At 45.2% G+C, this 72,089-nt stretch overlaps 1 protein-coding gene across 1 annotated transcript; it reads left to right on the top strand.

Annotated features, from left to right (window-relative positions):
• The first annotated feature begins 32,075 nt into the window (after positions 1-32,075).
• On the top strand, positions 32,076-51,236 carry LOC144510338 (uncharacterized). Its single transcript, XM_078239777.1, has 7 exons — positions 32,076-32,402; positions 32,493-32,822; positions 48,183-48,284; positions 48,387-48,417; positions 48,657-48,697; positions 50,639-50,688; positions 50,802-51,236. The coding sequence occupies exons 1-7, from the start codon at positions 32,111-32,113 to the stop codon at positions 50,871-50,873; spliced, it is 918 nt and encodes a 305-aa protein (XP_078095903.1). The 5' UTR covers positions 32,076-32,110; the 3' UTR covers positions 50,874-51,236.
• The last annotated feature ends 20,853 nt before the right edge of the window (positions 51,237-72,089 follow it).

The raw sequence follows: 72,089 nt of genomic DNA, 5'->3' as shown, positions 1-72,089 counted from the left end.
ACTAGACATTGACTGAAAAATCATTATGTGTGCCTGAGGTGTGGCTGGGAGATTGGAGGTAGGTGCAATGGGGCGTGAAGGTGCCAGACTGGGATTGGGTGGTCATGGATGGGAGTTCGGCAGTTTCATATAAAGTTGGGGGGAAGATGATCATCCCTGATTTCAAACCCTCCCAGTTTTGTACCAAAGCTGCCTTCCAAATGTGGCCAGCGTTGGTTTCTTACCAAGTTCTGAACATTTGCAGCTTCAGACACACACGTTGGAGAAGTTTAGCAGGTTCATACACATCTGCTGATTCAGACTCACTCCATCTTTGTGGCTCATCAGAATCAGATTCTGTCAAGGTTCCTGCCCCCCAGGGCCGAAGTCTCTCCAATGTCAGAGCGTCACGAGATTATCACCCTACCCTGCAGAAGATGAAGCCCACCCTGTCTCAGAACATGAATGGGTTTAACTTCAAAAAAAATATGCAGGCACTTCCCATGTGTGAATCCTCTCCATGTGTGAATCCTCTCCGTGTGTGGAAAGTCTCCATATGTGAATAGCCTACGTGTGTGAATCCTCACGTCAGTTGCAGGTAAACGATTGGAGAAACTTCTGAAGGAGAGCAGCAATCTCAACTTTGAGAGCTAACACTTGATCAGGGATAGTCAGCTTGGTTTTGTTAGAGGGAGGTCATGCCTGACAAACGCAGTTGTATTTTGTGTGGAGTTGACCAGGTGTGTAGACAAGGGTAGTCCAGTCGATGCACTTGATATGGATTTCAGCAAATCCTTTGGCAAGTTTCCACACGTAAAGCAGACAAATTCACATGGGATACAAAGTAAGTTGAAAGGTGGATTCAAAACTAGCTCAGTTGTAGGACGCAGAGGTTGATAACAGAAGGCTGCAACAGTGACTGAACCATTCTGATATTTGCTGCGTCCCCTGTTACTCATCATTTACATAAACAACATACATGACGATATGGGAGTAGGATTACTAAGTTTGCAGGTGACACAAATATTCGTCGGATGGTTAAGAGTGAGGGAAGCGTCTTTGACGAGAATACAGGAAGATATAGGCTGAATGGTCAAATGGGCAGACAAGTAGCTGATGAAATTTAACCCTAAATATGTGAGGTGATATGACAAGGTAGCATTCAATGAATAAGACACTAGGAAGTTCATTGGAATGAAGTGGCCTTTGCTTGTTTGTCCATAGGTCTCTGAAGACAGATGGGCATGTTAGTCGAATGGTGAAAAGTGGATAGGGGACACCTGCATTTATCAATCGAGGCATAGATTACAAAAGCAGAGAAGTCATGTTGGATGTGTATAGAAATTTATTGAGGTCACAGCTGGAGTGCTGTGTGCAGGTTTGGTCGCCACTGTGTCGGGGCGGCACGGTAGCACAGTGGTTAGCACTGCTGCTTCACAGCTCCAGGGTCCCGGGTTCGATTCCCGGCTCGGGTCACTGTCTGTGTGGAGTTTGCACATTCTTCTCGTGTCTGCGTGGGTTTCCTCCGGGTGCTCCGGTTTCCTCCCACAGTCCAAAGATGTGCGGGTTAGGTTGATTGGCCAGGTTAAAAATTGTCCCTTAGAGTCCTGGGATGCGTAGGTTAGAGGGATTAGCGGGTAAAATGTGTGGGGGTAGGGCCTGGGTGGGATTATGGTCGGTGCAGACTCGATGGGCCGAATGGCCTCCTTCTGCACTGTAGGGTTTCTATGTTCTATGTTATAATATCGGAAGGATGCGATTGCCCCGGACCCGTTGCAGAGGAGATTCATTGGGATGCTGCCTGGGATGAGATATTAAAGTTATGAAGAAAGGCTTGAAAAGCTTGCGTTGCTGTCCTTGGAGCAGGGAATTCTGAGGCACGAACTGATCGAGGCATGCAAAGTAATGAGGGATATGGACGGAGTGAATGAGGAGCAGCTGTTCACGGTATTGCAAGGCCAGTCACAAGTGGACATCAGTTCAAGACGCGGGCAGGAATTTGAAGGGGGATGTGAGGAGAGACCTTTTTAACCCAGAAGTATTGGCAGTCTAGAATACCGCGGGTTGCCTCGCATCCTTTTGAAAAGAATCTGGATGAGCACTTGGCACGTCATGTCATTCAAATCTATGGGCCAACTGCTGGTTATTGGGAATAGGTGGGAAGCCAGGAGTTTCTCCCGTGTCAGTCCAGTCTTGATGGGCGAATAGTCTCTTCTGCACCTTATGATTCTATGATGCTATGAAATACCATCTGCCACTTCTCTGCACATCTGAACAAACCATCCATATCGTCCTGTCACCTATGATATTCCTATTCACTATTACCATTATTAGTGCAATGTGCAAACATGCTTATGATACCCATCAAACATTATCAACTGTATCATATGTTTCAAGGATCAACAAGGACACCAGCACTGAACTTTGTGGTGCAGCACTGGATAATGTCCCCAAGTCACTCAAACAGCTTTATACATTTTTTCTTGCCAGTTTCAGATCCATCCCACCATTTTTCCCTAAGTACAATCGGGAAATTCCAGGATGTTTTTTGGACAAATATATTGAGGAACCACCCAGCGATTAAGCCATCCTAGATTGCATAAAGTGTAATGTGAAAGGAATAATTGTCAGTCTAGTTTGAGAGACCCCTTGGTGATGTGCGACCGCAATGTGATAGAATATTTATCAAAATGGAGAGTGACGTTGCTTATTCTGAGACTGGGGTCCTGGATCAACATAAACGAAGCAAAGAGGATATGAGGTGTGAGTTGAAATTAACAGATTGTGAAACGTTACCTGAAGGGTTGACAGTGGATAGACAATATCATTCACATTGAAGGTGCGCATTGCTGAACTACAACAATTCTGCATTCTTGCTTGGCGCAAGAAATAGACTGAAAATGTGGTCAAACCATTGCTTACATGGAAAATTAGAGACATTATTAGATCTAAGGAGGGGACATACAGACTGTCCAAGAAAAATAACAGACCTGAGGACTGAGAGAAGTTTAGAATTCAGCAAAGGAGACGGTATGATTGATTAAGAAGTGGAAATTAGAATATGAAATTAAGATTATGGGGAACATTACAAAATGACTGAAAAAGTTACTACAGGTATGTGATGTGAATAAAAAGATTGGTGATGACAAATATACATCCGTTACAGCAGGGGAGTCTATAATGGGGAGCAAATAAATGGCTCACCAACTAAATACATGCTTTGGTTCTGGCTTCACAAAGGTGGACAGAAATAAGAAACAAGTAATGTTTGTGAACACAGGGTTTCACAAGAGAGAGGAACAGAAGTTAATCAATATAAGTAGGGAAATTGTTTTGAGGAAACTATGGGATTGAAGGCCAAGAAATCCTCAACGTTTGATAATCTAAATCCTAGATAATTTAAGGAAGCGGCCGTAGAAATAGTTGGCAATCTTTAAAGATTCTATGTGGACTGAAACAGTCCCTACATATTGGAGGGGAGCTAATATAACCACACTATTTAAAAAGGGAGGTAGGGAGAAAAGACGGAATTGTACACGAGTAAACTGGATGTCTAATGGGGAAAATTCTAGAATCAATTATTGCAGATTTTATAGCAAAACGCTTGGTGAATACTGGCAGGATTGGATAGGATCAGCGTCCATTTACGGAAGGAAATCGTGCCTGACAAATCTGCTGGAATTCGTCTAAGATATAACTGGTACATCTTGATGTTGTTGAGGGGGGGGGGGGGGGGGGGGGGAACAGTGGATGTGGCGTATTGGGACTTTCAGATGGCTTTCGACAAAGTCCAACATAAGAGATTAGCATGTAAAATTGGAGAACCAGGTGGAATTTGGGAATAACGTAGCGATATGGATAGAAAACTGGATGTCATTTAGGAAACAAAGTAAAGGAATAAATGGGAATTTTTACAAATGACAGGCACTGATTACTGGGGTACTGGACGGATCACTTCTAGAATCGCCAGTTTTTCACAATAGAGATATTAATGATTTAGATGATGAAACTAAATGTACTATCAACAAATTTGCAGATGATGTAAATCTGTGTGGGAGCATGAAATGTGAGAAGGATGCAAAATCCTTTAGCGTGTTTTGAACAAATTGAGTGAGCGGGCAATTGTATCATAATTTGGATAAACGTTAGGTATAGCTACAAAGCAGGTTCAGACTCACACCAGTTTCAGACTCACACCAGGTGATGTCTCACAGCAGGTTCAGACGCACACCCCGTTCAAAAAATCCCCAGATTCTCAAGGCAGACATGTCCGCTGGATTCAGCTTTCCGACTCTGGTTAGTGAATCACATTCAGTAAAATTGTACACTGATGGATTTTGCCGGTATATATATTCACGGAAGTCAGATTGTCCAAGCTTGTTAGTGACTCACTATCTGTACAATTCTATACTGACATACCCCCGGTATAAATCTTTGTTCGACTCAGCGTTTGCACTCTGGTTAGTGACTCACTCCAGTAGAATTCTACATGGACAGACACTCCCTGTATACATGTTCACTGGAGGCAGGTTTTTCACTTTGGCTCGTGACACACACTCGGTGTAGTTCACTGGAGTCAGCTTTTCTATTTTGGTTAGATACTCTCGCTCATAAGAACCTCGGCATTAGAGCAGAAATAGGCATGTTCAGCCCTTCGAGCCCACTCCACCATTCACTCAGATCATAGATGAGACCTTCCTGGTCTTACTTCCACCTCCCCACCTTTTGGCAATATTTATTCAATCCCGTTTTTACCAGAAATATATATATCCCCTTTTTGAGACTATTCAACGATTCAGGCGTCACCACAAATGAGATAGCAAGTATCAGAAATTGACCAACGTCTGCGAGAATTTGCTGCACATCATCTTAATTGTAAATTTACCGCCTCTGAAACTTTACTTGTGACCTCCTATTCTAGATTGCCCCACAAGAGGAAATATATAGTATATGTTTACTGTATCAATCCATTTCAGAATTTTATATCCCTCTATCAGGTCCCCGTTCGTCCGTCTCAGGTTCAGTGAGTAAATGCCCAAACACAGTTTGATTTTACTCTGACTCCGTCTGATAACTTCATTCAGAGAAGAACAGTATTACGCCAGATTCCACTAGGATAATCAGCTCGACAATGCAGAGCGGGTTGAGGTACAAACAGAGGTTTACTAAATGTTATGGTAATTGAGAAAAAAAACTAAAGAGAGAATTCAATTGTTCTGATTGATGTAAACGTTATCACTGACCAGGTGTCTGTAAAATGATTACAATTGGATCAGTCACAGAATAACATAATAGAGCAGCTCACACACAGATTTAGACAACTTCAATTCTTCTCGTCTCTTACCAGGGGCACCAATAACACCAAGGATCAGTTAGAATACTTTATTTGGAATTTGGTAATGAAAAAGCATTTTCAGTTGAATGATATGTCCCTTTGCTCTGCAGGTGACCTCGTATTTGCTCTGAGGGAACACATTCACAAACACTTTAATTTATATTCTGTCGATTCACTTCTGGGAAATTGGCATTGCAACATTGCTTAACGCAGATTTTCATCAAATAAACAAACACATCACGACATCGATCTTATTTCTGAGATTGAATTGCTGTGTTTCAAAGACTGGACAATACTCATCACATCAAATAACTCATAAAATTAGAGGATGTGTTCTGCCACCAAAGGTCCTGTCATCCCAAACACTGCAGCTGTAATTCTCCCATTCTACCCACCACTCGAATTTTAGCGGGTGGATTGCAGAGAATGTGAAACGTCATTGATCGGGCTGGAATTTCTGGCTTTTAGACCAGCGTGGATGGAGAATTCTGCTCTGCATCTCTGGATCTGATGTTGCTTTAGTTTTGTCCTTCACCTAGCTGTGACTTTTCAATAATTCAATTCCAAATGTATCCTGGGACATAGTTATCACCTTTAATTGAGGACGCTCTGTGCCCACGGCACGGTGGCACAATGGTTAGCACTGTTGCTTCACAACACCAGGGACCCGGGTTCAATTCCGGACTTGGGTCACTGTCTGTGAGGAGTTTGCACGTTCTCCCCGTTCTGCGTGGGTTTCCTTAGGATGCTCCTGTTTGCGCTGTTATATGCTTCAGTTCACACCCAAACCATGCTTGGGTCAGTGATCTTGCGAGCAGGGTAAATCGGGAGCAAGAAAAGGCTTCCAAGTAAATACTGGGGATGAGGGTTCAAAATTTGGGATGTGTGGGGAATGAAAAAGCAAAGACAAGACAAAATGGAAAGGTATTATTACGAGGAATGATAAACTAGCATGTACAGGAAGGGATTGAGAATGCAAATCCAACTGGACATCAACAGATCAGAATACAGCTGATAAAAATTGGGTTAAACTGAAAGTTCAGTACACAAATGAAAAGTTTTTAAAGTTTGATTATTACTCACAGGTAGGATTACATTAACACTGCAAGGATGTTGCTGTGAAAATCCCCTCATCGCCACACTCTGGCGCCTGTTCGGATACAATGAGGGGACATTTTGCATGGCCAATGCACCTAACCAGCACAAATTTTGGACTGTGGGATGAAATCGGAGCACCCGCTGGAAACTCACGCAGACACAGGGAGGACATGGAGAATAAGCATAGACGGTGACCCAAGCAAGGAATCGAACCCGGGTCCCTGGCGCGGTGTGGTAGCAGTGATAACCACTTGCCACCATAATGCACACAGAGCACTTGAAAAAAAAACAGAAGGGCTGAGAGCACAGGTAGAAATCAATATGCACTGCTTGATGGATATTGCAGAGACATGAAAGACAATCGATTATCATCGGAACAATGAAGGTTTCAGTATATTCCGGAAAGACGGGAAGATAGCAAAAGCGGAGGTGTGGCTCGGTTCGTTAATGATGTATTGGAACAATCCAGAGGGAGGTCTGAGGGTAGGTTCTTCACAAAGCATGTGGTGCATACATGGAATAAGCTGCCAGAAGAAATAGTTGAGGCAGGTATAAAAGCAACATTTATAAATACATTTGGCTACGCATGTGGATGACCAAGCATTAGTGCGCTCTATGACTATGGTTGTTTGAGTCTAAGTTCAGGAAATCAAAACGTGGCAATGGTTTTGGGCAGAGATGAGAAATGGTAAAGGTAAGAAAACTTTTGTGCGATTGGTATACAGGCCCCAAACATGAACCACATGGCAGGGTGGAGCATGACGGAAAAAAGGTAGTTGGAGCTTGTCAGAAACGTACAGCGATAAGCATGGGAGATTCTAATTTACATTTTGATCGGAAAATTCAGATGGACAAAGATAACATGAACAAAGAATTCACAGAACGTTCTCTGGAAATTGCGATAATCGAACAAAAAGGGAGTCATATTCGGCCAGACATTGTACAACGGAATTTGAGTAATTACTGATCACACAGTGAAGGCCTCCCTTCCGTGGTTAACTAGAACGTTTACAGGCTCGACCAAAGTTAAAGAAGGAGCATATAACAGCGCAAAGACAGGGGGCATCTCAGGAGTTTGTGCAGAATATAAGAACAGGAAAGGATATCTAAAAGATTCATAAGGAGGGAGATATTTGAGTGCGGGAGAAAACTAGCCAGAAATATGAAAGCAGATGACAGTTTTTATAAATACTAAAAAAGAAATGAGGAGAGTTAACACTCAGAGTTGGTGCCATATGAATTGAGCCAGGAGAATTGACCATGGAATGCAAGGAGATGGTGGATGCAATGCACAAGCTACAAGAGGAATATCAGATAGATAAATGTTCCATCATTTTTCACTGTGGAAATACAAGTTACAGACCAGGAGCAGTTACAATCCTGAATGGAAGGGAGAGAGGAGCTCAGGAATATGACAATCACCACAGACTTCGTTCTACATTGTTGGAGCTGCTGGTTGATAAGAATGGGGCTTCTGTTGGACTTGCTACTGGACTTTCCAAATAAATATGCAGTGAGATGGTTGATGCATTGATTCTACTTGTCCAGAAATCCCTTAGATACGGGGACCATGCCATCACGCAGGAAGATAGAAAATCTAACTCCATGACCCAACAGCGTTAGAGGGATATAACGCCTGAAACTACTGTTTAGTTAGCCTCACAGCTCTTGTATGGAAAATGTATGAAGTTATGATTTAAATAGTTACAGCAGGACACTTTTCTAAGCTCAAGGAAATTAAATAGAGTCAGTATCTTCCTGTGCAAAGGAAATTCTGATTCAGCAAATGATTGTCGTTATTTTTGTGAAAGTCATCTACGCTGGGGATGGAGGGGATCCTTTGGATGCACTGTACATAGATGTTCTCAAGGCATTTTACAAGGTGTAACCTCACAGGGTTATCATGTCAGTACCTCGAATGAATGTGTTGCTTTACTGGTTTTACCAAACCCCGGCTGATTTTATATACAAGTGTGTTCCAATGCAAAATACTGGTTTCGCTTGGTGCATTGTTCTTTCAAGATTATTACTGAGAAATATTTACAGAAACAGCGAGAACTCACCCCCCCCCCCCTTTCTTCATAGAATCACAGAACCTAGGGCATGGAGGCAGTGTCTTCAAGCCAAACTGTTCCATGCCGACCAAAATTTCCATCTAGAGTAATTTGCTTGCATTTGGCCTGTAACCCTCTAAAACTTTCCTATCCATGTATCCGTCAAAATGCCTTCTTGATTTACTTTTCTCTTACATTTGTTGTGCAATTTCAAGTTGTTTCTGGAGGAGGTATTTGTCATTCTGTAAAATTGTAAATTTCCAATTGTGTTTCCTCTCTCTTGCTGCTACACTTTTATTTCGTGTTGAAACTCTAACATTGATCATTTCCATCGCTCTCCATCTCTCACATCAATGGTCCTTCCTGTTTCACAATCCGAATCTTTCTCACCTTAACTTCCAAACATTGCATGTCTGAAGGTAATGACTCATTTCCTTGCACTTTATTAATTTGGGACCGATTAAATATTTACTTAGTCTGGAGATCTTCGAGGATAGATATAAAGGTGTTAGGTTACTGGAGTAAATCCCTCCCATCCTGGGTTTCATCAATCTCTGACTTTTATGAGTTTTGTGATAATAGGAGGGCAAAGAACAAAGATAAAAGCAAAGTACAGCACAGGAACAGGCCCTCCGGCCCCCCAAGCCTATGCCGATCATGATGCCTGCCTAAACTAAAACCGATTGCACATACGGAGTCTGTATCCTTCCATTTCCATCTTATTCATGCATTCGTCTAGTTTCCCCTTTAATGCCGCAATTGTACCTGCTCCCACCACCTCCCAAGGCAGAGTGTTCCAGACATTCAACACCCTCTGTGTAAAAAACTTGGCTCGCACATCTCCTCTAAACTTTCCCCCACGCACTTTAAAAATATGCCCCTCGTACTTGAATTTTCTACCCCAGGAAAGATTATCTGACTATCCACCCTCTCCATGCCCCTCATAATCTTGTTGACCTCTATCAGGTCACCCCTCAACCTCCGTCTTGCCAGTGACAACAAACCGAGTTGGTCCAACCACTCCTCATAGGTTGCAGAGACCAGGTAACATCCTGGTCAACCTTTTCTGGTACCCTCTCCGAAGCATGCAAACGCTTCTGGTTGTATGCTGACCAGAATTGTACACAATATTCTACATGAGTCCTAACTAAGGTCGTGTGCACCTGCAGTGTAACCTGCCAATGTTTATCCTCAATGCCCGGACCGCTGAAGGCAAGCATGCCATATGCTTTCTTGACTACCTTATCCAACTGCGTTACCACTTTCCGTGATCGTTCAACATGTACGCCCAGATCTCTTTGCCTGCCAATACTTCTGAGCGTGCTACCAATTATTGTACAATCTAACGTGTATTGGACCTTCCAAGATGCATCATCGATATATTTGTTTTGTGTTTCTGGAGACTGTTTAACATTTAGATCTATTCTGCAGGCAGTCAGTGTGTCACAAGGGTTTCGAAAAAAGATTTGTAAAAGCCAGTTAAGCACTGACTGCAGTCGTCTAGTTATTCATGTGATAGAGGTAATGGGCTATTTCTTTTCGCAAGAATGTTCCCTGCAATGCTTATTAACAGGATGTTTTGATGATATGGTCAATGTGAGGGGCTGACTCTGTAGCAGAAAGAAAAAAAATGATTTGGAGCATGCATGTCTTGGTTTAATTTAGGATAATGTTGAAGGCTTCTGTGAGCTCAATACTATGACCTGAAAGCTCCAGACCTAAATTCAACCTTGGTTCAAACATAGACAAAATCGCTGAATTCCAGAGGTGAGGCGAGAATGACAATCCTTGACATCAAGGCCACATTCGATCGAGTGGCATTAAGGAAACCTAGCAAACCGGAAGAAATGGGTATCAGGAGCCAACCTCTCCACTGGTTGCAGTCATACGTCTCTATGTTTTTCTATGTTCTATTTCGATTGAGTCTTTTAAGATACTTTTGGATAGATCATGGATGTTCGTAAGATGGAGGGTTATAGATGAGCCTAGTAGGTAAGGAAATTGTTCTGCGCAACTTGTGGGCCGAAGGGCCTGTTGGTGCTGTTGCGTTTCTATCTTCTTCTATGTTCTGTACTGCTACGTAGGAGGATGGTTGTGGTTGTGGGGGAAACATTCATCTCAGCTCCAGGACATCTATGCAGGAGCCCCTCACGGGGTTGTCCGAGGTAAAATATTTTCAGCTGCTTCAGCAATTGCCTTCCTTCCATCATGAGGTCAAAAGCGACGATGTTCACCGATGATTGCACGATGTTCAGCACCATTCAGGACTCATCAGGTACTGAAGCAGTCCATATTCAAATGCAACATGATATGGACAACGTCCAGACTTGGTTTGACAAACGGCAAGTAACATTCACGACACACAAATGCCACATAATTACCATTACCAATAAGAGACACTCTAACCACCACCCCTTGACATTCAAAGGTGTTGCATTCACTGAATACCCAATGTTAACATCCTTGGAGATAGCCTTGACAATAAACTCAATTGGAATCGCCATCTCACAAACATGGCTATTGGAGCAGGTCAGAGGCGAGGAATACTGTGGTGAGTAACTCATCACCTGACTCCCCAAAGCCCGCCCACCATCTACGATGCACAAATCAGGAGTGTGATGGAATACTCCTCACTTACCTGCAGCTCCAAACACTCGCAAGTAGCTTGACGTCATTCTGGACAAAGCAGTTCGCTTGATTGGCACCACATTCGCAATCATCTACTCCCTCCACCCGACGCTCAGAAGCAAATTTTCAGAAGCCTGATGATCCACAATGCACTGGATGAAGCTCTGAGCTTCATTCCAGCTGAGCTCCACCGTGGCCTGTCGCATCCACACTGGCGTCATGAGCCAAGGTCCCTAGCGGGTATCCCATGTCCCTGACGAGCCGTTCACGCAGCCTGAACTGGTCCTCGAATAGCCAGGGATGTCTGAAATCTGGAGAATGTAGCTGCCGTGCACGCTACCCGGTTGACGTGCACACACGTGCAAGATATTCAGCCTGTAGTGACAGACAGTGTGTACATTGACGGAATGGAAACCTTTCCTATTGGTGAACCACAGTCCCTGCCCGTGCGGGGATCACAGGACGATATGCGTGTCATATATCACCCCCTGCACATGGGGCATGCCAGCGATGGTGGTGAAATCTGCTTTCCACACTTTCTGTTGCGCCTTGCCCACGTCGAAGTGGATGTTGTTGGCACCCTGGGTGAACAGGGCTTCCATGACGTCATAGGTTTACGGTGCGAGGGGAGAGATACAAAAGTGTCCAGAGGGGCAGCTTTTTCACACAGAGGGTGGTGAGTGTCTGGAACAAGCTGCTAGGGGTAGTAGTAGAGGCGGGTATAATTTTGTATTTTCAAAAGCATTTAGATAGTTACATGGGTACGATGGGTATAGAGGGATATGGGCCAAATGCGGGCAGTTGGGATTAGTTTAGGGTTTTTTTAAAAAAAGGGTGGCATGGACAAGTTGGGCCGAAGAGTCTGTTTCCATGCTGTAAACCTCTATGACTCTATGACCTGATGGATGCGCTTGTGCATTGAAAGCTGAGAGATGACAGTCTGGAAGGACCTGGTTGTGTAGAAGTTGACAGCTGCCTTGACTTTCACTGCCACTGGTAACGGGCGGCCTCCCAGCTCTCGAGATTCCCGGTCTGCCAAGGTCAGTCTCAGGGGCCGAACCATCCCATGACTTAGCTGGAACCTGCAGCGGCATATGGCGTCCGTCATCCCCTCGAAGAATGTAGACCAGAGTTCTCCTCCTCTTCTTCACCTGCCCATCACGGGCGGATGCGGTGCCACAACCTTTCCCTCGCTCCCTGCATTCTGCATTTTTTTCTAACCTGTGTCCCTTGTACCAACGTGTACTACGACCACTGGCTTTTCGCACTCCCCTTCAGTCCTGCAGCCGCTCCGAGACTTCCTTGAAATCGTTTGAGAATATTACAGCTGCATTGAGGGAGGGCACCGAGGACCGTTGAGGCAGCGAATCAATGTATTAATATCTCAGGAACAGGAAGCCGTCACAATGTTGGGGGTTATGACAGGCCTCTCGACATCCAGCGGCAGAGAAAGGAGCAGATTATCAGACCTGTTTTGGAAAGTTGCAAAAACAACAGGTATGTTGTGGTGGGTGATTTTAACTTTCCCTATATTGACTGGGACTCACTTAGAGCTAGGGGCTTCGATGGGGAAGAATTTGTCAGGAGCGTCCAGGAGGGTTTCTTGAGACCGTATGTAAATAGCCCAAATCGGGAAGGAGCCATGATAGGCCTGGCATTGGGGAATGAGTCCGGCCAGGTGGTCAAAGTTTCAGTAGGAGGGCATTTCCGGAACAGTGACCATAAATCCGTCATTTTAAAGGTGCTTGTCAATAAGACCATAAGACCATAAGACATAGGGCAAGTGTGGCGAATGTGTTAAACTGGGGAAGACTAAGTACCACAACATAGAGTCATACAGGTTTACAACATGGAAACAGGCCCTTCGGCCCAACTTGTCAATGCCGCCCTTTTCTTTTTAAACCCCGAAGCTAATCCCAATTGCCCACATTTGGCCTATATCCCTCTATACCATCTTACCCATGTAACTATCTAAATGCGTTTAAAAGACAACATTTTACCCGCCTCTACTACTACCTCTGGGAGCTTGTTCCAGACACTCACCACCCACTGTGTGAAGAAAGTGCCCCTCTGGACACTTTTGTACCTCTTCGCTCTTACCTTAAACCTATGCCCTCTAGTTTTCGACCCCCCTACCTTTGGGAAAAGTTATTGACTATCTAGCTGATCTGGACCCCTCATTATTTTATAGACCGCTATAAGATCACCCCTCAGCCTCCTACACTTCAGAGCAAAAAGTCCCAGTCTATCTAGCTGCTCCTTATAACTCAAACTATCAAGTCCCGGTTGCATCTTCGTAAATCTTTTCCGCACTCTTTCGAGTTTAATAATATAGTTTCTATATTAGGGTGACCAGAATTGTACACAGTATTCCAAGTTTGGCTTACCAATGTCTTGTACAACTTCAACAAGATGTCCCAACTCCTGTATTCAATGATATGACCGATTGGGCAAGGTCTGGAAAGTGTTGTTGGGGGAAGCAGTTTGGGAATAAATCAACTTCCGACATGTGAGAGTCTTTCAAATGCCAGTTGATTGGAATTCAGGACAGGCATGTACCTGTGAGAATGAAGGATAAGTGTGGCAAGTATCGGGAACCCTTGATAACGATAGATATTATGAATGGGCCTTTTCAAACAGAAAAAAAAAAATATTTGTAAGGTCTTAATGACTTAGGACAGTTGAAGCCCTTCAAGAAGGTATAAAACGTTGGAAGGGACTTGACGAAGGAGCGAGCAGGACTAATATGGGTCATGAAAAGTCCTTGCAAACAGGATTACGAAACTCCTAAGGCATTTTATACGTATGTAAAGAGCAAGAGGGTTGCCATGGAAAGGGTTGTTGCACTAAAAGATAGTGGAGGGCATCCATACACGGAAGCTGAGGAAATTGGCGAGATACTGAATGAATACTTTGCCTCAGTATTCACCAAAGAGTGGGACTTGATGGTTGAGGAGCTGAGGATAGGGTGTATAGATCTTCTAGGTCGTGTCAATATCAAAAAGGAGGAGGTACTGGGCTTCTTAAAAAGCATTAAAGTAGATAGGTCCTTAGGGCCTGATGGGATCTAGCCCAGAATACTGAGAGAGGCAAGGGCGGAAATTATTACAGCCTTGACAGCAATCATTGCGTCTTCAATAGCTATAGTGAAGTTCCAGAGGACTGGAGGATGCCCAATGTTGTTGCATTGTTTACGAAGGGCAGCAGGAATAATCCAGGAAATTATAGGACGGTGAGCCTGAGGTCTGTGTAGTGAAAGTATTGGAAAGGATTCCGAGAAGGATGATTAAATTATCCAGTAAATGATAGAACACTTAGGGGTATTGACAGGCAGAGATACCTCGACGTGCATGTCCACCAATCACTGAAAGTGGCAACACACGTGGATAATGTAGTCATGAAGACATACAAAATGCTTCCCTTCATTGGTCGGGACATTGAGTATAAACATTCACAGGTCATGCTACAGCTGTATAAAAACTTAGTTACGCCTCATTTGGAATATTGTGCACATTTCTGTTCGCCACACCACCAGCATGATGTGGATGCTTTGGAGAGGGTACACAAGATATTTACCAGGATGTTGCCTGGTCTTGCCTAGGGATATTAGCTATGAAAAGAGTTTGGACAATCTCGGGTTGTTATCTTTCGAACGAGGGAGTTTGAGCTTTACAAGATTATGAGTGGCACGGACAGGGTAGATAGTCAAGTGCTCTTTCCTAAGGTAGAAAAGCAAGCACTGGGGGCATAGGTTTAAGGTGCGTGGGGAAAAGTTTAGAGGCGACGTGAGAGGCAGCTTTTTACTCAGAGGATGGTGAATGTTTGGAATGCTCTGCCCGGGAAGATGGTGAGAGCAGGTACAATAGCAGTATTTAAGGGGCAACGAGACGAATTCACCGATAGGATGGAAATGGAAGGAGCCTGCCTCCGGAGGTGCATATGGTTTTATTTTGGGCAGGCATCATGATTGGTGCAGGACGAGAGGGCCGATGGGCCTGTTCCAGTGTTGTACTTTTCTCTCTTTCTTTGTCTTTTTGTAGGCTTATATTAACAGTGCAATGATGTTACTGTGAACATCCCTTTGTCGCCACGCTCCGACGCCTGTTTGTGTACAATGAGGGAAAATTTAACATGGTCATTACATCGAGTGGATTTACAAAGAGCAGAACGCAAATAAATATGTCATTCAACCCAAAAGCAAATCCCATTGTTCACATTCTATCCGAATCCTGTCCTCTCCATTTCCATCTCCGCCCAAATCGGTCCTTGTTTTCTTTTCCGTATGTGATGTGAAAGTAAAGAACCAAGAACAAAGAACAGTACAGCACAGGAACAGGCCCTTCGGCCTTCCAAGCCTGCGCTGCTGATGTGCCCACGAGACCATTCCTTTGTATCCCTCTATTCCCAGTCTGTTAATGTGGCTATCTGGATAAGTCTTAAATGATCCCAGCGTGTCCGCCTCAATCGCCTTGCTTCACAGTGCTTTCCAGGCCCCCACCACCCTCTGTGTAAAATACGTCCCCCTGACATCTGTGTTGAACCTTTCCCTCCTCACCTTGAACCCGTGACCCCTTGTGTTCGTCACCTCCGACCTGGGAAAAAGCTCCCCACTGTTCACCCTATCTACGCCCTTCATAATTTTATACACCTCTATTAGGTCGCCCCTCATCCTACGTCTTTCCAGGGAGAACAATCCCAGTTTACCCAATCTATCCTCATAGCTAAGACCCTCCATAACAGGCAACATCCTGGTAAATCATCTCTGTACTCTCTCAAAAGCCACCACGTCCTTCTGGTGGTGTGGCGACCAGAACTGGACGCAGTATTTCAAATGTGGCCTAACCATCGTTCTATACAGCTGCAACATCATATGCCAACTTTTATATTCTATGCCCCTTTCAATAAAGGCAAGCATGCCATATGCCATCTTCACCACCCTCTCCACCTGTGCTGCCACCTTTAAGGATCAGTGGACTTGTACACCCAGGTCCCTCTGTTTGTCTATACTTCTGGTGGTTCTGCCATATATTGTATAGCTCCCCCTTACCGAAATGCATCACTTCGCATTTACCTGGATTACTGTTCATCTGCCATTTCTCCACCCAATGTTCCAGCCTATCGATATCCTGCTGCATTCTCTGACAATGTTCATCACTATCCGCAACTCCAGCAATCTTCGTGTCATCCGCAAACTTACTGATCACACCAGTTACGTCTTCCTCCAAATCATTTATATAAATCACAAACAGCAGAGGTCCCACTACAAAGCCCTGCGGAACACCACTAGTCACAGACCTCCAACCGGAAAAAGACCCCTCCACTGCTACCCTCTGTCTTCTATGGCTAAGCCAGTTCTCCACCCATCTAGCTAACTCACCTTTTATCCCGTGAGATTTAACCTTATGCACCAGCCTGCCATGAGGGACCTTGTCAAACGTTTTACTAAAATCCATATAAACGACATCAACAGCCCTTCCCTCGACAATCGTTTTTGTCACCTCCTCAAAAAACGCAACCAAATTTGTGAGGCAAGACCTCCCTCGTACAAAACCACGCGGGCAATCGCGAATGAGATTATTCAGTTCGAAATGCGCAGATATCCCATCCCTAAGAATCTTCTCCAACAACTTCCCTACCACGGACGTCAAGCTCACCAGCCTATAATTACCCGGGTTATCCTTGCTACCCTTCCTAAATAGCGGGACCACATTTGCCATCTGCCAATCCTCTGGGACCTGACCTGTGTACAGTGAAGAGACAAAGATTTCTGTTAGAGGCCCAGCAATTGCATCTCTCGCCTCCCTGAGGAGTCCAGGATAGATGCCATCGGCCCCTGGGGATTTGTCTGTCTTAATGTTTCCTAAAAAACCTAACACTTCTTCCCTTGTAATTTAGATATTTTCTAACGGGTCAACACATCTCTCTGAGACAATACCAGTCAACATGTCCCTCTCCTTTGTGAATACTGATGCAAAGTATTCGTTTAGGATCTCACCTACTTCCTTTGGTTCTAAGCATAATTCCCCTCCTTTGTCCCTGCGAGGCCTGATTCTTTCCCTAACAATCCTCTTGTTCCTGATGTATGTATAAAATGCCTTAGGATTCTCCTTAATTCTGTCTGCCAAGGGCATTTCCTGACCCCTTTTTGCCCTTCTAAGTCCCTGTTTGAGTTCTTTTCTACTTTCTCTGTCTTCCTCCAGTGCTCCATTTGTTTTTCGCTGCCTGGACCACATGTATGCCTCTTTTTTCTCTTTGATTAGGCCCACAATTTCACTGGTTATCCACGGCTCTCGAATCCTACCTTTCCTATCCTTCCTCTTTACAGGCACATGCCTGTCCTGCAGTCCTATCATTCTATCAATTCCTATCAATTGAATTGTAAAACATTCTACACGGAAATTGCGAAGAGTATTTGGAGGCCCGTGTTGCTATGGGCAGAAGGAAAAGTCCATTCTGCTTAACAACGTTCATGCATCCCACACGGTTTAGCTCTTACCATCCATCAGGGCAACCATTATTCCATCGATTATTTCTCGTTCTTGCCTCAGAACACCTCAAGATTCTGGAGAATTTAGCATGGCCGAAGCACCTCAGCAGCACGTAGCTCGGATTGTTGGGAGTAAATCCGAGCAGCCGAAGGAAACCCATGAAGACACGAGGGAGAACGTGCAGACTCCACACAGACAGTCATCCAAACCCGGAATCGAACCCAAGTCCCTGGCTGTGAGGCAGCAGTGCTAACCACTGTGCCATTTTTTTGTCTGTGGAAATAAAAATACGCCCCGTCTACATTTGAAAAAATCTGTGTTCAAGCCACTCGAATTATCAGTTCTATTGTCCAAATTCAAACCTCTATTGTGCCAGGAAAATCATGTATCAAAACATGAGCTCTGAGGTAGGGTCATTCAGACTCAAAACGTTGGCTCTGTTCTCTCTAAGACAGGGGATGGTTGGAAAGGGTTACTTTTCAAACTGGAGGCCTGTGACCAGCGGTGTGCCTCAGTGATCGCTGCTGGCTCCAGTTATTTGTCATTTATATTAATGATTTGGATGAGAATTTAGGAGGCATGGATAGTAAGTTTGCAAATAACACCAAAATTGGTGGCCAGTGGACAGTGAAAAAGGTTACCGAGGATTGCAACGGGATCTTGATCAATTGGGCCTGTGGGCTGATGAATGACAGATGGAGTTTAATTTAGATAAATCCGAGATGTTGCATTTGGTAGATCGAACCAGGGCAGGAGTTACTCAGTCAATAGTTGGGGGTTGGGGAGAGTTATAGAACAAAGCGATCCAGCGCTACAGATCATTAGCTCCTTGAAAGTGGAGTCACGGGTGGACACAGTGGCGAGGAAGGCATTTGGCATGCTTGGTTTCATTGGTCAGAACATTGAATAAAGGAGTTGGGACGTCTTGTTGAAGTTGTACAGGACAGTGGTAAGACCACACTTGGAATACTGTGTACAGTTCTGGTCACCCTATTATAGAAAGGATATTATTAAACTCGAAGGAGTGCAGAAAAGATTTACTAGGATGTGACAGGGACTTAAACATAGAACATAGAAAAATACAGCACAAACAGGCCCTTCGGCCCACAAGTTGTGCCGGTCATGTCCCAGCCTACCCAGGCTCATATATCGGCTTAACTATAACCCTCAATCCTATTACGTCCCATGTACTCATCCAGAAGTCTCTTAAAAGACCCTATCGAGTTTGCCTCCACTACCACTGACGGCAGCCGATGCCACTCACCCACCACCCTCTGAGTGAAAAACATACCCCTGACATCTCCTCTGTACCTACTCCCCAGCACTTTAAACCTGTGTCCTCTCGTAGCAGCCATTTCAGCCCTGGGAAAAAGCCTCCGAGAATCCACCCGATCTATACCTGTCAACATCTTGTACACCTGTATCAGGTCACCTCTCATCCTTCTTCTCTCCAAGGAGAAAAGACCAAGCTCCCTGAGCCTAAGCTCATAAGGCATGCCAACCCAATCCAGGCACCATCCTTGTAAATCTTCTCTGCACCCTTTCAATCATTTCCACATTCCCTCCTGTAATGAGGCAACCAGAACTGAGCACAGTACTCCAAGTAGGGTCTGACGAGGGTCTTATAAAGCTGCATCAGTATCTCCCAACTCATAAACTCAATCCCTCGATTGATGAAGGCCAGCACACCATACTCCTTCTTAACCACCTCCTCTACCTGCGAGGCCGATTTAAGAGTCCTATGGACCCGGACCCCAAGGTCCTTCTGATCCTCTACACTACTAAGAGTCTTACTCTTGATATAATACTCCACCATCCCATTTGACCTGCCAAAATGGACCACAACACATTTACCCGGGTTGAAGTCCATCTGCCACTTTTCCGCCCAGTCTCGCATACTGTCTATGTCACGCTGCAGCTTTTGACTCCCACCACCTATCCACAACACCACCAATCATCGTGTCGTCGGCAAACTTACCAACCCATTCCTCCACTTCCTCATCCAGGTCATTTATGAAAATGACAAACAGCAAGGGTCCCAGAACAGATCCCTGGGCACTCCACTGGTGACCGACCTCCATTCAGAAAAAGACCCTTCTACGACCACGCTCTGCCTTCTGCAGGAAGCCAGTTCTGAATTCACAAGGCAACAGCCCCTTGGATCCCATGCCCTCTCACTTTCTCGAGAAGTCTTGCATGGGGGACCTTATCGAACGCCTTGCTGAAGTCCATGTAAACCACATCTACTGCTTTTCCTTCGTCAAGGTGTTAAGTCACATTTTCAAAGAACTCCACCAGTCTCGTAAGGCACGATTTGCCTTTGACAAAGCCGTGCTGTCTACTTTTGAGCATACTAAACTTCTTTAAATGTTCATAAATCCTGTCCCTCAGAATCTTCTCCATCAACATACCACCTTACTTGATGGTTTAATTTTTAAGGAGAGGCTGAATGGACTGGGACATTTTTCCCTGTAGCGTAGAAGGCTTAGAGGTGATCTTATAGACGTCTATATAATAATCAGGGGCATAGATCAGTTAGATAGTCAACATCTTTTCCCAAAGGTAGGTGGGTGGGGGGCGGGAGGGGGGCGGGGGGCGGCTATAAAACTTCAGGGTTTAGGTTTAAGGTGAGGGGGAGAGATACAAAAGGGTGCAGAGGGGATTTCTTACACACAGAGAATGGTGAGTGTCTGGAACAAGCTGCAAGAAGTAGGAGGAGAGGCAGGGGAAATTGTGTCTTTTAAAATGCATTTAGACAGTTACATGGGTAAGATGGGTCTCGACGGATATGGACCAAATGTGGACAATTGGGGCTAGCTTAGTTGTTAAAAAGGGATGGCATGGACAAATTGGGCCGAAAGGCCTGTTTCTGTGCTTAAACTTCTATGATTCTTCGACTCTTTGACGCTCCATAATTGCTGTCAGAACTGAAGAGATTTTCCAAAATGTTCTGTTTTTGTTCCACCACCACTCCCGTCTTGTTCTCCAGTCACACCTTTCGCACAGAGAGATTAGATTTGCGCCCTCTCGAGCCTCTCGCGTTATTCAATCTTTTTAAGCAGTTTGATCAATTTGACTCCTTAATATTGTAAACTCAGTCACACCTTACATTTGTGTAAGTCGTTGGTGAGGCCGCATTTGGTGTATTGTGTACAGTTTTATTCACCATCTGATTTAAAAGACATTGATATGCCGGAAAGAGTGCAGATAAGATTTGCGAAGGCCTTTGAAGTCGGACAATATACCTCTGTAGGCTGGTATGAGTCAAAAATACAGTCAGGCTTTATTCTCACAAGCTTATGGGAGAACTTGACCCCTTGAAAGCGGAAGCCAACGTTCTCACTGAACACAAGAAGCATGGATATTTATACATCAGGGTTGCCAATACAAGTCATGAAGCAAAGTCCAGTTAACAGTCCTTGATCGTAAATTATAGCTCCTTTAACAGCTTCTGATAGTCTTTGGATCATGGTTAGAAACCATCTGGTATCCTTGGGTCATAAAGCACAATTCTTCTGGTCGTTGCAGTCAAGGTGTCACCTCTGGTCCCCTGCTCTTCCCGCAGCGTTTCCTTTGAAGTGACTGAGTGACTGAGTGCCACTGTCCCAGTGGGAGTCCTCCTTCAAACGGCCATTCTCGCACTCTACCATTTGGTCGCTGCTTCCTCTGTTTAAATCACAGACAAGCCTACAAGAAAGAAAGACTAAAATCTATATTCAACTGTCTGTTTTATCAGAATGATATAAACAAGCGAGGGAACCATGAACAAATGGCTTATACTAAAGTAAAAGATGAAAGACATGAACAAATGGCTTATGCTACTACCAGGAGCAATATAAAAAAGGGATGACGAGCCACAAGTAAACGATATGTTTATGATACATTCCAGATACAAAGTTCAACCTTTTAGGCACAAAATACATTGAGTACAAAAAAAACATTAACCCTTTCCCTTCTTCAGCCTTTCCAGGACAAGGGGGCCTGATTAATAGGGTACGAGTGACCAGGATAATGTTTTATTGCTTCGAACATAGGAAAATGTGGGAGCGAGCTGATTGAGGTTTATAAAACTATGACGGGCATAGATAGAATGAAAGCACATGGTTTTTTTCCCAGGGTAGCGAAATTGAAAAGCAGAGGGCATAGTTTTAATGTGAGGGGCAGGGGGTGTGGGGGAGGGGGTAGATTTAAAATGGACCTGAATGGAAACTTCTTCACAAAGAGGGTGGTGCGTATATGAAATGAGCTAACACAGAAAGTGTTTGAAGCAGGTTCAATCATAACATTTAAAAAGCATTTGGATAAGTACATGGATGGGAAAGTATGTGAGGGATCTTGGTCAAATGTGAGCATTTGGGACTTGCTGTGAGGGCAAAATGTTTAGCATGGACCAGTTAGGCCAGAGGGCCTGTTTCTGTGCTGTGTTTCTCCATGACCCGATGACTCTATGATCAATAGTTTGTGATCTTGCTGCACATTTCCCAAGTTTCTCTATTCTTCAGTTGAATCTGCACCACTTCATGGATTGTGCCTTTACCTTGCAGCACGCCCAAGGCAGAAATGTTTCCACAGTGTCATGAGGTGACTCTGGGCTCAATTTCAACTTAAGCATCAACCAGCTTTGAAACTAGTTGACAGTTACTGAGTCCTCAAATGATACAATTATTTTTGATTCAATTGATAACGACGTATTCATTTGTTTTAATGTCGAGCCTGGTACCTGATATCTAGAATTTCTTGGAAAGAGTGCGTAAAATAAGTATGTTGTTGAAATTATATCCTCAGATTTTATTCCTGCATCGGCCCGTGATTTAATCGGATTTTCTAACATTCCATGTATGACAGACACCTGTATGATTCCGGATGCCTGACTAAGCAGGTTGATGGACAGAAGGCACGACAGTTCGCTCGTGTGTGTGTGTGTGCGTGTTGGGGGGGCGGGGGGATAAATAAATGGTCAAACTGTTCAGCAGTTACAAGTATCTGGACAAGAATTCAAGCAGCAATGACCCAATACTCCAGCAAAGAAAAGCCGACACGCGATAGCACGGCAGCACAGTGGTTATCACTGCTGCCTCACAGTGCCAGGGACCCAGGTTCGTTTCCGGCCTTGGGTGACTGTCTGTGTGGAGTTTGTACGTTCTCCCACTGACTGCGTGGGTTTCCTCCGGGTGCTCCGGTTTCCTCCCACATTCCAAAGATGTGCAGGTTATGTAGATTGGCCATGCTAAATTTCCCCTTAATGTCCAAAGTTGTGCAAGTTAGCGGGATTGACCATGATAAATTTCTCGTTAGTGTCCATCGATGTACATGTTAGGTGCATTGGCCATGCTAAATTGCACCTTCGTGTCCAAAGATGTGTAGGCTTGGCGGTTTTCCGCGGTAAACACGTGGGCGTTTAAGGCCCTGGGTCGGATGCCCTTTTGGGCAGTCGGCACAGACTCGAAGAGCCCTATGGCCTCCTTCTGCACCGTAGGGATTCTACCAGCGTCTAAACCGATTGCAAACTATGAAAGGATTAGTCGGGTCTTGTTGGGAGAGAAAGACCACTGATAGCCGGGATTTCATAAGGAACTTGTTCATTCAGTGAGTGGAGAGTTTGCGGAAGTAGTTCCCACACTGACTGCTTTAGCCCAACAGCCGATATGCAATTAAGTGGTTAGTTGGATAAACCAATGAAGGCGGAAGGAATAAAATGATGTGTTGGTGGGGTGGAATGAATTGTGGATGTGAGGAGATTCCTGCGAAACATATGAACAGCCGCCATCCGCAGATGGCCGGCTGAGAGGAATATTTACAAGACAAAGAGGTAGGCAGGGAGACAGATACCGCATGAAACAATTACTCAGACATCAATTTATGTTCCTATATTTCTTCATTGTGCTACGCTATTTTTGAAAGCAGAATATTTTCGGAATGAGGTAGACATAGTTTGAATTAGGGCGATATCCCCAGTGCCCAGGGGAATGCAACAAGCAGCAATGTTGTTCAGTTCAAGGACATTGTCTTTACTCCTCAGTTTGAATCTGTTTTGATGCACACCGCCTTTCACCAGTGTTTAACAGAGAGCTGTGAAATGTTTCCCTTTGCGGGCTGAGATGTGGGTAGGCTCCTGAACGGTAAACAGGAAACGCCAAGACAAAATTAATTGCAGTCGTAATGTAAGTCAACTGTGACACACTAATCAATAAACTTAAAAACTTAAATTAACACTGTGCTGAATTTTCCAGTGCTATATTCAAACGCTCTACGGAGTCTCTGCAAAACGTAAATTGAAAGTTTTAACGTTTATTTATTAATGTCACACAAGTAGGTTTACATTAACACTGCAGTGAAGTTAATGTGAAAATCCGCGAGTCGCCACACTCCGGAAAATGTAGCAGGTGTTTCGTGTGATGGATAAATACCAGCCCTGAGCAGATTGTCCATGCTCCATTGTGTAAGAGGATGTTTATACCACAGAGAGATAGACAGAGTGAAACAATAACTCAATCGTTCACTCCTCTTTCTAGTTTTCTTCAATCTGACACCTTCTGGTTGGAAACAGAATAAATGAACGTGTTCAGAATGAATTCAACGCAACACTCGGTATTAGGCTGATATCTCCTGTGCTCAAGCAAATGTCACAACCAGTAGTGCTGTTGAGTTCTCGGGGATTTTAACATTAACCTTGCCTCTCCTCCACAGCTTGAATCAGTCTGAAGCGCCCAGTTAAACATAAGTTGTGAGCTGTTTCTTTTTGTGGGCTGAGATATGAGTGGGCTCCTGAACTATAAACAGGAAATGCTGAGACAAAATGAACACAGCGCTGAATTTTCCAGTTCTTAACCACTGTACGTCGTCGCTGCAAAACATGCATTTCCACCATATTTTCCAATTCCCGGGGGCCGAGTACTGAGTTACCCCAGAGAAGAGCTGGTATGTGTATGACAGCAAGAAGTCCCGTGATCCCAGCCCACGCGCTCCTCACTGCCCTGGTCACCTCCTTCAAGGTTTTCTTCACTGCTACCCTCAGTTTTTTCAATGGACCTCCCCAGCATTAAGTTGATCTTTCTCTACACCTTAGTTACGATTGTAACACTACATTCTGAACTATCTGCTTTCCTTCCCTACGTATGGTACGCTTTGCCTGTATAGTGCACAAGAAAAATACTTTTCAATGTATACTAATACATGTGACAATAATTAATCAAACCAAATGAAAGTAAATCGAATCGATGCATGTCCAGCGATAACCTGCCCAGTGGCGCTCAGTTTGGCTTCTCCCAGTCTTAGTCAAGAACTACTTCATTGCAGCCTTGGTTCAGACATGAACAAAAGATCTGAAAATTGGTTTCTGTTAAGGTGCTCTTTCAGAGAGTCGGGGCAGGCTCCATGAGTTGAACGGTCTCCTTCTTCAATATAGGGATTCTATGGTTCCAAACATCCTGTCCTTTATCTTAAATCCATGCCCTCTGCTCACTGATCTATCCACCAAGTGAAATCGGGTGGCAAAGTGGCAGAGTGGTTCGCACCGCTGCCTCACAGCAGCAGGGATCCCGGTTCATTTTCCGGTTTGGGTCACTGTCTGTTTGGAGTCTGCACGTCCTCTCCGTGTCTGCTGGGCTTCCTCCGTTTCCTCCGGTTTTCTCCAAAAGTCCGAAAGATGTGCTAGTTAGGTGCATTGGCCATGCTAAATTTTCCCTCAGTCTACCCAAACAAGCGCCAGGCGGCGAGAGGATTTTCACAGTTACTTCATTACAGTGTTAATGTAAACCTACTTGTGGCACGAATAAATACACTTAAAATGTTTCTTTCCATCTACTCTATCTGTGCCCCTCATAATTGTATACATCTCAATCAAGCTGCCCCCCTATTCCGTCAGTCTCCATCGCATACCCATTCTGATCTATTCTGACCCAAGATTCCAGATTTAGATATATGTAACTTAGAGTACGGTATTAGTAAGGAACACGGATTTGGGGTGGTCCTGATCAATCAGTTCCAAACGGATCCATACAGGTTGTGAACGAAGAACAGAATGGGGTCAATCCAGTTTTTACCTGCTCTTCTCCCTGCAGAAGGAAGGCGGATTTGTCCCTAGTTAATCATGAATGTCAACTGACCATCATACAATTGACAGCAAGTGCCGCCACTGAGCATGTGTAGAGGTGGTCTTGGATGGTAGAGAGCAAGTAACCAGGAAACTGTTATTTAAATAGGATTGTTTGTCAGTATAAAGGAGGTTTTTCACGGTTGTCACAAGGCCACGACGTTGTTGCTCTCTGTGAACACCAGTGGGCAGCCTTGCACAAACAAGTTAACCGGCATACAGAGGTGCAGGGGCCTATATACAACAATTTATGTATGTTCGCAGGTAACTGCATAATTTATATCAGTAAGGATATGATGAATATATATGAATGTATCATTATACGACCACAGAAGGCCTGCATGTAGGCTCCACTGTTACACAGCAGTACATAACATTAAAGAACACAAAATGGCTACCAGCTGGGTTAGCCACATTCCTGAACATAATCTGGTATACGGCGGCTGCTGCTCTTATCTGTTCGGATACATGAAAAACAGATTCTGCAGACACGAAAACAAGTACAATGCTTCTTCACAAATCTCTCAAGTATTTCTCTCAAGTGTTACGAAGTTCATTAACCCTTACCCGTCTTCAGGAAGCTCCAAAAATATCTGTATGCTCATTAACGGGGCAGCCCAGCACATCAGTGCAAAATGCAAGGCACTTGGAACAAAATTCAACCAGAAGTATCCAGTGGATGACACAACCGAGCCTGCTCCAGGAGTCGCCAGCATGACAGACATCTGAGTTCATCCGATTCGATTAAATCACGTGATAGCAAGAAATTGCAGATGACTTCATTCACAACCCTTTGTATTTCTAGAAGGAGCCATACGAATCTATGAGACAAGGATGTTTTCTATGTGCGTCTGTAAAAGCTGGTGGGAGTCACACAAGGCATGTCGGATTTCCTAAGCGTCATGAGAAAGTTAAAGTTTATTTATTAGTCACAATTCGGCTTGCTTTCACACTGCAATGAACTGCTTTCACACTGCCTCTGGCGTCGGTCAAGGGACACTGAGGGAGAATTTAGCCTGGCCAATTCACCGAACCTGCACATCTTTGGAGTGTCGGGGGAAACCGGAGCACCCGGAGGAAACCCAGACATGAGGAAAATGTGTAAAGTCCACACAGATAATCACACAAGCCGGGAATCAAACCCGAAGCTCTGGCGTTTAAGGTGGCAATGCTAACCACTGTGCCACCATGACCCCCGAGGCATTGGTAGGTTTTCTTAACAAGGACATTATCGTGGAGGGACCAGGACAAATCGTTGGTGATCTGGACACTGAGTTGGTTAACGCTCTCACCAAAAGTGTGACAAAATGTTACCTGTCAACATTATGAAATTGATCTGTTGCTCACTTTTCCTTTCTTGAGGGAGATATTCGCTCAGCTTTCTGGGAGAGTGGGCGGGGGGCGGGGGAGGGGGGCGGAGGGGAGGATGGGTGAATAAACGATATACAAGTAGTATTTAAAACAAAGGCACATTAAATAAACGTATGTTTTAAAAAGTGCCTGTGAAACATCAGTCCTCACGTAATCAGCTGTTTTAATAACTTCAAATCTCAACGAGAACAAAGAATAGAATCCTGATCAACTTGGCAGTTATTGTAAATGGTGAATATACATCATTCTAACAGACAAAACACTTGGAGCTGTTAATGCGACAGATGATTCTGCTTATTGGATTTCCTCATTGGAAACATGACCTATTTCTGCAGTACTTTCAGAGAAACATGTGCAAAATCTCTGTGAAACCCCTCAGGAAAGCATATCAAACAATCTTCACTGTAATGATGGGGAACGCATGTTGCCACAAAAGGAACATACATTCATGGGACATGGGCGTCGCTGGCTGCCCAGAATTTATTACCTATCACTAGTTGCCCGAGGGCAATCGAGTGTCTTAAAAACGATTTGAAAGTCAAGCACGTTGCCGTGGGTCTGAAGTCACATGTAGGCCAGACCAGGTAAGGATGGCAGATTTCCTTTGCTGAACGATAGAGCGAACTACATGGGTTTTTCCTGACTATCGATTCATGGTCATCAGTAGATTCTGAATCGCAGGTATCTTTATTGAATTCAAAATCCACAAGCTGCCTGGGAGCGATTCGAACCAGGGTCCCCAGAACAGTAGCTGAGTGTCTGGATCACGGGAGCACAGTGATTAGCACTGCTGCCTCACAGCTCCAGGGACCTGGGTTCGATTTCAGGCTTGGGTCCCTGCCTGTGTGGAGTTTGCATATTCTCCCCATGTTTGCATGGGTTTCCTCCAGATGCTCCGCTTTCCTCTTACAGTCCAAATATGTGCGGGTTAGGTTGATTGAACATGCTAAATTGCCCCTTAGCGTCACGGGATACATAGGTTCGAGGGATTAGCAGGGTACATAATGTGGGATGAGGGGGATAGGGCCTGGGTGGATTGTTCTCGGTGCAGACTCGATGGGCCGAATGTATCCTGCTGCACTATAGGGATTGTATTCTATTCTAATAGTCTAGCGATAATACCACGAGGTTTTCGCCTGGCCTTCTATGATGCAAAGAGATTTGTCGAATGAAATACTGATAGAACAGGTTCTGACATCACCGGGAACTGAGCGCTTGATCTGTTCTGCATAAGTGCATGACCTAGCATGAGAATGAATCCATTCAGTCCAACCTGCAACAGAGGGTTTGGCGTGGCAGCAAAGAGACACATTGGCTCTGGCCCCGGCTGTTAGCTTTTACCCACAAGGACGCTTCGCATGTTCTGCGGTGTGCAGAGGACATCGAGGGGCGGAAGCCGCTCGCCAAGATTCTATCCACTTTACACGGCTGATGGAAAATTATTCGAGCCAGAAGGCCTCAGTGGTTTGCTTGTTTTCACAGTTGAGACGCTGCACACACAGAACTGCTTGCCGAGGTCACACATTGGCGCTAAGTTTGAAACCGCTAGCATAGCCGGTCTGCCGCTCAGCTTTGATACAATGAACAAAGACCAGGCTATTGTATGTATGACTTCATTTACAGTCCCCTCATAAATGCGACACTAGGTCCATGTCCTTCTTCAACGTCCAGTCTGGAAGAAAAGTTACAGATACCCAGCTTCACTCACAAACGATGCATTCCCTTAATCAGCGGCAGTGTCCAGTCTCTACATACAGGGAACATTGAAACAACTCACGAAGGCTGCCACTGTGCATTTCAAATATATCCACCGACAATCCATCCAATATTTTCCAGTTTCTGTGCAAGCAGGTTGTGTCACCAATTAGTGATCATAGTTTGAGGATATGGGATAAATCTTTTCGGCATGAACTGAGGTGAAATTTCCTCACCCAGAGAGTGTTGAATGTTTGGAATTGACTGCCACAGAAAGTGGTTGAGCCCAAAACGTTCTGTGATACCAAAAGTAAACCTGGAGTATTGTGTACAGTTTTGGTGTTCTTATCTCAGGAAGGATGTCCTTGCTATAGAGCGACTACAGCAAAGGGTTACCAGGCTGATTCCTGGGATGACAAGCCTGTCATATGAGGAGACATTAAGCAGGTTAGGATTGTATTCTTTGGAGTTTAGAAGAGTGAGAGGGGATTCTAATAGGATCAGACGGGATCGATTCAGAAAGAATGTTCCCAATGGTGGGGGTAGTCCAGAAGTCAGGGTCATATGTTGAGGATAAGGGGTAAATCTTTTCGGACTGAGGTGAGGAGAAATTTCTTCCCCCAGAGGGTGGTGAATTTGTGGAATTCACTCCCACAGAAAGTAGTTGAGGACAAAACGTTGTGTGATTTCAAGAAGAAATTATATATAGCTCTTGGGGCGAAAGGGATCGAGGAATATGGGGAGAAGGGGGGAATAAGGAAATTGAATTTGATGATCAGCCATGATCAGAATTAATGGCGGAGCAGTTTCAAAGGGCCGAGTGGCCTCTTCCTACTAATATTTCCGAAGTTTCTGTGGCAAAAATTGTAAAAATAAAACGTTCGCTTCAGAGTGTCCCATAGGGTGTACCATTACATTCAATCTATTTTCCTGTTATTCACCTTGCAAATCCACACCTTAATCGACCAGAAGGACAAAGGCAGCAGACGCATGGGGACACCATCGCCATCACACTCTCCTCCCAGTAAGAGACAATCTGTTGGAAATATATTGCCGTTCCTTCGCTACGGCAGGTCAAAATGTTAGATCTCGCGTCTTATTTAGCGCAGTTGGTTAGCAAATGGACTGCCACGGAGAAGGTGCAGAAGTTGTTTTCATTGGAGCGGCGGAGGCTGAGGGGAGACCTGATGGAAGTCTATAAAATTATGACAATCCTCGATAGGGGTGACAGCAAAATCTTTTTTTCCCCAGAGATGAAATGTCAAACATCAAGGGGCTTGAACTTAAGGTGATCGGAAGAAAGTTCAAAGATGTGAGGGACAAATGTTTTTCACAGAGAGTGGTCGGTGTCTGCACCGCCCTGTCTGGGATGGCGGTGGAGGCAGATAAGATAGGTGCGTTTAAGGGGCTTTTAGTTAAGCACATGAATATGCAAGGACTAGAGGGATATGGCCAGGGGCAGGCAGAAGGGGTTAGTTTCTTTAGGTGTCAAGTTCGGCAAAATATCGAGGGCCGAAGGGCCTGTTCCAGTGCTGTATGTTCAATGTTCTCTTCTCTTTGTTCGAAGAAGGCAACTCACCACCACTGATCAACCCGCCCATTGAGGTACTTAATATATGCGGGCCCAGCCAAACGACCATAAGATAAAGGAACAGAATAAGGTCATTCGACCCATGGAGTTGCTCTGCCATTCGATCATGGCAGATATGTTTCTCAGCCTCATTCTCCCACCTTTACCCCATAACCTTTTATCACCTTACCAATCAAAGACTTTTCTATTTCTGTCTTAAATGCATTAAATGACTTGCCGTCCACAGCCTTCTGTAGCAATGAATTCCACAGATTCATCACCCTCTGGCTGAAGAAATTCTCCCTTATCTCGCTTCTAAAGGGTCAACACTTTACTCTAAGTCTGTGCCCCTGGAGCCTAGTCTCTCCTACCAATGGATGGTGGCACATTGGTTAGCACTGCTGCCGCACAGCACCATGGACCCGGGTTCAATTCCGGCCTTGGGTGACTGCGGGAGTTTGCACATTCTCGCTGTGTATGCATGGGTTTTCTCCGGGTGCTCCAGGTTCCTCCCACACTCCAAAGATGTATGCGTTAGTTCGACTGGCCATGCTAACTTGCCCATGTTAGCAAGGCTAGCAGTTTAAGGTGGCAATGCGGGGAAATGGCTTGGGTGGGATTGTTGTCAGTGCAGGCTCGGTGGGCTGAATGGCCCCCTTCTGCACAATAGGGATGCTATTCTATTCTGTTCAATTCTGAACATCTTCCCCACGTTCACTCTATCCAGGGTTTTCACTATTCTGTAAATTTCAATGAGATCCCCTTGGTCATCCTTCTGAACTAAGCCCCTCACCCCATACCCTGAGAATAAATTAAATTTTTACTTACATATTCAGCACATATCCGCTCATTGATTAACTTGTGGTCCTCTCGGAATGACAAACCAATCAAGCTCTGTATGGATATTCTATCTCTTGACCCCTGTGACACGTATGCGGCTACCACAGTGCGTCAAATGCACGTGGCATTCAGCAGGACACTGCCCCCAGCATTGTGTCATACTTTCCATTGCGCCCTTTGTCATATTTTCCACATCTTGAAGTGCAACAATTAACTGGGACTGAACCCAGTTCAGTCGGCGACCGTTCACCAAAAACAAACTGTTGCGAGTGGAAACAGGGAGATATTGCTCACCTCCGCAAAATGTCCCAGCAATCTTTATCCCTGATAATTATTCTCCAACTGTTGTGGGCTTATGGTGAGTATCTGCCAGGTGAGATATTTAAATTGGCATCAGCCAAAAATAGTTTTTAAGCATTAGTGTCACAAGTGGGTTTACATCCACACTGCAATTAAGTTACTGAGAAAATGTCCTGGTCGCCAAACTCTGGCGACTTTTCGGGGACAAGGAGGGAGAATCTATCATGGCCAATGCATCTAAACAGCACAGCTTTGGGACTGTGGGAGGAGACTGGAGCACCCGGAGGAAACTCAGGCAGACAGGGCGAGAACGTGATCAGAGAACTATCCAAGCCACGGATTGAACCTCGGTCTCCAGCGCTGTGAGGCAGCGGTGCCAATCACGGTGCCGCCCGGCTACAGCAATGCAAATGTGAGCCAGTGATTGGGAAAAGGATTTTAGTTTCTTTTCTGTTTCCTGCTTTCAAGCGAAGAAACGCAAAATGGGAAATAAATCTAAGCATGAATAATTGAAGACATTAATGAGATTGTTCTTAATTTACAGGCGATTTATTTTTTTTTCAAACGGCTGCTTTCTATGTCGAAATAATCTGTGGTAATGTTTGAATAATCTCTCTAGTTACAGATTCCGAGCCCTCTCTACCTCAAAGGCCCTTCACAATGACAGCTGAAGTCGGCCAGACGGTGAATTTAACCTGTCACCACAGTTACGAGGTGGACTTTGTGGCTAGCTATTGCTGGTACAAGCAACGCGTTGGTGAAATCCCGAAAGTAATCGATATCTCACCCTGTCAGGCGGACGGTTGTAAGTTTATTTCTAAAAAAGGCAACGGCAAACGTGAATTGATACTGGAAATTCGCAATGTCCAGGCGAATGACTCGGGTTTCTACTACTGTGCTGATAAGGTTGGCTATGCACAGCTCCAGAATGGACCCATACTACTGGTTGGAGGTAAGAGAGTAAGTGAAATGAATTCAGATTGTGCACAGCAATACCATTTGGTGTAAATTAATCGTTAACTGTGTCCCAATTTCTGTCCAGACAGTTCTACCAACAAGACGGCACTGCTGGTATTTGTCCCGCCGGCTGAGCTGGATGTAAATGAAACCGTGCCCTTAGTGTGTTTGGTCACTGGAGTTTCTTCCAACCAGATTGCTGTTTTCTGGAATATTTCCGGCTTTATCACTGAAGGATCGAGTGATCCCGGGAGAATGGAAGGGGACGGGACCTACAGCATCAGAAGTCACGTCATGGTGTCGGGGGTAACCTGGAAAAGTGGCGCTGACTGCACTTGTGTTGTTGAACTGGGGATTCCAGGGGAATATTGGACGAAGAGTGTGTCGAATTCCAAAACAACAGAGAAATGGAAAGGTGAAATGTTACTCTGTATATTGAAAGTTTCTATTCAACTTTAGAGACATTTGGATTAATTAAGTAAATTCTAGGCTTCTGAGGATATATATGTGTGTGTATAAATATATGTGCGATTGAGTGAATGTGTGTGCGTGTGTGTGTCTGTGTGTGTGTGTGAGAGAGAGAGAGAGCGTGTGTGGTGTGTGTAGGTCTATCTCTGAGCGTTTGATTTAATTTGATTTATTATTGTCACATGTATTAATATACATTGTTTCTTGCGCACTATAAAGACAAAGCATACCATTCAGAGAGTACATAGAGGAAAGGAAAGGAGAGGGCGCAGAATGCAGTGTTGCAGGGTATAAAGAAAGATCACCTTAATATAAGGTTGGTCCATTCAAAAGCCAATGGCAGCAGGGAAAAAGCTGTTCATGATTCGGTTGGTACGTTATCTCTGACTTAGATGTATGTGTATAGATATATATCTGAACTTGTGTATATAGTTATATATTTGAGTTCCGTATATAGATAAATATCTGAGCGTTTGTTTATATAGTTGTATGTGTGAGTGTTTGTATATAAATATATACCTGACCTTCTGTGCATATGTAGATAAATATCTGAGCGTGTGTATCTCGAAGTGCATGCAGAGGTAAATTTCTGAGCGTGTTTATGTGTATGTATGTGCATAGGTAAATATCTGAGCGTGCGTTTACATGTGTGTATATAGATAAATATCTGAGCATGTGTTTACATATGTGTGTATAGATTGATATCTGAGAGTGTGTGTGTCTATATGTAGGTATAGGTAAATACCTGAGAGTGTGCATGTGTGTATGTGTGTATACAGGTAAATATCTGAGCGCATGTGTGTCTATATGTATGTACAGGTAAATATCTGAGCGTCTGTATGTCTATGAGCGCGCATAGATAGATATCTGAGCGCGTGTGTTTCTATATGTATGTACAGGTAAATATATGAGCACGTGTGTGTCTATGTGCGTGTTCAGATAAATAGCTGTCCATGTGTGTGAATGTGTGTGTGTATCGATAAATATCTGAGTCTGTGTTTCTGTGTGTGTGTCGGTAAATATCTGTGCGTGTGTGTGTCTATGTGGGTGTAGAGATAAATTTCTGAGCATGTGTGTGTATATATATATTTATCGATAAATATCTGAGCGTGTGTTTCTATGTGTAAGTGTAGGTAAATATCTGAGCGTGTGTGTGTCCCTGTGCATGTATAAATAAATATCTGAGCCTGTGTATGTGTGTGTATAGAAACATATCTGAGCGTGTATGTGTCCCTGTGCGTATTTAAATAAATATCTGAGCTTGTGTGCATGTGCGTGTATGCATAAATATCTGAGTGTGTGTGTATGGATAAATATCTGAACGCGTGCGTGTATCATAGAACATGGAGCAAAAATACAGCACAAACAGGCCCTTCGGCCCACAAGTTGCGCTGGTCATGTCCCTACCTACCTCGGCTTATATATAGGCTTACCTATAACCCTCAATCCTATTAAGTTCCATGTACTCATCCAGAAGTCTCTTAAAAGACCCTATCAAGTTTGCCTCCACCACCACTAACGGCAGCCGATGCCACTCACCCACCACCCTCTGAGTGCAAAACGTACCCCTGACATCTCCTCTGTACCTACTCCCCAGCACCTTAAACCTGTGCCCTCTCGTAGCAGCCATTTCCGCCCTGGGAAAAAGCCTCCGAGAATCCACCCGATCTATACCTCTCAACATCTTGTACACCTATATCAGGTCACCTTTCATCCTTTGTCTCTTCAAAGAGAAAATACCGAGCTCCCTCTACCTATCCTCATAAGGCATGCCAACCAATCCAGGCAACATTCTTGTAAATCTTCTCTGCACCCTTTCAATCATTTCCACATCCGTCCTCTAATGAGGCGACCAGAACTGAGGACAGTACTCTAAGTGGGGTCTGACGAGGGTTTTATAAAGGTGCATCATTATCTCCCGACTCCTAAACTCAATCCCTCGATTATTGAAGGCCAGCACACCATACGCCTCCTTAAACACCTTCTCTACCTGCGAGGACAATTTAAAAGTCCTATGGACCCGGACCCCAAGGTCCTTCTGATCCTCTACAGTGCTAAGAGTCTTACCCTTGATATTATACTCCTCCATCCCATTTGACCTGCCAAAATGGACCACTACACATTTATCCGGATTGAAGTTCATCTGCCACTTCTCCGCCCAGTCTTACATCCTATCTATGTCACGCTGCAGCTTCTGACATCCCTCCAAACTATCTACAGCACCGCCAACCTTCGTGTCGTCGGCAAACTTACCAACCCATCCCTCCACTTCCTCATCCAGGTCATTTATGAAAATGACAAACAGCAAGGGTCCCAGAACAGAACCCTGGGGCAGTCCACTGGTGCCGTACCTCCATTCAGAAAAAGACCCATCTACAACCATTCTCTGCCTTCTGCAGGCAAGCCAGTTCCGGATCCACAAGGCAACAGCCCCTTGGATCCCATGCCCTCTCACTTTCTCGAGAACTCTTAGATGGGGGACCTTATCAAACGCCTTGCTGAAGTCCACATCTATCGCTTTTCCTTCGTCAATGTGTTCAGTCACATTTTCAAAGAACACCACCAGGCTCGTATGGCACGATTTGCCTTTGACAAAACCGTGCTGACTACTTTTGAACATACTAAATGTCTCTAAATGTTCATAAATCCTGTCGCTCAGCATCCTCTCCATCAACGTACCAACTACTGAGGTTAGACTCACCGGTCATAAATTTCCTGGGCTATCCCTATTCCCTTTCTTGAATATAGGAACCACATCCGCAATCTTCCAATCCTCCGGAACCTGTCCCGTCTCCATCGACGACGCAAAAATCATCGCGAGAGGCTCTGCAATCTCTTCCCTCGCCTCCCACAGTAACCTGGGGAACATCACATCCGGTCCCGGCGACTTATCTATCTTGATGCTATTCAAAATTTCCAACACATCCTCTTTCTTGATGTCCACATGCTCAATCTTTTCAGTCCACCTCAAACCTGTACTATAACCACCCAGGTATTTTTCTACCGTGAATACCGAGGTAAAATATTCATTTAGCACCTCTGCTATTTCTTCCGGTTCTGTACAGACTTTCTTACCTTCACATTTTATAGGTTCTATTCCTTCATATCTCATCCTTTTACTCTTCACATATTTATAGAACGCCTTAGGGTTCTCTTTAATCTTACCTGCCAAGGCCTTCTCGTGGTCCTTCTGGCTCTTCTAATTTCTTTCTTGAGTCCCTTCCTACAAGCCGTATACTCACCTAGATCCCTAACACCGCCTAGCTCTCCGAACCTTTTTGTACACTTTCCTTTTCTTTTTGACTAGGTTCAGCGCAGCTTTCGTGCCCCACGGTTCCCGTAACGTACCAAAACCTCCCTGTCTCATCGGAACGTTGTCATGCAGAATTCTGGACAAACATTCCTTGAAAATCTGCCACCTTACTTCGCTACTTTTCATCGAGAATATCTCCTTCCAATTTACGCCTCTAATCTCCTGCCTAATGGCTTCATATTTCCCCTTACTCCAGATAAACACTTTCCTAGCTTGCCTGATCCTATCTCTTTCCAATGCGAGCGTCAAGGAGATAGAGTTATGATCACTATCCCCAAGATGCTCCCCCAGTAAGAGATCCGACACCTGTCCAGGCTCATTAGCCAGTACCAGATCGAGTACAGCCTCTCCTCCTGTAGGCTTATCCACATGCTATGTCAGGAAACCCTCTTGAACACACCTAACAAACTCCTCCCCATCCAAACCTCTTACCCGAGGGGTATTCCAATCGATGTTTGGGAAATCAAAGTCTCCCATCACGACAACCCTGTTATTACTTCATCTTTCCCGGATCTGTTTCCCTATCTGCTCCACAATATCCCTGTTACTATTGGGTGGCCTGTGCATGAAAACACCCAACAAAGTTATCGATCGCTCCCCGCTCCACACATCCACCCACAGAGACTCCGTAGACAATCCCTCCACGGCTTCCACCTTCTCTATAGCTGTGACACTATCCCTGATCAGCAGTGCCACTCCCCCCCCCCCACCCCCACTCTTTTGCCTCCCTTTCTGTCCTTTCTCAAACATCTGAAACCCGGCATCTGAAGTATACAGTCCTGTCCCTGTCCCCACTCCGTAATGGCCACCACATCACACTTCCAAGCATCGATCCACACTCTAAGCTCATCCACTTTATACACTACACTCCTGGCGTTAAAATAGACACATCTCAAACATTTGGTCTGAGCTCGCCCCTTCTGCATCACACGTCTATTCTCCCTCTTATAGTGTGTACAATCCTTCTCTATTTGCGGGCTCACCTCCTCGCTCTCAGTCACCTCACCACGATTCCCTCCCCCCAACCTTTCTAGTTTAAAGATAGCCTTAGCCAGTAGGCTTAGCCTACCTTCCTGCCAGGATATTGGTCCCCCTGGGATTCAAGTGTCACCCGCCTTTTTTGTACAGGTCACATCTGCCTCTAAAGAGGTCCCAATGATCCAGGAACCGGAATCCCTGCCCCCTGCTCCAGTCCCTCAGCCGCGCATTCATCCTCCATCTCACTCCATTCCTGCTCTCACTTTCCCGTGGCACAGGCAGCAATGCTGAGATTACTACCTTTGCGTTCCTCCTTCTCAACTGTCTACCTAACTCCCTATATTTTCTTTTCATGACCCCTTCCCTCTTCCTACCTATGTCAGCGGTACCAATTTGTACCACGACCTCTATCGTGTACCAATGTGTACCGTGACCTTGTATCGATAAATATCTGAATGCGCGTGTGTCTATGTTTGTGCAAACATACGTATCTGAGTGTGTGTGTATCGATATCTGTCTGTTCGAGTGTGTGTGTGTGTGTGTATAGATATTTATTTGAGCGTTTGTGTGCATTCAATTGTTAAAATATGTCAGTCTGCATTGGAATTGCACCTGCCCCAGAATAGCTTCGTGTTTAGTACATTATTCTCCGTTTCGCTTTGTGTTTCTGAAAACATGTACAAATATTTGATATATGCACCCAGAAAGATCTCGTTCAGCCCATTATGCCGAGACTGTCTCTTCGACGGAGCTATCCTATTCGGCCCACCATTTCCCCCCTCGGCCTTTCAAGTTTTCTCCTTCATGTCCAGACGTGATTTCCCTCCTGAAGGTTATTAGTTGCTCCCATCTCCCTTTCCAGGAAGTAAATCGAGGAATGACCTCTCTCGGGAAAGCAGCAGCAGCCAAACGTGTTGCACCATGGTTGGTTTTGCTGCAGAGGGGAGGGATAAAAAGTGTGCCAGTGCAATAGTTATAGGGGATTTAAATGTAAGGGAAATAGACAGGCGTTTCTGTGGCCGCAAACGAGACTCCAGGAAGGTATGTTGCCTCCCTGATTCTCGGGCCAAGGATGTCTCGTAGCGGCTGCTGGACCTTCTGAAGGGGGAGGGCGAACAACCAGTGGTCGTAGTAGACGTTGGTACAAGCAGCATGGATTAAAAAAAAGAGATGAGGTCCTAAAAGCAGAATACAGGGAGCTAGGAAGGAATGTAAGAAATCGGACCTCAAAGGTAGTGATCTCAGGATTACTACTGGTGTCCCGTGCTGGTCAGAGTAGAAATGAGAGGGTATATCGGATAAATACGTGGCTGAAGAGATGGTGTCGGGGAATGGTTTCAGATTCCTGAAGCATTGGGACCGGTTATCGGGAGGTGGGACCTGTACAAATTGGACGGGTTACACCTGGGCAGGACTGGTACTGATGTCCGAGGGGGAGTCTTTGCTACAGCAGTTGGGGAGGGTTTAAACTAATATGCCAGGGGGATGGGAACCTATGTAAGGAGTCCGAGAAGAAGGGAGCAAGAACAAAATGTGGGGAGACGGTTCCAACTACATCAAAATTCAGTAAAAATAGTTAAAAGGAAGGAGAACTCAGGAGATTTTATTAATGGAAGTGTTAGAATTCAAAAAGAAGCTACAAAATCTGGCATAAGGGCACTTTATCTGAATGCTCGTAGCATTCGAAGCAAGATAAATGAGTTGACAGCACAAATCATTGCGAACGTATGATTTGGTGGCCATTACAGAGACATGGTTGCAGGATGGTCACGACTGGGAGTTGAATATCCAGGGGTATCAAATTGTTTGGCGGGACCGACAGGAAGGTAAGGGAGGTGATGTAGCTCTGATATTTAAGGATGGTATCAGGGCGGCAGTGAGAGATGATATAGGTTCTATGGAAAAAAAAGGTTGAATCCATTTGGGTGCAAATTAGAAATAGTAAGGAGAAAATGTCACTGATAGGCGTAGTCTATAGGCCACCAGATAATGACATCATGGTGGGGCGAGAAATAAACAAAGAAATAACTGATGCATGTAAAAATGGTACAGCAATTATCATGGGGGATTATAATCTCCAAATCAATTGGTCAAACCAGGGCGGTCAAGGCAGCCTTGAGGAGGAGTTCACAGAATGTATCGGCGACAGGTTCCTTGAACAGTAAGGGAGCAAACTATCCTATATCTGGTCCAGTGTAATGAGGCGCGAATAATTAATGATCTTGCAGTTAGGGGATCCTCTTGGAAGAAGCGATCACAGTATAGTTGAATTTAAAATACAGATGGAGCGTGAGAAGGTAAAATCCAATTCCAGTGTCTTGTTGTTAAACAAAGGAGACTATAAAGGGATGAGGGAGAAGTTGGCTAAGGTAGAATGGGAGCAAAAACGTTATGGTGAGACAATTGAGGAACAAAGAACAAGAACAAAGAACAATACAGGACAGGAACAGGCCCTTCGGCCCTCCAAGCCCGCGCCGCTCCCCGGTCCAGGATTGAATCCTGAATCCAGGATCCCCGCCCAATTTTCCAGCCTATCTACATACCAATATCCTATCCACCGAGCTGTCCCTCACAGCTACGATGCTTTGTTCATTACAACCTATTAACTTACCCGCACCCCCCCATTCCAGACCATGTGATCTCCAGGGAGAGGCGAAAACCCAGAGTGAAAAACCCCAGGGCCAATATGGGGAAAAAAAATCTGGGAAATTCCTCTCCGACCCCCTGAGGCGATCGAAACGAGTCCAGGAGATCACAATGGCCCCGATCGGAAAATGCTTCCCAACCCTAGTCATTTCCACTTCCACGAACACCATATGAATTCCCTGCCCCCGAGACAGGTTCCCAACTATCCGCAGTCTCACTCTGTACTGGCACCAGCAAGATGATCATAGAATGAAGCCTTGAAACGAGAAACCAGGAACAATTAGCCCGCGCCGCTCCCTGGTCCAAACGAGTCCACTCTTTTGTATCCCTCCATTCCCACTCCGTTCATATAGCTGTCTAGATAAGTCTTAAACGTTCCCAGTGTGTCCGCCTCCACCACCTTGCCCGGCAACACATTCCAGGCCCCCACGACCCTCTGTGTAAAATATGTCCTTCTGATATCTGTGTTAAACCTCCCCCCCTTCACCTTGAACCTATGACCCCTCGTGAACGTCACCACCGACCCGGGGAAAAGCTTCCCACCGTTCACCCTATCTATGCCTTTCATAATTTTATACACCTCTATTAAGTCTCCCCTCATCCTCCGTCTTTCCAAGGAGAACAACCCCAGTTTCCCCAATCTCTCCTCATAACCAAGCCCCTCCATACCAGACAACATCCTGGTAAACCTCCTTTGTACTCTCTCCAAAGCCTCCACGTCCTTCTGGTAGTGTGGCGACCAGAACTGGACGCAGTATTCCAAATGCGGCCGAACCAACGTTCTATACATCTGCAACATCAGACCCCAACTTTTATACTCTATGCCCCGTCCTATAAAGGCAAGCATGCCATATGCCTTCTTCACCACCTTCTCCACCTGTGACGTCACCTTCAAAGATCTGTGGACTTGCACACCCAGGTCCCTCTGCGTCTCTACACCCTTTATGGTTCTTCCATTTATCGTGTAGCTCCTCCCTACATTATTCCCACCAAAATGCATCACTTCGCATTTATCAGGATTGAACTCCATCTGCCATTTCGTTGCCCAAATTTCCAGCCTATCTATATCCTTCTGTAGCCTCTGACAATGTTCCTCACTATCTGCAAGTCCTGCCAGTTTTGTGTCGTCCGCAAACTTACTGATCACCCCAGTTACTCCTTCTTCCAGGTCATTTATATAAATCACAAACAGCAGAGGTCCCAATACAGAGCCCTGCGGTACACCACTAGTCACAGGCCTCCAGCCGGAAAAAGACCCTTCCACTACCACCCTCTGTCTTCTATGACCAAGCCAGTTCTCCACCCATCTAGCCACCTCCCCCTTTATCCCATGGGATCCAACCTTTTTCACTAGCCTACCATGAGGGACTTTGTCAAATGCTTTACTAAAGTCCATATAGACAACATCCACGGCCCTTCCTTCGTCAACAATTTTGGTCACTTCTTCAAAAAACACCACCAGGTTCGTGAGGCATGACCTCCCTCTCACAAAACCATGTTGACTATCGTTAATGAGTTTATTCCTTTCTAAATGCGCATACATCCTATCTTTAAGAATCTTCTCCAACAACTTCCCCACCACGGACGTCAAGCTCACCGGCCTATAATTACCCGGGTTATCCTTCCTACCCTTCTTAAATAACGGGACCACATTGGCTATCCTCCAATCCTCTGGGACCTCACCTGTGTCCAGTGACGAGACAAAGATTTGCGTCAGAGGCCCAACGATTTCACCTCTCGTCTCCCTGAGCAGCCTTGGATAGATTCCATCAGGCCCTGGGGATTTGTCAGTCTTTATATTCTCTAACAAACCTAACACTTCCTCCTTTGTAATGGAGATTTTCTCCAACGGTTCAACACTCCCCTCCGAGACACTCCCAGTCAACACATCCCTCTCCTTAGTGAATACCGACGCAAAGTATTCATTTAGGATCTCCCCTACCTCTTTGGGCTCCAAGCATAAGTCCCCACTTTTGTCCCTGAGAGGTCCGATTTTTTCCCTAACAACCCTTTTGTTCCTAACGTATGAATAAAATGCCTTGGGATTCTCCTTAATCCTGTCTGCCAAGAACATTTCGTGACCCCTTTTTGCTCTTCTAATTCCCCGTTTGAGTATTTTCCTACTTTCATTATACTCCTCCAGAGCTCCCTCCGTTTTTAGCTGCTTGGACCTAACATACGCCTCTCTTTTCCTTTTGACCAGTCCCTCAATTTCCCTGGTTATCCACGGTTCTCTAATCCTACCCTTCCTATCCTTCTTTTTTACAGGCACATGCTTGTCCTGTAGCCCTAACAACCGTTCCTTAAAAGACTGCCACATACCAGATGTGGATTTACCCTCAAACAGCCTCTCCCAATCAAGAGCTGCCAATTTCTGCCTGATCCCAATAAAGTTAGCCTTCCCCCAATCCAACACCTTACCCTTGGGACACCACTCATCCTTTTCCATCACTATCCTAAAGCTAACAGAATTGTGGTCACTATTTGCCACATGTTCCCCAACCAAAACTTTGAAGACCTGACCGGGCTCATTCCCCAGCACCAGGTCCAGTATAGCCCCCTCTCTAGTTGGGCTGTCCACATATTGTTCCAACGAACCCTCCTGTACACATTTTACAAATGCCTCACCATCCAGAGTCCCTGCCCTCAGCGATTTCCAGTCTATACCAGGGAAATTGAAGTCTCCCACTACAACAACCCTATATTTCCTGCACCTATCCAGTATCTCCTGACATATCCATTCTTCCACTTCCCTTGGGCTGTTGGGGGGCCTGTAGTACACCCCCAACATAGTGACTGCGCCTTTCCTGTTTCTAAGCTCCACCCAGAGTGACTCGCTACACGACTCCTCCGAATTGTCCTCCCTCTGCACCGCTGTAATATGCTCTCCAACCAATACCGCTACTCCCCCACCTCTTTTGGCCCCTCCTCTGTCTCGCCTAAAACACTTGTACCCTGGAATATTCAGCTGCCAGTCCTGTCCCTCTTTCAACCAAGTCTCTGTCACCGCAACCACATCCAAATTCCTCGTGCGCATTAAGGCCCCGAGTTCGTCTGTTTTACCTGCTACGCTCCTTGCATTGAAGTATAAGCACTCCAGACACCCAGGCTCAGTGAGGTCGTCCTCCCCCAGAGTGCTCTTCTTCTTTGCCAGCCTTGTCCCAGCCCAAAGCTCGTCCCCAGCCACCACACTTATAGACCTAATAGTTTGATCCCCACCCCCCTGCCATACTAGTTTAAACCCCCCCGAACTGCATTAGCAAAGCTCCCAGCCAGGATATTTGTGCCCTTCCAACTTAGTTGTGACCCCTCCCTCTTGTACAGGTGCCATCCTCTCCTGAAAACCTCCCATTGGTCTATGAAAATAAAGCCCTCCCTCCTGGACCAGTCCTTTAGCCAGGCATTCATTTGAACTGGAACAGTGGAGGACCTTCAAAGCGATCTTTCACAGTGCTCAGCAAAAGTATATACCAGTGATAAGGAAGGACTGTAGAAAAAGAGGTCATCCGCCATGGATATCTAAGGAATTAAAGGAGGGTATGAAATTGAAAACAATTGCATACAAAGTGGCAAAGATTAGTGGGAACATAGAGGATTGGGAAATCTTTAAAGGTCAGCAGAAAGCCACAAAAAACGTTATAATGAAAGGTAAGATGGATTGTGAGAGCAAACTAGTTCAGAATATAAAAACAGATAGCAAAAGTTTCTGCAAATATATAAAACGAAAAAGAGTGGTGAAAGTAAACAGAAATATCAGCCATGATCTTATTGAATGGCGGAGCAGGTTTGAGGGGCCAGATGGCCTACTCCTGTTCCTGGTTCTTATGTTCTAATGGAGGTGTGATCAGTTCTACACCGCAGAGTCCTTGGAAACAGACAGTAGACAAGAGTTGAAATTGACATTTTGCCCTGAAGGGCGGTGAATTAATTAACCTCACTTTACTCCCTTTTGTTCAATCTACAAATACATCCTCACACATAATATAAATTTAAACTTAGCATCCTGATGTCAGTAACTTTGTATAACATCTTTAATCAGCAATAGAATCCTACAGTGCAGAAGGAAGCCATTCGAACAATCGAGTCTGCAGCGACAACAATCCCACCCAGGCCCTATCCCCATAAGGTCATGCATTTACTCTCGCTAGACCTCCGACACTAAGAATCAATTTAGCTTGGCCAATTCACCTAACCTGCACATCTTTGGACTGTGGGAGGAAATCAGAGCACGCAGGGAAAACCCACGCAGACATGGGGAGAATGTGCAAACTCCACACAGACAATGACCCTAGCCGGGAATTGAACAGATATGAAGCAATAATGCTAACCCCTGTGCCACCGTGCCGCCCCATGATCGTATGGAAGTAGGCTCGATTAGCTGAATGGACTATGCCTGCCCCGGTGCCGCTATTTTAAATGTATTAAGAGCAAATCTTGAATTTAGGTTGGTGGTAAGGATTCCAACTCATCCTTCACACGATAAATAATTGACTGTCCGTGAGTCTACACAGATCATCCAATCCTACAGTGCAGAAGGAGGACATTTAGATCATCAAGTCTTTACCGGCTCTCCAACAGAGCATTTTGCCCAGGCCCTACCCCTGTAACCCTACGTATTTACACCGTTAGTCCCCCAACCTTCACATCTTGTGGCACTAAGGGGCAATTTAGCACGGCAAATCCAGGTAACCTGCGCATTCTGGACAACTAAGAAGCAATTTAGCATGGCCAATCCAACAAACCTGCTCATCTTTGGATTGTGGGAGGAATGATGTGGAGATGCCGGCGTTGGACTGGGGTAAACACAGTAAGAAGTTTAAGAACACTGGGTTAAAGTCCAGCAGGTTTATTTGGTAGCAAAAGCCACACAAGCTTTCGGAGCCTTTAGCCCCTTCTTCAGGTGAGTGGGAATTCTGTTCACAAACAGGGCATATAAAGACACAAACTCAATTTCAAACTCAGACACCACGCAACCCGGCCACAGCAACCTCCGCAAGACGTGCCGGATCATCGACACAGATGCCATCATCTCACGTCAGAACACCATCCACCAGGTACACGGTACATACTCTTGCAACTCGGCCAACGTTGTCTACCTGATACGCTGCAGGAACCGATGTCCCGAGGCATGGTACATTGGGGGGACCATGCAGACTCTGCGACAACGGATGAATGAACACCACTCGACAATCACCAGGCAAGACTGTTCTTTTCCTGTTGGGGAGCACTTCAGCGGTCACGGGCATTCGGCCTCTGATATTCGGGTAAGCGTTCTCCAAGGCGGCCTTCACGACACACGACGGCTGAGTTTCGCTGAGCAGAAACTGATCGCCAAGTTCCGCACACATGAGGACGGCCTCAACCGGGATATTGGGTTCATGTCACGCTATCGGTAATCCCCACAGCTTGCCTGGACCTGCAGAGTCTCACTGGCTGTCCTGTCTGGAGACAATACACATCTCTAGCCTCTCTTGATGCTCTCTCCACTCACATTGTTTGTATCTTAAAGATTTGATTTGCTGTAAGTATTCGCATTCCAACCATTATTCTGTAAATTGAGTTTGTGTCATTATATGCCCTGTTTGTGAACAGAATTCCCACTCACCTGAAGAAGGGGCTTAAGGCTCCGAAAACTTGTGTGCCTTTTGGTACCAAATAAACCTGTTGGACTTTAACCTGGTGTTGTTTAACTTCTTATTGTGGGAGGAAACCAGGGCAACCGCAGGAAACACAAGTAGAGAGGGGGAGAATGGATGTGAAATGCAGTATCTGGAACTGTACTGGAGGCACAATTACTCGAGGCTGCGCAAAGCGAATTGAAGAATTAAATAAATTGGATTAAAAAAAAGCAAGTTGGAGGAGAAGGGTAGATGAATGTGACTGAGTTGTTCTTGCAGAAATGTCGTGCAGGTATCAAAGAACAACGAACAGTACAGCACAGGACCAAGCCCTTCGGCCCACCAGGCCTGCACCGATCACGTTGGCCGATCTAGACCAACCATCTGTATCCCTCTTCCTGTCCGTGTGTCTATCCAGATAAGTCATGGCATTGCATTCCAGTCCCCCACCACCCTCTGTGAAAAGAACTTCCCTCGCACAGCTCTACTGAACCTTTTCCTCTTACCTTGAACTTGTGCCCCCTTGTAATTGTCCTGGTAAAAAGCTACCAACTCTTCACCTTCCCTGTGCCCCTTGTAATTCTATAGACATCTATGAGCTCGCCCATCATCCTCCGTCTTTCCAGCATCTGCTAAATTGCTTGCCTGTGCGCTGTAATCATTCTGAGTTTCCATAAATCTTGGGAGATGGAAGCATCAACTCACGTGGCTGTTGAAGGACATATACATGCACCTAAACTTTTAAAATTGAGAGATCGAGCTCGGAAATTAATTTAAACCGATTCGAATCAGTTTATGGACACGTTAGACACGTTTGTCGCATGGTCTTCAGTTCCGAGCACTATTTTTTGGGAAGAATATCAAAGGCTTGGAGATGATGCAAAGGAGAATTCCAGGATGGAATGAACGAATTTAGTTAACGTGGACAGAAGGGATGAGCTGGGCTTGTACTCCGTCGAGCAATCTAGGTTAAAAAAAAATAATCGAAGTTCCAAATTCGAGAGCATTTTATTAGTAAAGAAAAATGAGAATCGTTTCCACTGACAGTAGTGTCAGTAACCAGGGGGACACAGACTGAAAATGATTGGTACAAAGAGTGAAATGGAGACATCGAGTCATAGAGATATGCAGCACCGAAACAGGCCCTTAGGCTCATCTCCTCCATGTCGACCAGGTTTCCTAATCTGAAATGGTCCCATTTGCCCGCGTTTGGCCCATATCCCCTCAACCTTTCCCATCCATGTCCCTGTCCAAATTTCTTCTAAATGTTGTTATTGTGCCCGGCTCTACCATCTCCTCTGTCAGCTCAATCCATACGTGCACCACCCTCTGTGTGCAAAACGTTGCCCCTTCCGTCCCTTTTAAATGTTTCCCCTCTCACTTCAGCCTATCCCCTCTAGTTTTGGACCCCCCCCCTACCCTGAGGAAAATACATTGGCTACTCACCTTATCTAGGCACCTCATGATTTTATACATTTCTATAAGGTCACCCCTCATCCTTCTACGCTCAGGAAAAAAGTTCCAGCCTATCCAGTTTCTCCTTTTAATTCAAACCTTCCAGTCCCAGTAACAACTTTTTTTTGCACAGTTCCCAGTTTAATAGCATCCTTCCTATAACAGAGCGAACATAATTTTGCACAGTACTCCAAATGTGGCCTTACCGATGTCTTGTACAGTTGTGTACATTGCGTCCCAACTCCTAGACTCAATGCTCTGATGATTTTTTTTTTGCACAATGCCGTTTTGGGATTTGGAACGCTGGCCCAGAAAAGGCGGTGTGAACAGGTACAGTAGGAACTTCGAAAAGAGAATTGGGCTAATATTGATGGGGAATAGCTTTCAGGACTATGGGGGAAACGAGCATTTGTAGTTGTGACAATCAAAGAAACAACCATGGAAGGATGGCCGACTAGATTCCTTCTGGGCATTATCCTTCTTTGAATCTGTTCAGAAATCAGAATTTTCTATGATGTTTTCACCGTATCTAGGGAAGGAAGTGCTGGCCTTGGAAGGGGTCCAGAGGAGGTTCACAAGAATGAATCCTGGAATGAAGAGAGTGGGGAACGATTGAGGACTCTGGGTCTGTACTCTTTGGAGTTTGGAAGGATAAGCGGGGATTTTATTTAAACTTATAGGATACTGCGAGGTCTGGACAGAGTGGACGTGGAGAGGATGTTTCCAACAGTGGGAAAAATTAAAAGCAGAGGGCACAACCTCAGACTAAAGGGACGAACCGTTAAAATAGAGATGAGGAGGAATTTCTTCAGTCAGATAGTGGTGAATCTGTCGAACTCTTTGCCGCAGAAGGCTGTGGACGCCACATTAGACATTGAATGTCTTTAAGACAGAGATAGAATGTTTCTTGATTAATAACGCGATCCGGGGTTATGGAGAATTGGGATGAGAAAAATATCAGCCATGATTGAATGGCAGAGCAGACTCGATGGGCCAAGTCGCCCAATTCTGCTCCTATGTCTTGTGGTCTTATGATCTTATACATACTGATACACTGTGAATATGGACAATTGATAGTGCTGCAATTTGATAAATCTCTACTAGCAAATATTGTGTCATCAATTCCAAACTGTGTGTTCATTCTCCACTATCCATACCACTAACTGTGTTTTTTTTTCCACATTCACCCCCTGCTTTGGTGAATCCGCATTTTTAACCGGGTCACGTTTCCCTTCAGAGAACCCTGGAAAAGAATGATTTGACCGATGCCAGTTTCCAAGTGTTTTTTTCTCTATAGAATGGTGCAGACACACGGTTTCTGTTGGAATTACTGCCCTGGTCATACTGATTCTACTGTTGATCCTTATTTCCATTTGGAGTTGGAAAAACGTCAGATCAGGTGAGGATTAATCATTATCTGGGACACTTTAATACCGGTTTCTCCAATACGATTTCCTCCTTGTAGCTTTTAATCAGCTAATTATATGTTCTTCTATTTTAGAAGACAGAGACATAGGATCCCACAATGAAACGTGAGTAAGACAAGCATGTGTAAAGCACACCATCATTGTTCTTTCTCTCCTCTGTTTTATATTTTGTCAAACCTGTTTCAACCCGAAAACTGAGACCAGTGGTGTGTGCCTCTATTTTCTATCATTTCGGTAAAATTACTAGACAATCCTACTTTCAACAATGCGCAGCACTTGAGATAGGATATCCTAGATCTAACATTTGTTTCGTGTTCTTTTTCCACATCCAATGTTCGCTTCAGTGGGAGAAGGCAGCAAGAGGGACGTAAGGAGCGAAAAACGGGTAAGCTTCTTTGAAATGTCGGTGGAGATTAAATGTCAGAATGAAAAATAAATGAGGTGGAAGTTGATTGGCAGAGGCGTTGCCATGGAGAATGCACCAGTTGAATGGTACAGACAGTTAACTGTGAAGAACAGTTTGAAAGAAAAGTTGAATATTGAGTATATCTGGGAGAAAAACATATCATCGGGGCTATTGGCCTTGTGTTCATCAGCAAAAAACACAAGAATAACAAATGTAAGGGAAACAATTGTGCATTCTTCCTGGCATGTGGACTCTGCTTGGTTGTAGCTTTTTATGGAGAATACAGGAGTTAACTGATGACTGCCTGTTATGTACCTGTATTTGTTAATGTAGAAACATAGAAACTAGAACGAGGAATAAGCCATTCGGCTCTTTTAACCTGCTCTCCTATTCATTATGATCATGGCTGATTATCAAATTCAGTACGCTGATTCCCCCCTTTCCCGATATCTCTTGATTCCTTTCGCTCCAAGAGCGATATCTAATTTCTTCCTGAAATCAGACAATCTTTTGGCGTCAACTAATTTCTGTGGCAGTGAATTCCACACATTCGCCACCCTCTGGGTGAAGAAATTTCCCCTCAGCTCAGTTCTGCAAACATTTTCCCGGATCTTCAAACTTTGACCCCTAGTTCTCTACTGCCCCACCATCGCAAAAAAACATCTTTCTGAATCTACTCTTTCTAATCTTGTCAGAATTGTATAATTTTCTTTGCGATCCCATCTCACTCATCTAAACTCCAGTGATTATAATCCTAACCGATTTAGCCTCTCCTCATATGATAGACCTTCCATTCCAGAAGTCAGATGGTAAATCTTCGCTGTTCGCCCTCTATAGCAAGGAGATCCTTCCTCAGACAAGGATACCAAAACTGCACGCAATGTTTCTCACGGAACGCCCTATGCAATAGCAGTAAATCATCCCTATTCCTGTAGAGAAATCGCCTCCCTACGAATGCTAACATACTATTTGCCTTCTTTATTGCCTGATATAAAATTAAAAAGAGGTCGTTTGACTGATTGGTTAAATCATTGGCCCGACGAATGAACCAGGGAATGCCTGCACCTTCCTTTGTTTAGTTGAATCAGCCGCAACTTGCTATTTCTGTCCACAATGTGCATTCCTTAACGTCAGCAAGTTCAACAATCACACTTGAATCTGCTGTTTTCATAAAAGGGAAAATCGCTGATATTAATACTAGTAGTGGTATACCAGGTGGACAACAGGCGATAAGTACTGGTATGAGATTTTCCTCATCTATCCATTGGCAACTTCACATAGGAACATCCAAAATAGGAGCAGGAAGAGACCATTCTGTCCTTTGATCCTGCTCCGCCATTCACTCTGAACATGGCCAATCACCCAACTCAGTAGCCTGGTCGCGCCTTCTCCCCAGATCTTTTGGTCCCCTTCACCTACAGTGCTATTTCTAAGTGCCTCTGAAGAATTGTGGAATACCTCTCGTTTGGTAAAATTTAAGTAGCTGTGTGATAATGATTATAGCCTGTGAACATATTGCGGCGGCACGGTGGTTAGCACTGCTGCCTCGTAACATCAGGGACCTGCGTTCGATTCCGGCTTGGGTCACTGTCTGTGTCGAGTCTGCATGTTTCCCCCGTGTGCGTGCGGGTTTCCTCCGTGTGCTCCGGTGTCGTCCAACAGTCCGAAAGACGTGCTAGTTAAGTGCATTGATGATGCTAAGTTCCCCCGCAGTGCAACAAAGCAGGAGCCAGAGTCTGCCGACGAGGGGATTTTCACTGTAACATCTTTGCTTTGTTAATGTAAACCCACTTGTGACACTTGCAATAAACTTTGAACTGTTGACATCCTGGTGATCTTTGGCGCCCGATGTTCCTATGTAATTATAGATTCTATAGCTTGGGTGACATTTCAATTCATTATTTAACCCTTAACACACAGGGGATCATCGTCAAACAGAGGCAAACTTGAAAACGCAGTCTGGAAAACAGGTGAGTGCATTGAACCCCTTGTAATAAAATGCATTGCAATGAATTTTGGGGGGAAAAAAACAATTGTTTTAGCCACGTCGATCATTAATGTTGAATATATTTCCCAATCTCAGGATGGACCTCTGTACGCCTCCCTGGATTTGGCTGCATTGGAAAAAAGGTCAAAAAAGAAGAGACGGAAATGAGAATCGGGGTGATTTGTCTGTGATGCATTACACAGAAGAATGAAATTGCCAATATATACTCTACCCTGTGGAAATCAAGATGGGACCAAGTACATTCCCGTCAAACGGCTAAACTTTACTCGCATACTGGCCACAGATTAGAAAGACTGGCTCATTTTGTCAAATGCGTAACGAGTTTTTTTTCAGCATTGTGAAAGATATTCTCCTATATTAAGGTTATTCATGTGTGAAATGACACACTGGGGACTTCTCCGTGTTTTTATCGAAATCTTCAATACCGATTCTAAAACTCCAGTTCCTGACGGGATTGTTATTTGTTTGAAAATTCATTTATGTAAATAAAATGAATTATTCTTCGACTATAACGCTGCACCAGCGATTTCTATTGACGAATAATTATGTTATAATCAAACATAATCTGCGTGAAACTGGAATCCTTTTAAAAATTTCAAATATGAACCCTCTGAGATTTGTGGCTGGTGCGTTTCTCCGCCTGAGCAGTAGGGAGCGACTCTCTGTCCTCGTCTGATTGCAGGCGGGAATCCCTGTGTCCCGGTAGAAAGGGCGTCGGCGGAATGTCGGATTCCTGACGGGCGTGTGGGTTCTCGCGATTCAGCAGAAATGTCTTTCCCGTCACTCTTGGATTCTGACACAAAGCAGGCGGCAGCCCAAAAATGATGCAATTACCTTAACTGGAATGTGTTTAGTTTATTGATTAATTTAAGTTCATTTATCAGTCACAAGTAGACTCACATTAACACTGCAATGAAGCTAAAGCAAAAATTCCCGAGTTGCCACACTCCAACGCCTCATCGGCTACACTAAGGGAGAATTTGGCATGCGCAATGCATCTAACTGACACGTCCTTCGGACTGTGGGAGGAAAGCGGGTCTCCAGCAGAAAACCCACGCAGACATGGGGAGAAGATACAAAATGCACAGACAGTTACACAAACCGGGAAGCAAACCCGACCCCAGATCCAGCGGCCAAGTGATATACAGCTACATCGCTACCAGAGGTCACTCGGGTGTAGTTTGGTGTTAATCTTGAGAAGCGAGGAACTGGCGGTGAGGCATTGGAGGGAGAGCTCGGAAATAAGTGTTAACTTTCATGCGCCTTTGGCTTGCTTGGGGGTCGTGTCTGATGAAACGGGGCCAACTGTGATTGGCGTTGGAGGGAAGGGGGTGACATCGGGGTTTTCCCTTTGATTGAGAAGCCTTCCTTTTCCGCTTCTATTGCCTCCCTGAAGTGCTGCAGCGAACTGAATCCACATCATCTGCCGGATGTTAAAAGTGTTGGATCCTCTCTGTGTGTGATCTGAACTCTGACCTTCTGGCACCATGGACACCACGCACCAAGGACATCTGGACTACTGTATACCTGGATCTGTTAACCTCTCACAGTATGGCATAGTCCTATCCTCACGCCAACACCGGCAACTCAGGCCAGCACTGTCTCAAATCCATTCACACGCAGCGAGTGTCCCTGACCCAGCACCCCTCTCCCTTCAAACCCTATGTCAGTGTTCGACGTTGGCACAGCTCAGAGCAATCAGTGCAGCACAGTTTCCCCCAAAGGTTCACATGTCCTCCTGCAGGGAACCTTCAGTTGTCATCGCTTCCGCCACATCCAATTATTTATGAGGAGGCGATGGCACAGTGGTATTACCGCTATGCCATTAATCCACAAACTCAGCTCCTGTTCTGGGGACCCGGGTTCAAATCCCGCCATGGCACATCGTGGAATGTGAATTCAATGAAAATTGTCTGGAATTAATTCACTGATGGTCATGAAACGATTGTCAGGAAAATCTCATCTGGTTCACTCATATCTATTAGGGAAGGATATCTGCCAGCCTTACCTGATCTGGCCTGCATGTGACTCCAGAGCCACAACAATGTTCTAGACTCTCAACTGCTCTCAGTAGCTAGGGATGGCCAATAAATGATGGCCCTGTCTGTGACGCCCATGTCACATGAATGAACAAACGAATGTGTCACGGGCCCAGGATCCCTGTCCCTTGGTCTGATTCAGGTCAGAAACTTCAAAGTGTTTCATTAAGCCCGCCTGAACCACAAGTCTTCCATCTTGAATTTGGCTGGGAGAAGATGAGATGCTTCACCTCAGGTATAATTCAAGTGACCAACTAGGGAGCTGTTACCAAACAAAATTTATTTAAGAATAAAGTTAACATGCATAGTAAGAATATTAGCAAGAACTTTCAACAATTACAAACAAAAAGAGTACAACCACAATAATGAATAACCGTTAACCAATATGTATCAGATGTTCCAGTCGATAGCAATATCCAGTAAGGAAACTCAATAAATAGATTTATCACTGCACAGGCTAAAGCTCGCTTCATACTGGAATCCAGTTCCCTGCGTTGAATGCTGATTTCAAATCATCTTGAAAATTCAGAACAGCTTATAGTCATCAGCTCTCCGAAGCCTAGATTTTTTTAAACTGTAGAATGGCAAACAAGATGTGCCTTCAGTTAACTGGTAAAACTTTCAAAATAAAACAGAGACAGAGAGAATTCATTCAGCTACGCTTCTAACACAGCAGCTGAAACAAATTTTAAAACAACACTTGTCACCTGACCGGCACACAGATATTTTTTTCGTCCCACCAATGACGTCACCTGAGGCTTTGAGCTGAGAAACACTAACTGTGACAGCTGCAGAGATCATGACTTTTTTTTAATTTCTGAAATGGCCACGGACGTATCACCCTTCAAACTCTAACTGTGTGTTGGATGTTGGAACACCTCCTGGAACTCCCTTCATTCACAGACCCACAGCAGATCAGGGAGAGGAATGGGAAAGGTGATTTCATGCAAGGGTCAGGCTCCCCAGCAGCAGCTGGAAGAAATGCTGCCAGACAATCCATATCCGAACCAGCCGCAGCGCTGAGACACACAGGTGAAGCTGCATAAAGTTACGATACTCGCTGTCCTGTAATGCCAGCTGTTCCCTCCTCTCCTATCCAGATCTCACTGGATGACATTAAGGCCCCCAGAAACTTGCTGGTTCTCACCAAAGAGCGCGAGGGCAAGTCAGATTCGAACCAGTGCCAGAGTCACTCAGTGCAGCACAACTTCCCCGGTGGGTCATATCTCCTACTGAAGGAAATCTTTAGCCTTATGCACTTTCAGCACATGCAAAATAATTACATAGGTGATGTGAAGGGAGAGATGATGGGGACAGGAGGGCATGATGCAAGAAGAGGGGACAACGGGCAAAGGTCTCACCGTACAAGCCCGATGGTGTGGACAGCAGTTGCTGCAATGCATGATTGCACTGACGGAATGTTGAAGAATGGCCGACGTCCAAACATTGCATCACATCGTGATAAGGGAAGACGTTAGAGTTCAATGATTGGTAAGATTGCAAACTCTCTCTCTCTCTCTCTTTATCGCCTCTCTCCTGCTTTATCTCTCTGTCTCTCTGTCTCTCTCTCTCTGTCTGTCTCACTCTCTATCTCTCTGTGGCCCTCTCACTCTCTCTCTCTCTTTTTCTCTCTTTGTGTTTCTCTATCTCTCTACCTCTGTATGTCTGTCTGTCTCTATTTATCTTTGTATCTCTGTCTAAGTCTCTTCTCTCTCTCTCTGTCTCTCTCTTTCTGTCTCACTCTCCCTTCTCTCTCTCTATTTCTCTCTTTTTCTCTGTCTGTCTGTCTCTCTCTCTGTCTTTGTGTCTCTGTCTCTCTCTCTCTCCCTTCCCCCCTCTCTCTCTCCATCTCGCTCTGTCTCCCTCTCTCTCGCACTGTCTCCCTCTCTCTCTCTCTCTTTCTCTCCCTCTCACCCCTCTCTCTCTCTTTCACTGTCTCCCCATCTCTCTCGTTCTCTCTCTCACGTTCCCTCTCTCTCTGTCTCCTTCTCTCTCAGCCTCTCTCTGTCTCTCTCTCTCTCTCTCTCTCTGTCTCTCTCTTTCTCTATGTCTCTCTCTCTGTGTCTCTGTCTCTCTCTATCTCTCTCAGTCTCGTTCTGTCTCTTTCTCTTTCTATCTCTCTCTATCCCTCCCTTTCTGTGTGTGTGTGTCTCTCTCTCTCTGTCTCTCTCTGTCTGTCTGTCTGTCTGTCTCTCTCTCTTTCTCTCACTCTCTCTCTCTCTCATATACTCACTCACTCTGTCCCTTCTATGTCCTCAAAGGCTGACGATGGATTTTGGACTGAAGCCGTAACAGATAGCAATGATTCTGGTCGCTGTTGCCGAGGGAAGCAGGAGGTTGAGAGAGAGCCAGAGCCAAGCAAGGCATGACTTTGCACCAAAGGAGCTGGAACCGGAAGACCAGGGGGCTGCTGCAAAGGTGCAGATGCCGTCAGCTCTTCAGGCCAAGGAGGGGGCCAAGCTTCCTGAACACTTCCGCAATGTGGCCTGGACCTTTGACCTGCCAGTTAAAATGCTGGATATGCTGTTTTGGCCTTCAGCAATGGACAGCAGACATTGAGCCAGGCCTTGGACATCATCGGTCATTGCATGGACTTCTTGCCCAATGCTCTCCACTCCGGCCACTACCCTTGCAGTGTCAGCCAGTGTTGCATGCATTGCTGGAAGCCTGGTGGACTCCTCGAAATGGCCTTGCAGTTGTACGACTGTTCCAGACAGCCCCTCCAGATAAGCATGGCTTTTCGTCTGCATCAGGAGCAGTGCTGGGATGGGAATTTCTAGGGGATCGCCGTCTGCCATCCTGGGAGGCAAGAGTCCTCCGACTCTCAGTTCGCCTGGATGTTCTGTCATTTCACAAGATCCCACATGGCAGGTCGGCACAAAAGGATAAATCACACGGAATCCGGAGTGAAATAGCTAGATGGATTCAGAACTGAAATGCGTAGTGATGCGTTTTGGTAGATTCAATTCAAGTGGGAGCTATAAATTATATGGAAGAACAATCCGGAGCTTCGGCACATAGAGAGGTCTGGACGTGCAGGTCCACAGATCCATAAACGTGGCAGAAAAGGTGGAGTGGTGGCGAAGAAAGCATATGGCATGCTGGCCTTCATCGGCCAGGGCATCGAGTATAACAGTTGGCAAATTATGTTACAGTTATGTAAAACGTTGGTTCGGCCACATTTGGAATACTATGTGCAATTCTTTGAAGGGTGTACAGAAAACGTTGACCAGGATGTTGCCTGGTATGGAGGGCATAAGCTATGAGGAGAGATTGAATAAACTGGGATTGTTCTCCCTGGAAGGACAGAGGTTGAGTGGCGGCCTGATGGAAGATTATAAAATTATGAGGGGCGCAGATAGGGTGACAAGTTGGAAGCTTTTTCCCAGGGACGAAATGATAATTACAAGGGGGCACGACTTCAATATAAGGGGGAAAGGTTCTGTGGAGATGTGCGGGTCAATCTTTTTAAACAGAAGATGGTGGGGGACTGGAATGCACTGTCAAGTGAGGTGATTGAGGCAGACACCTCATCGACATTTAAGACGTACCTGGATAGACACATGCACAGGCGAGAAATAGAGGAATATGATAGGCTGATCCAGACAGGACAATGTAATCAGCGCAGGCTTGGAGGGCAGGAAGGTTCCTTTTTTATTCTTTGTTCAATTTGTTCTTTACTAACTTCCTCTGCGAGGATAGAGTCCTGGAAAAAGGAAGAGAAAGTTAAAATGGGAGACAGGCCTTCCGGAGTGATTTCAGTGACCACTTTATCCACAAGAGGAGTGGAAATCCTGAGCACAAACCCCCCTTAGCAGAAATTCCTGTTGAGCTTGGATGTTGTTTTACGTTTGCAGGGATTGGGGAAGGTTGGTGCATTACTGGACAATTGAAAATGGCAGCACTAAGATTGACTGTTTGATTTGATTTGCTTTGATTTGATTAATTATTGTCATATGTATTGGTAATCAGTGAAAAGTATTGTTTCTTTAGCGCTATACAGACAAAGCATACCATCCATATGGAAGGTAAGGAGATGGTGCAGAATTTACTGTTACAGTCGCAGCTCGGGTGCAGAGAAATAGCAATTTAGTGCGAGGTAGCACCTTTCAAAAGTCTGATGGCAGCAGGGGAGAAGCCGTTCTTGAGTCGATTGGTTCGTGATCTCAGACTTTTGTATATTTTTCCCGATGGAAGAAAGTGGAGGAGATTATGTCCGTGCTGCGTGGAATCCTTGATTCTGCTGGCTGCTTTGCCGAGGCAGCGGGAAGTGTAGACATTCAATTTATGGGAGGCTGGTTCGCGTGATGTACTGGGCTTCATTCACGACCCTTTGTAGTTTTTTGCTTTCTTGAACAGATGAGGAGCTATACCAGGCTGTGATCAAACCAGAAAGAATCCTTTCCGTATGCATCTGCAAAAGATGGTGAGAGTCGTGGCGGACAGGCCAAATGTCCTTATATTTCTGAGAAAATAGAGGCGTTGGTCGGCTTACTTAACTACAGTGTTGGCATGCGGGGACCAGAGCAGGTTGTTGGTGATCTGGACACCTAAAAACTTAAGCTCTCGGCCATTTCTACTTCGTCCACATTGACGTAGAGAGGGGCAAATTCTCCATTACGTTTCCTGAAATCGATAACTATCTCCTTGGTTTTGTTGACATTGAAGGACAGATTATTGTTGTCGCACCAGTTCACCATATTCTCCACCTTGTTCCTGCACCCTGTGCGTCATTGTTTGAGATTCTGTGAGGATGTTTCAAAAAACCTGTAAACCATGAGGACTTTACTGCATCATGATTTTATGCAATTTTCATCTTCACTGTGATGCTGATGGAACGAGATAATTATCATATTGTTGGAACTTTCACCATCCAAAGTTGAGTAAATGGATTGCAAAACTGCAAAGGTACATTGGAAATTTGTATGTTTCTGTTGTAAATTCATAATCAGAATCTAACTTTGTTGTTTTTTGGTTGGGGGGAGGGGGGAGTGGAGCGTGGGCGGTGGTGGTGGTGAGTGGAGAGGATGTATCGGAGCGCGATATTGGAGCATGATAGGTACATCTCAAGACGTCTCGCCTCTTGATTTGACGTGCCACTCCCTCAGAGAAAATCCCGATTGAAAGAGATATTGGTATAAAAGCAAATAACTACAGCTGCTAGAAATCTGAAATACAATCTGAAAATGCTGAACGAACTCAACATGTCTGGCAGCATCTATGCAGAGAACAGAGTTAACGTTTTGGGATCTAAATTATCCTTCGATGCAGCTCTATATGGTAGAGATTAACGCTGGCCGCTCGGGGAGAACATCCATTTCGTCAGCCTCATTCAGACCCACCGTTGACATTATTATGTATTATTTGAATAGTGACTAAGTCGGAAATGTGAATTTAAAAGTTAAAGCTTATTTCTTAGCCATAGGTAGGTTTGCATAAAGAGTGGAATAACGTTACTGTGAGAATCCCCTGACACCATACTCCGGCGCCTGTTCGGGTACACTGAGGGAGAATTTAGCATGGCCAGTTCACTTCTTTCAGACTGTGGGAGGAAACCGAAGGACCCAGAGGAACCCCACGTAGACACGGGGAGAACATGCAGACTCTGCACAGACAGTGGCCCAAGCCAGGAATAGAACCCGCGTCCCTGGCGCTGAGGCAGCCGTGCTAACCACTGTGCTGCTGTGCCGCCCCAATTTAGTCTAATTTATCATAGATATCATAGAAACCCTACAGTGCGGAAGGAGGCCATTCGGCCCATCGAATCTGCACCGACCACAATCCCACCCAGGCCCTACCCCCACATATTTACCCGCTAATCCCTCTAACCTACGCATCACAGGACTCTAAGGGGCAATTTTTAACCTGGCCAATCAACCTAACCCGCTCATCTTTGGATTGTGGGAGGAATCCGGAGCACCCGAAGGAAACCCATGCAGACACGAGGAGAATGTGCAAACTCCACACAGACAGTGACCCAATCCGGGAATCGAACCCAGGTCCCTGGAGCTGTGAAGCAGCAGTGCTAACCATTGTGCTACCGTGCCGCCCCAGAATAATTATTATAAATACTGATAGATTAAGGGACTATTACATCTGCTTAGTTATCAAAGATTTTGTCGACATCTGCTATATTTTTGACAAGAATGCCTGGGAACCTGTTTTTTTCCCCCCAGAATATAGTAGGATTACAGGGCAGTGAAGTTAAAAACACTGCAAGTGCCGGTTGCAGGCCTTAGTCACAACGTTACTGTGTTCCTGCTTCGGTCCCGATCTCTCAGCATTCCAAAACATTTTAGGTTTTGTGTTAAATTTTCGTTATGTTGTCATGTGGGAAATTACTATAGCTAGTTTGCCAACAGCTAAATCCCACATACAGCAATGGTCTATTTTTTTTCCGAATCTATCAAAAGATGTTAATAACTGAGGGTTTCAGAATTGAGGCTACCACGTGTACGTGATAGATCATCCAAACGGGATCTTCACCGGGGCCGCTTTCGGTGAAAATCCACGCTGCAGCTGCCCACATTAGTGTTCGACACCCAAACTTTAATCAGGCAGTCTGAGCAGCGGAGACTCGGTCAGAAATTGAGGACCGCGGGAGGACAACAACCGCCGGGACAATTAAGAAGCAAACACAATTGCGACACTGAACAAATCAGTCGTTAATATATCAATAAACACCAGTATAAATCCGGTCTTTCCCTGGGATTTCACGGGTTCTCTGACCAAAGACCAAACTCGGCCCTGCTCAATGGGGCAGTGGACCTCACGGGAGAGGCAGGACTGCAACCGATTGCTCCGGAGAATGGCAGACAGCAACCACCTAAATTTCCCACTGGGCATTTGGTTATAAAATCCGAGTGTGGATCATTTTCAATTGTTGGTAAAACCGAGGCCTCTGGTTCTATTTACTCACGGGAATGCAACCGAAAGGTATAAAAAGTGCAGGCAAATTTATATTTCAGATTTTGTTTCAACATCTGACTGATTATGTCGTTGCTAATACCCTATCCGTTGGTTTACACACAGAATGAGTACCATTCAGCCCATTGATTCGGCACCGACAATCCGACAAAGGATCTTACCCAGGCCCTATCCCCGTGACGCCACATATTGATCCGGCTAATCCGACTAACCTACACATTTTGGAAACTAAGCGGCAATTTAGCACGGCTCTTCCACCTGAACTACACATCCTTGGACACTAAGGGGCATTTTAACATGGCTAATCCATTTAACCTTCTCATCTTTGGACACTAAGGGACAATTTAGCATGACGTATTCACGTAACCTGCGCATCTTTGGCCTTTGGAAGGAATGTGATTGGAACATGCAAGTTGCTGAGGAGATTGGCAGGCTGCATTCTGAAGCCACTTCCTCTCGCGTGACAATCTAAAACTAGTGTACACCGTTTCTAAATAAGGTATCTCCCATCTATCAATGAGAAAGGTTTACTTCTGTCCACTGAATATTACTGTTTGGGATGGACGACCCAAGAGCAGTGGAGACATAGTGATTGATTATGTTCACGTCTCATGGAAACAGATTAGACCTGGGAGGCAATGGCCTAGTGGCATTACCTTTTGACTATTAATTCACAAACTCAATTAATGTTCTGGGGACCTGGGTTCGAATTCCGCCATGGCAGATGAAATCAATCAAATATATTGCGACATAAGAATCGACTGATGACCATGAAACCATTTTCGATTGTCAGAAAAACCCATCTGGTTCACTAATATACTTTAGGGGAGGAAATCTGCCGTCCTTACCTGGTCTGTCCTGCATGTAATTCCAGAGCCACAGCAATGTGATTGACTCTAAACTGCTCTCCAAGGACAACAAGGGATGGGCAATTTATGCTGGCCAGCCAGCGATGCCAATGCCCCTCGAATGAATAAAAAGTGAGAGTGAAAGGAGTCAAGTGTTCAGGGGGACAGATATGAAAAGGAAGTTGAGACCACAGGCAGATCAGACATGTTTTTTTTTGCTGATAGGGAAGGATTGAGGGAATGAATGACCTAATCCTGCATTTGAGCTGGTGTCCCAGAAGCTTCTGACTCTGCTCATTAAGTGTAGCAAGTTTAAATTGGGTGAATGCAAGCATCAATTTAACGCAATGGAAAGACAAAATGTTTTTAATATGTGTCAAGTTTTATTTGTCCTGTGGTCGTATGAAATGACCAACTCTCATTGTAATTTATCAAATCTTTGTGATCTGGAGCAGGGTTTAAAGCATCGACTTTCCACCCTATATTCCACTGATCTCACTGCTTCTTCCCGCCATCTCAGCATTGTTTCCATCCGAGATTTAGTTGCATAAGAACATAAGAACTAGGAGCAGGAATAGCCCATCTGGCCCCTCGAGTCTGCTCCGCCGTTCAATCAGATCGTGGTTCATCTTTTTGTGCACTCAATTCCATTTACTCGCCCACTCACCATAACCCTTAATTCCTTTACTGATCAAAAATCTATCCATCCTTGCCTTAAAAACGTTCAATGTGGTAGCATCAACTGCTTGACTGGGCAGGGAATTCCAAAGATTCACAACCCTTTGGGTGAAGAAGTTCCTCCTCAACTCAGTCCTAAATCTGCTCCCCCTTATTTTGAGGTCATTTGCCCAGTGGATACTGCACGCCTGGGCCAACAGGTCAGCAACAATTGGTCCTGGTCCCTTCACGAAAATGTGATAGTTCAAAAAGCCCACCAAAGCCTTTACTTTCTCAGGGGGCAAAGAGAATTGGCCATGACCGCTACGACTCTCAACAACGTTTACAGCTGCACCATAGAAAATATGCCTTCCTGATGCAACATAGTTTGATATGTCTCCTGCTCTTTCCAAGACTGAAAGAAACGACAAAGAGTTGTGAACCCAGCCCAGTCCATAACGCAAACCAGCCATTGATTCTGTCCTGCTGCCTCGGTAAATGCAGCCACCATAATCAAAAACCCCACGCACCCCAGGCATATTCCCTTCCCACGTCTTCCATCGGGAAAAAGGATACAAATGTCTGAGGTCACGTACCAACCGACGCAAGAATAGTTTGTTCCCTGCTGTCATCAGATTTTTGAATGATCCGACCATATACAGTCTGTGAGGAGTTTACACATTTCTCCCCATATCTGCATGGGTTTCCTTCGGGTGCTCCGGTTTCCTCCTGCAGTCGAAAGATGTGCGAGTTAGGTTGATTGACCATGCTAAATTGACACTACTCTCAGAGGGATTAGCACGGTAAATGAGGGTTATGGGCTTGGCCAGGGTGGGGTTGTGGTTGGTACAGACTCGATGGGCCGAATGGCCTCCTTCTGTACTGTACGATTCTTTGATTTTATTCCATTTTAATTTGATATTTCTCTACACCCTAGCTATGACTGTAACACTATATTCTACACTCTCTTCTTTCCTCCTCCCCCGTATATTCTGTGAATGGTATGTTTCGTTGGTACAGCGCACAAGAAACGGTAGTGTATCCCAATACATTTGACAATAAAAAATACAATCAAACCAAATAGGAGATTTTCTGGAGGCAACTGATATTAACGAATGTCTTCACAATAAAGTCGCATTTTACAAGTTCCACATCACCGACTTGCTACAAATATCAACAGGATGAACGGAAAGAAGAACCCCGAATGCAAAATTGGCCAAGGTGAAAGCAGAGAGTAGTTGTGAAACAGCTCTGTCTCAGATTAATGAAGATTTCCAGTCGATTGCGAACGAGGGCAGTACGTTTTCTTAAATAGTACAGATGTGGATTTGGTTGAATGGAGATAATTATAACGCTCGCAAATGATATTAAACTTGCAAAGGCAGTAAATGATGTGACATATTGATATTGGAGTGGCTGATGGAATACAATATGGGAAAATGTGATGTGATGCACTTTAGTAGGAAAAGAGGCATAGACTATTTTCTAAATGGGGGGCGAATTCACAAATCAGAAATGCACAGGATCTTGGGAGTCCATTTTCAGGATTCTCTTAAGGTTAACTTGTAGGTTGAGCTGGTTGTTAGGAAGGCAAATGCAATGTTAGCATTCATCTCGAGAGGACCAGAATACAAAAGCATGTATTGATGAGGTTTTATAAGGCTCTGGTCAGACTGCATTTGGAATATTGTGAGCAATTTTAGGCCCCGTACCTAAGGAAGGATGTGCTGGCCTTGGAGAGGGTCCAAGGGAGGTTCACGGGAATGATCCCGGGAATTGAAAGCCTGACGTATTAAGAGCGTTTGAGGACTATGGGTTTGTACTCAATGGAGTTTAAAAGGGTGATGAGGAATCTCATTGAAAATTACAGAACACTAAAAGACCTGGATAGAGTGGACGTGGAGAAGATGCTTCCATGATCAGGAAAGTCTAGAATCCGAGGGCACATGCTCAGAGTAACGGGACGATTCTTACGAACCAAGATGAGGTGCAATTCCTTCAGCCAGAGGGTGGTGAATCTTTGGCACAGAAGACTGTGGAGGCCAGGTCTTTGAGTATATTTAACAGGTCGATGCGTTTCTGATTGGTAGGGGGATCAAATGTTACAGGGAAAAGGCGGGAAAATGGGAATGAGAAACCTATCAGTCATGATCGAATGGCGGAGCAGACACGATGAACCGATTGGTCGAATTTTGCTCCGACATCTAATTGTCTTATGACCTTATTTCTTCAGGCGGACATAACCAGCCAGGTAGCTGATCCAAATTAACCCATTCGAATGAAGTGTCAGGCGGACATAACCAGCCAGTTAGCTGGTCCAAATTAACCCATTCGAGTGAAGTGGTACATTATTCTATGAAGAGTTCAAGAAACAAAATGAAATACGGTTAAAAACTGAAAAGAAGATGCAAGATTGGAGAGATACAGAGTAACAGAGACTGAAACATTGAAGTTGGCATGATGAATTGAGAGGATCGTTTGAAAAAGAATATTGAATTCGTTTCTCTCCAGAGGAATTGAACGTTCAGACTACAATTAATGTATAAGTCTTTGAAAATTCACGTCATTTCAAAGCTGGGGAATAGCGCACATTTTAAAAATTCTATTTTTTAATTCATTCATTGGACATGGGCGTCGCCGGCTGGCCAGCATTTATTCCCCATCCCTAGCTGCCCTTGAGCAGGTGGTGGTGAGCTGCCTTCTTGAATCGCTGCAGTCCATGCTCTGTGGGTTGAGCCACAATGCTGTTCGGGAGGGAATTCCAGGATTTTGACCCAGCGACTGTAACAGAATGGCGATATATTTCCAAGTCAGGATGGTGAGTGGCTTGGAGGGGAACTTGCAGATAGTGGTGTTCCCATTTATCTGCTCCCTTTGTCCTTCTGTATGGAAGCGGTCGTGGGCTTGGAAGGTGCTGTCTAAGGATATTTGCAGTGCATCTTCTGGATAGTACACATTGCTGCTACTGAGCGTCGGCGGTGGAGGAAATGAATCTTTGCTGATATGGTGCCAATCAAGCGGGCTGCTTGGTCCTGGATGGTGTCAAGCTTCTTAAGTGTTGTTGGAGCTGTACTCATCCAGGCAAGTGGGGAGTATTCCGTCACGCTCCTGACTTGTGCCTTTCAGATGGTGGATAGGCTTTGGGGAGTCAGGGGGTGATTTACTTGCCGCAGTATTCCTAGCCTCTGACGTGCTCTTGTAGCTACTGTGTTTATGTGGTGAGTCCAGTTGACTTTCTTGTCAATGGTAACTCCACGGATGTTGACAGTGGGGGATTCAGTGATGATTAAATCATTGAATGTAAAGGGGCATTGGTTCGAGTGCCTCCTATTAGTGATGGTCATTGCCTGGCATTTGTGTGGCACTTTCAGGTTTTGTATCTCAGGCAGTTTTGTCCCAGACCCCGGCGATCCAGATTCTACCGCTTGGAAGCATCTACAAGGTGCATTGTCACACGGACTAGTGAGCAGGGAGAATTGTCCATGATAGAAACAGCGGCAACGGGAGCATCTACAAGTGGTTCACACCGTGACAAAAAGCAACCCTTCAAATGTGAGATTTTCTGGAGACGTTAACATAGAACATAGAACAGTACAGCACAGAACAGGCCCTTCGGCCCACGATGTTGTGCCGAGCGTGGTCTGAAACCCAGATCAAGCTATTTCCTCCCGATCATCCCGAAGTACTCCATGTGCCTATCCAATAGCTTCTTAAATGTTCCGAAAGTTTCTGAATCCACTATCCCTGCAGGCAGTCCATTCCACACCCCAACCATTCTCTGCGTAAAGAACCTACCTCGGACATCCTTCCTATATCTCCCACCATGAACTCTATAGTTATGCCCCCGAGTTACCGCTCCATTCACCCGAGGAAATATTCTTTGAACGTTCACTCTATCTATCCCCCTCATTATCTTATAAACCTCTATCAAGTCTCCTCTTAACCTCCTCCGCTCCAAAGAGAAAAGCCCAAGTTCCCTCAACCTTTCCTCATAAGACCTACCCTCCAAACCAGGCAGCATCCTGGTAAATCTCCTTTGCACTCTTTCCAGTGTCTCCACATCCTTCTTGTAGTGAGGTGACCAGAACTGCACACAATATTCCAAATGTGGTCTCACCAAGGTCCTGTACAGTTGCAGCATAACCCCACGGCTCTTAAACTCAAACCCCCTGTTAATGAACGCCAACGCACTATAGGCCTTCTTCACGGCTCTATCCACTTGAGAGGCAACCTTCAGAGATCAATGGATATGAACTCCAAGATCTCTCTGTACCTCCACATTCTTCAGAACCCTACCTTTGACCCTGTAATCCACATTTAAATTTGTCCGACCAAAATGAATCACCTCGCATTTGCCAGGGTTAAACTCCATTTGCCATTTTTCAGCCCAGCTCTGCATCCTATCTATATCTCTTTGCAGCCTACAACAGCCCTCCACCTCATCCACTACTCCACCAACCTTGGTGTCATCAGCAAATTTACTGATTCACCCTTTAGCCCCCTCCTCCAAGTCACTTATAAAAATTACAAATAGCAGAGGACCAAACACTGATCCCTGTGGCACTCCGCTGGTAACCGGTTTCCAGTCCGAACATTTTCCATCCACCACCACCCTCTGTCTTCTGTTAGATAGCCAGTTACCTATCCAATCGGCCAAACGTCCCTCAATCCCACACATCTTTACTTTCTTCATAAGCCGACCGTGGGGGACTTTATCAAACGCCTTACTAAAATCCATGTATATGACATCAACTGCACTACCTTCATCGACACACTTAGTTACCTCCTCAAAGAATTCTATCAAATTTGTGAGGCAAGACTTGCCCTTCACAAATCCGTGCTGACTATCCCGGATTAAGCTGCAACTCTCTAAATGGTCGTAAATCCTATCCATAAGGACCTTTTCCATCAACTTACCGACCACCGAAGTAAGACTAACCGGCCTATAATTACCAGGGTCATTTATGTTCCCTGTCTTAACAGAGGAAACACATTCGCCACTCTCCAGTCCTCTGGCACCACCCCCGTGGACAGTGAGGACGCAAAGATCAATGCCAAAGGCTCTGCTATCTCATCCCTTGCCTCGCAAAGACTCCGAGGATGTATTACATCAGGCCCAGAGGACTTACCAACTTTCAGTTCATTCAGAATTGCTAGTACAGCTTCCCTCCGAACATCTACTTCCTCCAGACTATCAGCCTGTGACACCCTCTCTTCCTCAAAAACATGGCCCCTCTCCTTGGTGAACACCGAAGAAAAGTATTCATTCATCACCTCTCCTATCTCTTCTGACTCTATGCACAAATTCCCACTGCCGTCTTTGACCGGCCCCAACCTCACCCTGGTCATTCTTTTATTCCTCACATAAGAGTAAAAAGCATTGGGGTTTTCCTTGATCCTACCCGCCAACGACTTCTCATGCCCCCTCCTAGCTCTCCTAAGCCCCTTTTTCAGCTAATTTCTTGCTAACTTGTAACCCTCCATCGAGCCAACTGAACCTTGTTTTCTCAACCGAACATACGCTTCCTTCTTCCTCTTGACAAGACATTCCACCTCTTTTGTGAACCATGGTTCCCTCACTCGGCCATTTCCTCTCTGCCTGGCAGGGTCATACCTATCAAGGACAAGCAGTATTTGTTCCTTGAAAAAGTTCCACTTATCGTTAGTGCCGTTGCCTGACAATGTTTGTTCCCATCCTATGCTTCCAAATTCCCGCCTGATTGCATCATAATTACCTCTCCCCCAATTGTAAACTATGCCCTGCCGTCTGGCCCTCTCCCTCTCCATTGTAATAACAAAAGACACCGAATTGTGGTCACTATCTCCAAAGTGCTCTCCCACAACCAAATCCAACACTTGGCCCGGTTCATTTCCCATTACCACATCCAATGTGGCCCCACCTCTTGTCGGCTTATCCACATATTGTGTCAGGAACCCTCCTGCACACACTGCACAAAAACTGCCCCATCCGAACTATTCGACCTATAAAGGTTCCAATCAGTGTTTGGAAGGTTAAAGTCGCCCATGACAACTACCCTGTGACCTCCACACCTATCCATAATCTGCTTAGCAATTTCTTGCTCCACATCTCTATTTCTATTTGGGGGCCTATAGTAAACTCCTATCAACGTGACCGCTCCTTTCCTATTCCTAACCTCAGCCCATGTTACCTCTGTAGGCATATCCCCTTCGAAATGCCTTTCTGCAGCCGTTACACTCTCCTTGATTAATAGTGCCACTCCTCCACCTCTTTTACCAGCTACCCTACACTTACTGAAACATCTATACCCCGGAACGTCCAAGAACCATTCCTGTTCTTGTTCTACCCATGTCTCCGTAATGGCCACAACATCGTAGTCCCAAGTGCCAATCCACGCCCCAAGTTCACCTACCTTATTTCGGATGCTCCTTGCATTGAAGTAGACACACTTCAACCCACCTTCTTGTCTGCTGGCACCCACCTTTGACCATGATACCCTTCCCAGTACCTCACTACACTCACTGACCTCTGGACTACAACTCATTTTTCCATCCCCCTGACAAATTAGTTTGAATCCCCCCGAAGAGCTGGAGCAAATTTCCCTCCCAGGATATTGGTGCCCTTATGGTTCAGGTGCACTACGTCCTGTTGGTACAGGTCCCACCTTCCCCAGAAAGTGTTTCAATTATCCACATAGCTGAAACCCTCCCTCCTACACCATCCCTGCATCCAAGTGTTTAAGTGCACTCTCTCCCTGTTCGTCAACTCGCTATCCCGTGGCACCGGCAACATACCAGAGATGACAACCTGTTTTGTCCTGGCTCTCAGCTTCCACCCAAGCTTCCTGAATTCCTGACAACGTAATGACAAATTGCCCCTCTATTCCCTAAGCATCGCGGGGGTCCGGGCCATTGATTCGCGGCTGTATTACTGTGCAGCGAGCCAGTTCAGTGGGATGCGTTTTATGTTTGCAAACAGTTCTGCATTGCTCATTACAGGTAAAGAAAACGATCATTTGCGCCATCGTATCATGAATAACCAGGAAATGAATGTCCAATAGTGCCTCAGTATTATCCATCTATCACTCCCGGAACTCCAATCATCTACCTCTTAACTCTACCACTGGTTGAAGTTCGCTGGATGGAAGTGGTCCCTTTGGTGTGTGCGGTGAAGAGTGTGGATCAAGATCACTTTGCCATCCACTGGGATGTTTCTGGCCGGTTATGGACGCAGGATTGATTCTGGTGCCATCGATCCAGATGGAAATTATACATCCAGCCGTTACATAATTCTCCAGGCGGGATCGATGAACAGTGGAGCTCGGTGGAACTGCGCCGTTCAGATCAACTCCAGTCAACATCTTGTCAGTGGAAGTGTCTCATCTGAGAGAGGGAGATACCAACATTTTCCTCATATTTTTAGTAATTTGTTAGCAACGTTTATTTTTGCTTGAACCTTTCACGTTTATTTATTCTTCGTTGCAGTGTTAATGCAAGCCTACTTGTGGCACTAATAAATAATAAACTTCTTGTGATTGTTAATTGCACAGTCTCTGCATTCGTTAGTTATGCGTCAACAACTTAACAGTCTCTGTGTCATAGAACATAGAACAGTACAGCACAGAACAGGCCCTTCGGCCCACAATGTTGTGCCGAGCTTTATCTGAAACCACGATCAAGATATCCCACTCCATATCATCCTGGTGTGCTCCATGTGCCTATCGAATAACCGCTGAAATGTTCCTAAAGTGTCTGACTCCACTATCACTGCAGGCAGTCCATTCCACACCCCAACCACTCTCTGCGTAAAGAACCTACCTCTGATGTCCTTCCTATATCTCCCACCATGAACCCTATAGTATGCCCCCTTATAATAGCTCCATCCACCGGAGGAAATAGTCTTTGAACGTTCACTCTATCTATCCCCTTCATCATTTTATAAACCTCTATTAAGTCTCCCCTCAGCCTCCTCCGCTCCAGAGAGAACAGCCCTACCTCCCTCAACCTTTCCTCATAAAACCTACCCTCCAAACCAGGCAGCATCCTGGTAAATCTCCTCTGCACTCTTTCCAGCGCTTCCACATCCTTCTTATAGTGAGGTGACCAGAACTGCACACAATATTCCAAATGTGGTCTCACCAGGTCCTGTACAGTTGCAGCATAACCCCACGGCTCTTAAACTCCAACCCCCTGTTAATAAAAGCTAACACACGATAGGCCTTCTTCACAGCTCTATCCACTTGAGTGGCAACCTTTAGAGATCTGTGCATATGGACCCCAAGATCTCTCTGTTCCTCCACAGTCTTCAGAACCCTACCTTTGAACGTGAAATCCACATTAAAATTATTCCTACCAAAATGAATCACCTCACATTTATCAGTCTTAAACTCCATTTGCCATTTTTCAGCCCAGCTTTGCATCCTATCTATGTCTCTTTGCAGCCTACAACAGCCCTCCACCTCATCCACTACTCCACCAACCTTGGTGTCATCAACAAATTTACTGATCCACCCTTCAGCCCCCTCCTCTAAGTCATTAATAAAAATCACAAAGAGCAGAGGACCAAGCACTGATCCATGTGGCACTCCGCCAGCAACCTGCCTCCAGTCAGAACATTTTCCATCCACCACCACCCTCTGCCTTCCATCAGATAGCCAATTACCTATCCAATCTGCCAACTTTCCCTCTATCCCACAGCTCCTTACTTTCATCATAGGCCGACCATGGGGGACCGTATCAAACACCTTACTAAAATCCATGTATATGACATCAACTGCCCTACCTTCATCAACAAACTTAGTAACCTCCTCAAAAAATTCTATCAAATTTGTGAGGCACGACTTGCCCTTCACGAATCCGTGCTGACTATCCCGGATTAATCCGCATCTTTCTAAATGGTCGTAAATCCCATCCCTAAGGACCTTTTCCATCAATTTACCAACCACCGAAGTAAAACTAACCGGTCTATAATTACCAGGGTCATTTCTATTCCCTTTCTTAAACAGAGGAACAACATTCGCCATACTCCACTCCTCTGGCACCATCCCCATGGACAGTGAGGACCCAAAGATCAAAGCCAAAGGCTCTGCAATCTCAACCGTTGCCTCCCAAAGAATCCTAGGATATATTTCATCAGGCCCAGGGGACTTATAGACCTTCAGTTTATTCAAAACTGCCAGTACATCCTCCCTCCGACCAACTATTTCCTCCAGCCTATTAGCCTGTAACACCTTCTCTTCCTCAAAAACATGGCCCCTCTCCTTGGTGAACACTGAAGAAAAGTATTCATTCATCATCTCGCCTATCTCTACTGACTCCATACACAAGTTCCCACTACTGTCCTTGACCGGCCCTAACCTCACCCTGGTCATTCTTTTATTCCTCACATAAGAGTAAAAAGCCTTGGGGTTTTCCTTGATCTGACCCGCCAAGGACTCCTCATGTCCCCTGCAAGCTCTCCGAAGCCCCTTTTTCAACTCATTCTTTGCTAACTTGTAACCCTCAATCGAGCCATCTGAACCTTGTTTCCTCATCCCTAACATAAGCTTCCCTCTTCCTTTTCACAAGACATTCCACCTCTTTCGTGAACCATGGTTCCCTCACTCGGCCAGTTCCTCGGACAGGGACATACCTATCAAGGACACCCAGTATTTCTTCCTTGAAATGGTTCCACTTTTCATTAGTGCCTTTCCCTGACAGTTTCTGTTCCCATCTTATGCCCCCTAATTCTGGCCTAATCGCATCATAATTATCTCTGCCCCAATTGTAAACCTTTCCCTGCCGTACGGCCCTTTCCCTCTCCATTGCAATAACAAAAGACACCGAATTGTGGTCACTATCTCCAAAGTGCTCTCCCACAACCAAATCTAACACTTGGCCCGGTTCATTTCCCAGTACCAAATCCAATGTGGCCTCACCTCTTGTCGGCCTATCCACATATTGTGCCAGGAAACCCTCCTGCACACACTGCACAAAAACTGCCCCATACGAACTATCTGACCTACAAAGGTTCCAATCAATATTTGGAAAGTTAAAGTCCCCCATGACAACTACCATGTGACCCCCACACCTATCCATAATCTGCTTGGCAATTTCTTCCTTCACATTCTCTATTACTATTTGGGTGCCTATAGTAAACTCCTAACAACGTGACCGTTCCTTTCCTATTTCTAACTTCAGCCCATATTACCTCAGTGTGCAGATCCCCCTCGAAGTGTCTTTCCGCAGCCGTTTTACTATCCTTGATTAACAATGCCACTCCTCCACCTCTTTTACCAGCTTCCCTACACTTACTGAAGCATCTATACCCCGGAACGTCCAAGAACCATTCCTGTCCTTGTTCTACCCACGTCTCCGTAATGGCCACAACATCGTAGTCCCAAGTACCAATCCACGCCCCAAGTTCATCTACTTTGTTCCGGATGCTCCTTGCATTGAAGTAGACACACTTCAACCCACCTTCCTGTCTACCGGTACCCACCCCTGACCTTGATACCTTCCCCAATACCTCACCACCCTCAACACTGACTTCTGGACTACAACTCCTTTTCCCACTCCCCTGACAAATTAGTTTAAACCCCCCTGAAGAGCCGTAGCAAATTTCCCTCCCAGGATATTGGTGCCCCTCTGGTTCAGGTGCACCCTTTCCTGTTTGTACAGGTCCCACCTTCCCCAGAATGTGTTCCAATTATCCACGTATCTGAAACCCTCCCTCCTACACCATCCCTGCAACCACATGTTTAACTGCACTCTCTCCCTGTTCCTCAACTCGCGATCACGTGGCACCGGTAACGTACCAGAGATGACCACATGTTTTGTCTTGGCTCTCAGCTTCCAGCCCAGTTCCCGAAATTCCTGTTTTAAATCCCCGTCCCTTCTCTTACCTATGTCGTTGGTACCAATGTGTACCACGA

The sequence above is a fragment of the Mustelus asterias genome, chromosome 23, assembly GCF_964213995.1.
Source record: "Mustelus asterias chromosome 23, sMusAst1.hap1.1, whole genome shotgun sequence".
NCBI classification, from domain to species: Eukaryota; Metazoa; Chordata; class Chondrichthyes; order Carcharhiniformes; family Triakidae; genus Mustelus; species Mustelus asterias.
This window is presented reverse-complemented; position numbering and strand designations above follow the sequence as displayed.

What these genes read in the sequence shown, in the direction of transcription:
- LOC144510338 (XM_078239777.1), top strand. Translation starts at nt 32,111, where the DNA reads ATGACAGCTGAAGTCGGCCAGACGGTGAATTTAACCTGTCACCACAGT. An exon ending in ATAGGATCCCACAATGAAAC is followed by an intron (nt 48,418 to 48,656) that starts GTGAGTAAGACA and finishes TGTTCGCTTCAG; the next exon opens with TGGGAGAAGGCAGCAAGAGG. An exon ending in AAACGCAGTCTGGAAAACAG is followed by an intron (nt 50,689 to 50,801) that starts GTGAGTGCATTG and finishes TCCCAATCTCAG; the next exon opens with GATGGACCTCTGTACGCCTC.